This window comes from Motacilla alba, chromosome 2, assembly GCF_015832195.1.
Source record: "Motacilla alba alba isolate MOTALB_02 chromosome 2, Motacilla_alba_V1.0_pri, whole genome shotgun sequence".
NCBI classification, from domain to species: Eukaryota; Metazoa; Chordata; class Aves; order Passeriformes; family Motacillidae; genus Motacilla; species Motacilla alba.
In genome coordinates this window covers 112,047,595-112,119,683 of record NC_052017.1, presented here as the reverse complement: position 1 = coordinate 112,119,683, position 72,089 = coordinate 112,047,595, and the positions used below count along the sequence as shown (strand labels likewise).

The 72,089-nt window shown below is 38.3% G+C and overlaps 1 protein-coding gene across 4 annotated transcripts; it reads left to right on the top strand.

Moving 5' to 3' along the window:
* The first annotated feature begins 24,740 nt into the window (after nucleotides 1-24,740).
* On the top strand, nucleotides 24,741-65,539 carry ALKAL1 (ALK and LTK ligand 1). Of its 4 annotated transcripts, none has more exons than XM_038129351.1 (6): nucleotides 24,746-25,174; nucleotides 26,037-26,350; nucleotides 51,429-51,482; nucleotides 55,265-55,345; nucleotides 57,566-57,642; nucleotides 60,510-65,539. In XM_038129351.1, the coding sequence occupies exons 2-5, from the start codon at nucleotides 26,047-26,049 to the stop codon at nucleotides 57,628-57,630; spliced, it is 504 nt and encodes a 167-aa protein (XP_037985279.1). In that variant the 5' UTR covers nucleotides 24,746-25,174; nucleotides 26,037-26,046; the 3' UTR covers nucleotides 57,631-57,642; nucleotides 60,510-65,539. The 4 variants fall into 4 exon arrangements, with proteins under 4 accessions (XP_037985282.1, XP_037985279.1, XP_037985281.1 ...); XM_038129353.1 differs by lacking the exon at nucleotides 24,746-25,174 and adding an exon at nucleotides 25,487-25,521; XM_038129352.1 differs by lacking the exon at nucleotides 24,746-25,174 and adding an exon at nucleotides 25,582-25,774.
* The last annotated feature ends 6,550 nt before the right edge of the window (nucleotides 65,540-72,089 follow it).

Genomic DNA, 72,089 nt, shown 5'->3' with positions numbered 1-72,089 from the left:
TAGTACTGCTGAATGAGTCTTTGTGATTGAATTAAACTGTTAGTCACAGAAAATAGAACCTGCCACACACAAAGGGAACCTCGATGCTCAGAGTGAAGCGTTCTTTTGAAAAAGTTGCAATAAGCCTATGCTTGGGCAGAGATTATTGGTAAATCAGAGCTGGCACACAAAACTAGTATATATTATGAAGATGTACCCTGCCTTCTAGATTTTGGTTTATTTACATCTTCATTCTTGCCCTAGCAAACTTTTTTATTTGTGTGAATTAAAATGGTTTGACTTTTTTGGGGGGGGGGAAATTATATTTGAGAGTTATATGTTGCATATATTTGTTTTATATAAACTAAGCACTTGAGCTGTTTAAGGAAGGGGACTACCCATTATAGGTATCTATAAAATGTCTGCCATACCTCCTTCTCACTCTTATAGTTGGTGCCTTATTAATTAAAAAAAATGCAAGTGTTATCCTTATTTTTTATGTGTTGGGTATTATTTGCCAAATAGTGAAGATCAGAAGAAGTTTCAAAACTTCTAATGATTGAAGATGCATCATTCATTTTAACAAAAATTTGTTCTGTGCATTATTGGAGCCCTTTTTCTGACCATTGGATGCAATATTTAAAAACTCAAATTTGTAAACTTGCTTATGTAAATGCTTAAATTCTGTTCCTTGTTGTAGATTTTTAAAATATTTTGCTTGATTCAGGGATCTAAACACAGCTTTTGTTGTCCACCTTTACAAAGCTATTAATGAAAAATTTGGCTTTAGGTACTGGCATCAGCTTTTGGAAAGGTTAGACTAGAAGAAAAAGAACTGTTCAACCACTCTTTTTATTATTCTAGTAGTCTCTTTCCAGATTTTACCTGTTAGTATTCTGAGATATAAACAACAAATGTGTTTTTGTAAGAAAAAACATATTTCTAATTCTTAGCTGATTAATAAGAGGAAATTAAAATCAAAAAAGATGAAAAAGCTCAGTGGATCAACATGTTCTTTTAAAAGACTTTGGGCTGTTTCATAAATGGTTTAAGATGGTGGGGAGGGAATCTGCATTTTTCTTGTTCCTGCCCAGTGATTTTTTGTTGAGTGGCTTTAACAAGTTCACTGAGGAATTAAGGAGCTTTAGCCTTTCTTGCAGTTTCTTCAGCAGAAATTTATACCATGCTACAAAATGCCTTTTCTAGACAGATTACACATTTGTTCTATGAGTCTATTTCATAGTCTGTCAGATCACAGAGAGGTACCAATGGGAACTGCCTTTTCTTCTGTTTTAAGCTTCTATTTTAAAAGTGATTTACAATTCCTAGACAGAAAATCAGAGCAATAGAGCTACAAAATTTATTATTGTGATCATATCACCTTTCTCGGTGGACTTCCGAGTATTTAGTAAGTAAAAGAGAGAAAATCAATATTTCATGGGTAGTATATAACATCCACAGAGATGGCAATCTTTCATTTTGCTTTGTCTTGCATGAACAGGGAGATACCATTTCTGTGAGAAAATCTGTCAGGTGGTGACATCATTTGGAGCTTTTTAGAGCAAACTCTATGCTTTTAGTTTGTTTTTACCAGTCACATACCATGAAGCAGAATAGTGGTTTGGGCACGAGGTAATGATGTTTTCCTCCATATCTGGCTGCGACTCAAGTACACTGTTTGTAGATGGACATGTAATGAAAGTTGTGCTTTGGATTAACGTCTAATACATCTTGGACAGAAGAGGGAAGGAGAAAAAAGGGGATTTTGAAAAAACTAATTTTTGGAGGAACACTTTCAGTAAGGCTCTTTGTTAAGCTAGAGTCAGATTTGCTAAGGGAAGGCAAAGCAACACTAGCAAGAGCCCCAGACCTGTGAAAATGTCGATACTTTTACATTAAATTCCCATTTTTTTCTAACTAGTGTCAGAATATTTCAAGTAAATACATCTTCCAAAAATAATGCCTCCAGCTGAATTCTCTGCCTTGCTTTATATTTGCTTTCAAGTTAAATAACACAAGACGAAAATCAAGAGCACTTTTATTCCTGTTCTTTTCTCAGTCTTAATGTTCCAAAAGTCTTAAGGGAAATTCTCAAAGGACTCTAATAGGCAATTTCAGTAATACAGCAATGTTATAGATTCCTGGCTTTTCTGTAAGGTGGACTATGATTTAAGAGGCAGATCTTTTTTTATTTGCCTTAGCCTTCTATTAAGTGGTTTCTGCCTTCCTGGAAAAATGCTTATTTCTATCATTGATTGATGTCTTCAGTGAATCACAGTTTAAAACCTGGTTCAAGGGTTAGGTAATTCTTAGTGATATGATTTAATATTTCTAGACAGTAACATTTGCCTTTAAAATCTAAAATATTTATATATTTTGGGAGATGGTTCAGACTTTGTTGTTTTACTAGCCATTACAAGAGCCAAGCCTGCAGCAATAGTCATGACAATTTTCTTGCAGAAGAAAACCCCAAACAATAAAAAGGTAGAAAGCTTTTCCTGGATTCTTATTATGTCAGAAATAAGAAAAACAATCACGGCCACTTGTTCTCCATAAGGATGTCTGTTACTTAAGGGAAGAGAAGATTTGAGGAAGATTTGATAATAGTCTTCAGTTGTGTTAAAGGTAGATGTGGAAGAGTAAGCACTCACCCCGTTTTAATTGGGATTAGTAATAAAAGATTTAAACTATAATAAGTGACAGTAAATAATATAGAGTAAATCTGTCTTACAGCATTGAAGTAGTTTGCTTTTAGACATGAGACAGTCTCCCAGCACTGTAGGCTCTTCAGAGTAGACTGTGCAAGCATCCATCAAAAATGCCAGTGCTGTGTTTTGGAGAAGGCCGAGAGACCAGACCTTATGTGATAATCACTTCCAGCCCTACTTTCCTATGAGAAGAGGGAACTCAAGAACTGCATGTAGAAAGAGTAACACTCTTCTAGAAGAGGAGAGTGGAGAGTGTGCTTCCCATGGTGCCAATGCTAGACCATCAACCCATATGTAAGGCAAGTGGGAGAGAGAATTATGACCCGTAATGGAAGGATGGCGAGGAAGGCAGCACCATTTCCCTGCTGTGCCTGCAAGGCGTAAGCTCCCTCTGATTTCATGCGTGCTAATGGAAGAGGAAGCATTTACTAGCTGCAGGCTACCTCCAGAGGAGACACTGCCACAATTGCTGTGTCATCCCTGCAGGCACCAGGCTCTGAGAACTCAGCTATTACTTCTGGCTCCCAGCAGTTACCGCTCAGCTGAGCACGGCACAGCTGCGCTTACGCAAATCTCTGCTGAGGATTTCAAGGTGCTACTCAAGCAATTTTACCCCATTTTGCAGAGAAAGAAAGTGGCTCATAGAGTGCCTGAGTGACAGTTCAAGACCACACAAAAGCAGTCAGGTGCTCACTCCCTGTCAGCCTTGGGTAAAACACAGGAGTTTGGTCTGTAGTTTTTACCTGAATTAAGCCCTATTGCTGAATGGAACAGCACTGTACTCCCAGGAGACCCTCAAAGGAATTTTTGAGACTTTTTCAATTTCAAGCATTCCTTATGTGTTGATTAATTCCAGCCTCAATAAATGCAGAACAGTGAAAAAAAATGCCTTCTCCCTGGGGGTCTTTAAAAGACTTGTGGATGTGGCACTTGGGAACATGGTTTAGTGATGAGCATGGTGGTGCTGAGTTAAAGGCTCAACCCAATTATCTTAGAGGTATTTTCCAGCCCTTACAATTTCATGAGTGTCTGTTACTAAACATGATGCCAGACTAGGAGGATTCTTTTAAGACATGTTTAAAACAGCAATGGAACTACAACAAAATTAAATAAAATGGGTGATTTTAAGACATTTTACTGACTGTAGTGATAAGTCTATAATTTTAGAAACTAAATTTGTGCAAAACTATTTCACAAGCAGGCTTCTTCCCTTGTATATTCCATCAGTGCCTTGTTCCATATCCACTTCTGAAGTTTACATTAACTATGGTGTACTCTAGTAAAATGGTTCAAATTTAAACTAGAGTTACATTAAAAGTTTTGATGAAATTAAAATCTAAGAATTTTTCAGCAAAGTTCACTCTGCAAACCCAGTCTGAAGTTCAATTGGCACAATTCCCTTTTTTCCCTTGGATGTTACTGCAGATCCCTTCCTTTATGAGGTGAATGAACCTTTGTTTCTTTAGGTACCTGCTGCTTGTGCTATCTCAGTGCCTCACAGTCAGGGCAACAGGTTGTTAAATGTTTGTAAAGCCTTTCCGGATCTTGAATTTACATTTCTACCAACTATGATGGGTGACTGCAGAGAAGATCTGTCACAGGTCCCTTTTGAAAGAAAAGTGGCAAGAGAAGTGAGTCAGAGGGGATGGTTGTGACACTTATTTTCCTACCACCGCTTTTCTGAAATAAAGATCATCTGACTTGACCACCCTCTTGACCAGACTTGATCGGAGCTCAAAAGGAAGTAGATCAGGGATGTTTTGTCTCAAAGGCAATAGATGTATTGCCTACTAGGGAATTACTTTTTCTTGCAGAGTCCTATTTAGGGCATTTGGATTCTCAAGTGAATGTTGGTATGTTAGCCATGTAAACCTTTTTTTTTGTCATCCAGTTGTATATCCCTGAGGTTTGCGGCTGTAATATTACTGTTTTGTCCACCATATTTCTATTTGCAGCAGCTCATACTCTCAATAACTCAATCAACTCTAGATCTAATAATTTAATTTTTTTCAATTGATTTAGAGCTTGTAATTAATTACTTTTACCAGATGATAATTTTGTTTTAGTAATGTGGTCTTTATTGCATTTGCCCTTTCTAAACTTTGTAGGTTAGAACCATGCATGGTGTTTTAATAGCGGGTATTTTGAGGTTTTAGCCTCTATTTATATGACTGAGAATGTGTTTATTCTAAGATTTAATTGCTGTTTATGAAGAGGTTGTGATGCGTTTTAATATTAATGGGTTAATATGAAATGTTTGCAGTTCACAAATGAGATTTTTCTAATCAGAACCATAGCAAGTTGGTCAGAAACCAAGAGAGAAATAATACCTTACATATCTGTCATGATTGAACAAGTCTATGCTATCACCAAGATAACTATTCTAGGACAGATCCTATATGACAATTACAAATTTTGGGTGAAATATTAAAATGCATTTGTTGTTTTACGGCGTGTTGAATTTCATCTTCTATTTTAACATAGCCATTCCTTTGAAATGAGTAGATTTAAACCTAGCCCCAAGTCTTCTGTAAACTTTATTCTAACTTAGAATACACAAGAGGAAAGGAATCTTTAAAAAGCTACTGAAGGAGCTAAACCACCTACAGTTAACAGGGTGAGAATCCACTGGAACTTCTCGGTGGGACCTGGAAATGATCCTGACTGGTCAAGTTGTGATAGCATTGGTCTCAGGTTGTATCACTTTGCCTTCCCTCCCATCCCGGTGCATTTGGTAAAAGACTCTTCTATATTAACTCAACTAATGTTACAATTAAGTATTTTTTCCAATTCAAGTACAATCTCTGTTGTAAAATTTTTGTAAAACAGAGGAGCTCTGATCTTTGAAAACCTTGGAATGATTTGCTTTTCTAAAGAGATACCAACCAAAGACCAAAATACATTTCTGTCAGTAACTAACTACTCTGGGTTGATTCTCTCTTTTAAAAGCCTGTGTGTTATGCATGGGACCTCATCAAATAGGAGCTGTTCCTCGCCCAAATATAGATATTTTATATATATATATATATATATATATATATATATATATATATATATATATATATATATATATATTGCTGAGCTGCTGCTGAGTTCTCTCTTCACTTAATCAAGGACCGTATGGTTAGAGCAACAGATTGTTTGACACCTGTGCTCAATTACCAATCTTAGTTTACTAATCTTTATTATGAATGGATTGATTCTAATAGATTAAATGCATTATGATATATGATTGTTATAGATCTCAATATAGAATAAAACATCTAACAATGTTTTCCTACTTTTCCAAGAATTCAAAATTTTAAACTGTGTTTTCAAACTCTTAATGACTTCTTTTCCATTCAGATTTATCTTAGATTACAGCAACAAATCTGGCACTCTGATCTTGAAGTTAGTAAAACCATAAGAGTTCCTCTGAAGCCAATTAGATGAAGAGCATGTATGTTTCAGAGCTACTGTATCAGATCAAAAAATGAGGTAGATTCTTAGGCTTCTGAAACAAAAAACCCTCAGGCAGATTTAAAGCATGCAGTAACGACTCTGGAATTATTCAGAAGTGAATGAGAAACCAATGGAATTCATAAATAAACAGAAGTACTGCTGTTCTGGCAACTCTTCTGGCACACTCTGGAGACTCAAGATATCATCAAGGCAATCTTTAGCTGGAGTTTAGGAGTGAGAAGTCTGAACTCCTTTCTAAAAAGGTCAAAGAAAAATTGTTGACACTAATCAAGGCTCACATGAAAAAAAGGATTCTGAACTGAGAAAACTTCCTGGCATCTTGTCTTGATGGTTTTAAGCTCTGTGTCATAAATTACATTATTTATGGATGTCATGCACTGAGTCAGCTGTGAAAGTCTGGGCCACAGCTGAGTTAAAATTTTACATTGGAATAAAGTCTAGTGAAACACATGTCAAAGCTATGATCTATGACTCTGGCTGATTCTTTAGACTCAAAGCAGAGAAGAAGTCTAACGAGAAATTAAACACAGACATATATGAAGAGAAATTTGGTAATATATGTGCACTCATTTTCTTAAAAGTTTCCTGGCAAATTAGTTTTGAAAGCTGAGGCAGGAGGGAAGAAAAAATTAAACTCATTTTCTTTGTCTTCTGTTTCAGATTCTATCCCTTCTTTTCCATTCTCTTCTCTTTTGGAATAGTATTGAAAGGGGAATGATGCTGAATATTATTGGTACCAACTATGAAACAGGTGCAATAAAGGAATGAGATGTTATAAAGGACATTGGATACAAGTTCTGTGGTTTGGGTTCAAATTTTGCCCAATTCTGCTGAGCCTGTTATGTTGGAGACATCCTGAAAACACAGTGGGATTATTTGTTTTCCTTTTGTCTTTCATGAGCTGTTTGTACCACGGTAGTTATTAGTTCTCCTGAGGACACTGAGACTGGATTAGTTTACATGGGAAGTAGTATCAGATCACATTCTGTTTCTACCAGACCAGATGAGCATGTGAGTGCAAATATTGAAATTGTTTGGTTTTGGTAATATTTCAGGTCTAAATAAAAACACACTATATCAGCTGGGTCACTACTGAGCCAGAGAGAGAAAATGACCATCTATGTGTTTGCAATAATGCATTAGAAGCTTGGTAGATGAGAAATGCCTGTTTATCCCTACCATGATCCATCTTAAACCCCTGAGATGTTCCCATCCTAAGCCACCAAAACTGGTCAGTAGTTCTCATGTATATACTTGTTCATGCTAATCAGTACTACAGACCTGGAGAAGCTATTTCTTTGAGTAGAAGAGACCTTTGTGACTAGGGAATGTGCGCTGGATCCAAATTCAGTCAGGTGTACTGAAATTAATAAGAAATTCAAGTTGGTACTTGCAGTATTATAGGTACACATCCCTTTTTTCTTTCTGTAAGTCTTGGACATGGATATTCAGCCACTACTACTTCCTCTAGGAAGTCTGACATTTATCTCAAGGCTGGAAAATAGGTATTTCTTTTTATGATGTTCATATCCATGACGTTTGTTCTGTAGTTAAGAAAACATTAATGCAGTATAAATGGTGGTGGGGAAGAGAGAAAAGGGGCATTGAAAGGATGAGTCAATGGCTTGGGTAATTTTTAGAAAGGAGGAAAAGGGTGCTCACCTCCTGTGAATTCCTGTGAATTTGCAGCTGCACAGATTAGAGCAGCTGTCAAATTTCAAAGCTTTTTATTTTCAAGTGGGAAAGGGAACTAGCTTTGATTTTCTTCATTCCAAGTAAATTTTTAACCACAGTATTAATAAGCAAAAACATGTTGCCATTGTTGCTTCTCTTTTGCTGGTGTGTGCGCAAATACTGTTCTGAGATTTGTCTCATCCAAGTCATAAGAGAAGCTCTTAATTTGTTATTTTTGCTGGAACTCTGGTACAGTGACATTGTCTGTCTGATCATCAAATATATAAAGACTTTGCAAAAACAGAAGTGTCTTCAGACTACAGATGGAACTGTGATTAGGTGACAGATAAGTGTGGTATTTTGAGGATCTAGAGATTTGACTTAGGTATTCAAAGGAGAAATAAAATGTCAAAATCCCTTAATGGATCTGTGGTGATTAGTCTATTCAAAGGTTCCTGAAGTCTCAAGAAATGTTCGGGAAGGGTTCATTTTCCTCCAACCTCTTGTGGAAAGTAAACAACTGAGAGTGGCCATGGAAGTAGTTAAAACAAAGGAAGTAGTTACCTCCTTTACCAAAGCTATGAGATGTTTTGATGTGGACTGAAATACACCAGGAGAAGACACATCTGTCAGAGATAATACTTGAACTGAAGTCACCTTGTGTCTTGGCAAGCTGTGCGAAAAGAGAAAATATTGAATGTGCTGCATATTTCACCATTTGCATACTCAGACCCTTCAAGAGGCTGTCTGATCTTTGTGAAGGAGTGAATGTTTGCATGCTCTGAGTCACTCAAGAGAACACATCCGTACTGCTGAGAGCTACAGAGGACTCAAGCCCAGTAGGTACCATCTGGATCAGAAAAAACACCACTGGTGACTTGGTGAGGACTTGCTTTTCTGCTTTTCTCTTGCTTTCATGCTGATGGCACAGCAATCCCAGCTGATTTCTGTTTTGCTTACAGGAAGTGAGTGAAAGGGGAAATTTTGAATCTGTTTCATACGCCAGATGAGGAGATCCTTTGCATCACCAGTGACACAAACAATTCAGACAATTCACCATTCTCAAACCCCAAAGCTTCCTGTCCATCAAGTCTGCTTTTGACTGTACCTTTCCAAAGAGAGTGGCCACTGCCTGCTGTGCTGCCCTTGGCAGCTGCCCATTAAGCAAGAGAGACATGTCAGAAACCAGAAAGGGAAGACTGCAGGGAAGAGGTGCTACAAACCATGGGATATGAGCTAGCAAAGGAAGAACACTTGCCCAGGTGCCTCCTGAGAAGGGAGGAGCAGTGTACTGGCAGGGCTTCAGTTCAGCCTGATGCCAGGCCATGAAATTGGCTTCAAAGGAAGCATCAAAAGAGGTTTCCTTAACCCAAGGACTACCTGATGTTAGAACATGCAAAAATAAGGAAATGTTCTGGTTAAACGCCCAATAGTAATAACTTCAGAATTTATGCAAGGATTTGCCTGAATACCAACCCATCTCCCAACACTTAATTTGTTACAGAATTTTTATTCCTGAAGGAAACTGAGTGATCACTGCCATCTATTGGCAACAAATAAGCTAACATTACTATCCCACTGAGAAAATGCGCTAGAAATTACACAATTGACCTGAAATTGAACGTGCTGCTGTTAAAAGTTTTTTGTTTTTCTATTTTTCTTTTAATGAGACTATTACCCCATGTAAAATGTGCACTTCTTATGCTAGTTTTCTTTGTCTTAGTTGGGTGTTTTTGTCTCTTACAAAACAAATCTCTGTTTATATGATTTGCATGAGATCGTGCTCCTGTTTCCAACAAACACCTCGCTAGGACAGCTCCAAGGGATTAAAAAATTGAAATTTCCAAGTATGAGATTTCTTGGTTGTTTGAGGGAAAAAAATCATGCTCATGACACAAATCTTGTGAGAAGAAACACCATGAGATCTTCTAAAAGAAATCACTGAGCACCACATTTAGTTCCTTGCTCATGGCACAAATCTTGTGAGAAGAAACACCACGAGATCTTCTAAAAGAAATGCATTGTCACATTTTGTTTATTATTAGTACACTGGTCTTAAGAGCAAAGAAAGCAAAATCCTTGCTGCATGGGAATTCTACTAACTTAAACATGTGAAGGAGAACTGACCCTAACAGTGGGTATGAAATTAATCACAGGCAAAATAAAGTAAGTGAGAGACCCTTTATTAATATCTTAAATATTTGTCTTTGATATCTGAATATTTAAGGGTACTAATTGTACAGAACTAACAAATGTAATAATGCACTAAGTAATGTTTTTCACCACTTTTATTTTGAATGTTAAAGTGTTTAAAAGATATTCATACCTACATATAAATAATTCAAAAGTAATTTTAGACATCCTCAATGGCTGAACGTCACTAACTTTATTAGAAGTTGGAGCTATTTATGCTAGAAAGATATAATATAAATTTACCATGAGTGGTGCCATTACTGCAGTTGTGTTGTAACTAACACAAAAATAACTTTTTCTGCTCAGTGTAAATTTATACTTCAGTGACATTATTGCAACTATAGATTAGAGAATTAGTCAAAACAAATTTGGAAGAAGGAAGTTTTTTTCCAGTTTGTAGTCAATGGTATACAGACCTTCCTAAACACATTCAAGGTTGTTAGATTCTCTTGAAAATTAACAGATGTATTTTTTCAGAAGCCCCAAATTTCATGCATATTTGTGTTCCAATTATAGATTGCAATTACTTCAGTTGACATCCTTTCCCCTAAATGGTCGCTGCACATTCACCAACTAAGATGCCAACTGATGTAAAATCAGAATGGTGATTCAAAAAACCTAAAATTTCATTTCTCATTAATTTAAGATTAATGTTTTTCAGGTGCTTGGAGCAGTAAAGAAAACTTTGTCAACTTGAACCATAAATTAAATTAAATTTTAGACTACAAGCTTGTAGGAGGAAAGCACTCAGCGCAGACCAAGGATTTCAGGCAAGTACTAGGCAAGTAAAGCTGCCTGACAAGCTTTATGAATGGTTGTTTGAATTCTGTAAGAGAACATTTTCATATAGTTGTAATCCTTTTATCTTGAGAGGATTGCTGCTTAAATTACTGTTAACAAAACCAAGAGTGGGAGGCAACAGAGACCTGCCAGTATTAAGGGGATCAAAGCATGCTGGCGTCAATGGATATATTTATGTTGCAGGTTTACTGTATTAAATTATTGAGATATTTCAAAAGAGAAGAAAAATTCACTATCAATAAAAGAAAGATTATATTGGATATATTTACTTTGGTTTAAACTTATTTCTTTTTAAAAAGAAAGACTTCCTAATTCTCCATTATCTAATAAATTTGCCAACAGTGAATTGGGAGCAGCTGTCAACTCCTTCAAGGGCAGAGAGGCCCTTCAGAGAGACCTAGATGAATTAGAGGCCTGGGCAATCACCAGCAATATGAAGTTCAGTGAGGAATGTGATGGATTCTGCACCTGGTATGGAGCAACCCTGGATGTGTGTAGACTGGGGAGGAAGATGCTGAAGAGCAGTGATGCAGAAAGAGATCTAGGGGTCCTGGTTGGTGGCAAGTTGAACATGAGCCAGCAGTGCCCTGGCAACCAGGAGGGCCAACCCTGTTCTGGGGGCATCAGGCACAGCATCACAGCCAGGCAAGGGAGGGGACTGTCCTGCTCTGCACTGGGGTGGCCTCACCTCGACTGCTGGGGGCAGTTTTGGGCACCACAATATAAAACAGATATTAAGGTACTAGAGTGTGATGAAAGAAGGGCTAAGAGCGTGGTGAAGGCTCTGAAGGGGAAACCTTATCAGGAGGGGCTGAGGTCACTTGGTTTGCTCAGCCTGGAGAAGAGGAAGAGCAGGGAAACCTCATTGCAGTCTGCAACTTCCTTGAGAAGGGAAGAGGAGGAGCAGGGAACAATCTCTTCACCTCATGACCAGTGAGAGGACCCAAGGGAATGGCCTGAAGTTGTGTCAGGGGACATTTAGGTTGAATACCAGGAAAACATTTTTCACCTAGAGCATGGTTGACTACTGAAATGGGCTTCCCAGGAAAGTGGTCACAGAACCAAACCTGACAGAGTTCAAGGAGTGTTTGGACAATGCTCTCAGGCACATGGTGTGACCCTTGGGGTGTTCTGCACAGGGCCACGAGTTGGACTCAAAGATCCTGGTGGGTCCCTTACAATACAACATATTCTATGTTTCTATGAAATAAGATTCATTTTTTTTTTTTTTTTTGTTAAAAGAAAACAAAATGTAGCATTTTTCTGTACTTGTTTAAGGCTTAGGGGAAGGAATGATTTCCATATCCAAGACAATAAATCTTCATATGAGGAGGTTTTCTGCATCTTTTATACTTCTTTCTTGTTATAATTTCGCCTTGTTCTACATACAAGGGAGTTTGTGGCTTTGTACAGTTTGTCCTTCGGGCCAGTCCCCTGTGCTTTCCAGACCCAGAATCACATAGAACCACAGAATGCATCAGGTGGGAAGTGACCACAGTGGGCCATCTGGTCCAACCTCCCTGTTCGAGTAGGGGCATCCTAGAGAACACTGAACAGGATTGCATCCAGATGGTTCTTGAATATCTTCAGAGAGGGAGACTCCACAACCTCTCTGGGCACTGTGTTCCAGTGCATGGTCACCCACTCAGTACACACCTGTGTGTCTCTGCCTCAGTCTTCTCTCTCCCCCCTACTCTTCACACTGGCTAAACAAAACCACCGACTGATTGGTCCAGCCAGCCAGGACTGCATTCCTCAAAGCACTGCTTTTGTGCTTATGGCCAGCTGAAAGCAGCATCCTCAGGATATTTCTATGGCTATGCTGGCCACCTTCATCAGTAGCTGCCAAAATGGAGAGCTTGCTCCTCTGTCTGAAGCAGTGATGTACATATTACAGCATTATCAGCCTTTGCTATTGTTTGGGTTTTTTTAATTATTTCCATTAATTTGCTCTTTGGTTTAAAGGACCAGGATCAGAAACTCCTTGGAATGAGCTTATGATCATCTCAGCTCATGCTTTATTTTTTTTTTTCTTAATGTTGCCCAAAGGAGGAATGTTTTTTCTTACAAATAGGAACAGGATAAATGTAAGAGCAAATATTGCTGACATGGAAGCCCTACTTCACATAAATATATATTTTAAAATTTAATTAAATTACATTTTTTCCTCTTGCCTTCCTATTTTCCTCATGCTTAATAAAGCTTGAAAAAGCATTTAGTGATGGTTGTTTAATGTAGGACTAAAAAATCTCTCCTCTATCAATTAAACCTCATGCCCTGGATGATATTTTATTGTGATAATGTGCAGTGACAACATCATGATATTTTTTATAATCAGCTGGGGTCCCTGAAATTATCTTGCCTAATTTTGGCCTTCAGTTACCTCCTTAGAAACTTCATGACAGAGAAAGCAAAAATTCATTATGCTCAACTGGAATAAGGATTTCATTTCTCAAAAAAAAGTAGCATTTTTAAATAGGTGTACGTATGTGGAGACATATGTTCATATGACATTTTTTTGCTTATGTATCAACATATGTACACACATGTGTCCATTTCATCCTGGATATGGATGAAAAGTCAGAAACCTGACACTTTTCATGGGAATGAGATCCTTCTAATATTTCTTTTGATTTGCTAGCTGCCAAGCTCCTTTTCTTCCCACAAAGGAGCAAGTGCAGGGTTATGGGGAGCAGGCAACCTCCCCACCCCACTGCCAGCTGGCTGGAGCCTTGTATAAGGAAACCAGTGTTATTTCTGTTGAATTTTTTTATGGACTCCTGCAGGATTCTTATGTGCTGTTTAATTCATACTCCCATGGAGCAGCAATCCCTCAGGGACAAAAAGTAATTTTTGTCAGTGAAACAAGTAATTTTCTGTGGCAAGCAGGAGTGCTCTTCTCAAATGTGCACTTTATGTGTGCTCAGCACACTTCTGGGATGTGCCAATGTATCAGAACAGTATTCAAGAAGGGCTCAAGAAAAACTGAAAAAGAGCCACGGGGGTCCTGAAAGCTGACAATAGTGAAAGACACTCAGGTATTTCAAGATATGAGCAAGTTGAGCCTTTGAGAAGAATAGGAATGGTCTCTGAGAATGGGAAGAAGCAGGGGGGAAACCCTAATGAGCCAGTGTCTTCAGCTTTTAGACATAGAAAGCTATAAGTCTGTCATGCTTCAGAACTGCCCAGAGCCAGTTTATAAAAGCTCAGCATTTTTGCATGAATGGAGGATAGCTAAAGGAACATCACCCCTGGTTATGCAACAGCAAAGCCAAGTTCATTTCACTTTCATTTACCTCAGTAGCAAACCAAATTCCTCTGTAATGCCCTATGCCAGAGAAAATGTTTTGCTTTGGGATTTTTTTTCAGCTAGTAAATGACATAAAGTCCAATTAACATACCAATCAAAATCTATTTAGCACAATTCATATTTGAGAAGAGTGCATGAAAAGAATCTGGCCTGTCTGTATGTGTTTCAGGTATGTATTTGGTGGCATTTTGATAATGCTCTTTCTCCATAAATTATTATATTTAAAGTGGTATTTTTCTAGTAAACACATCTCCCTCAGTTTATAAAAGTTGTTTTCTTGGGTTTTTTTAACTCCCGTTTTCAGATGTTCAAGTCCAACTTAACTCTCCCTCTGAAAAGACCCCTTCATATTCTAGGAAAATACAGTGAATATAATATTTAAACCAATACCTCAGCTTCTTCCTCTTCATATGTCAAACACATGATATTTTGCTTTTCATAATTTCCTCTCCTGCCGCAGCCCACTATGCTTTTCTTCTTGTCTACCTCATGCATTCCAATTCCTTCATTCCTTCTCAATTTGCTTCAGTTTCTTCACTTTATGAAAAAGGTGTGGAGCAGAACTTCCTTTCTTCAGCCTATTCAACTGTTCTGTCTTTCCATTTCTTTCTCCTTGCCCTTCTGATTTCACTCTAAGAAAAGTCTTCCTTCCTTTTTACATTCAACTTTTTGATTTCTTCTTAATCATCTCCTCCTACTCTGCATTGACTCAGACTTTCTTTTGCTCCTCTTTTAACCCTTCTGTGCCCTGCATCTTTCCTCCTCCCTGCATCACTGCTCCTCACTGCACTCACTCAACATTCTTTTCAAATTTTTATTCTACCTCCTCCACCAGCTTGTTATCTTCCCTAGTTAAATTCTCTCCTTGACTCATTCACTGTTATTATTGTTAATAATACTAGTAGAAAAGAAACCTTCCATAGACAACTAAAGAGGTCTCTGCCAATGAAGCTGACAATATAAAAAGAGATTATGGAGACAAAGATGAGGTGAATGGAACTGAGTAAGGCAATGGCACCTAATGGGATGATGAAGTCCTTTAGTTTCCCATAATGTTGTTGTTTCAGTAATCCTCTATTGAGGGAAAATTGGGCTAGGGATTAAAGTACCTGCAGAACTCACTTTAGATAGGTAGCTGTTTCACATAACCAAGTGGGAGTGTTTCGACTGTGTCACTGGAGCCATTTGCAGAGACATCCATATTCTGCTTTCTTTCCCAGTATTGTCTGCAGTATTTATTCTTCTGCCTTACTGAGTTGATACTTTGTCATACAAAGCAAAAAAAAAGGATTGGTTTGTTTGTTTGTTTTTACTCTAAAGTGCTCTTCAACTATTTATTAGGGCTTACATCCAAATAAGTTAAACTTACTGAAATCAGATTTAGTAAAGGCCCATATGTTGCAGGCAGGCAGTGTGGCTGGCTATCCCTAATCTTAGTCTTTCTCCTCAAACAGCTAAGGGTCTTTGTCTGGGCCAAGGAGATCTGCTTATCTTAGATCCACTGGCTTTAGTAACACATTTTTCAGAGTTTTATAAACTGTCTAAACATCTCAGCTAGCAGATAAAAATTTATTTAATTGGTTTTTTTTTTATTTTATTTAGAAGTATAAGGTAGAAAGGGCTTTGGAAATGTAGTATTTGCCTAGCTTTCTGTTGGGCTTTGTACATCTTGGTGTCACCTACCAGGTGAGTAGGCAGCACGTGAGGAGCCCAGAGCAGTTTGCTCAGCAGCATATTCAAATTCTTAAAGTGATAATGAGATGAGAATTGTGGAGGAAGGAAAACAGGAGATGAGACAGTAGAGATGGAGCAGTAGTGAATGCAGTCCTGGGTCCACCTCCTGCTGAGTCAATTCTGTCTTGACCTGGGAAGGAGAACAGAAGAGCACGGCATTCCTCACAGAGGTCTTTAGTTACTTTTGCTCTCCATGCACTGATGAATTGCTCTGACTTGGTCTTTTATATTTAGAAGAAAATGAGGATGTCTTTAACTGTCCTACACTTGCCAAAATGGTTGAAATGTCCAGTGCACTCAAACGTTGTTGAGATGGACAGAGGGCACCAGAGTCCCATCTGGACCCCCACATTTATCAACACTATAAGACAGCAAGGCTTCTGAAAGAGGCACTCCTTTTCTCCTTTGCTACCAGCAATTCACTGACATCTCCTTATCTGCTTATTCATATTCTTCCCAAGAGGAATTGTGAGCTATACAGTGGGCCTGGTGGGGCAACCAGCCATTCAGAACTAATTTCAGCTCAGAATGGTTTCTTGAGCCAGTTCAGCTTCTTTTTTTCTAACTCAGGTTATTTTATGACTCTATGGTCATGGTGTGCTTCGTATTAATCCTGTCCACGACTGGAAAGGATTGATAGATATTTGGGGTTTTTTCTTTCTTTTCTGCTCCATTTGGTTCTTTCTCTATCAGAAGTGGTCCCATTTTGACAGGGAGATTACACTGGTGTGAAGTGTGTTACCTGAATTGTGGAGGCCCTTCAGTGGTGAACAGACAGGGATCCAGTGGAAGCTGTTAGGTAGGCACAGTTCCACTCCCATAGGGTCTCACTGCCAGGACTTATGGCAAAAGATGCAGTAATTCAGAACAAGGAATGTACAACCTCAGCACAACTTCCAGTTTTAATATTATTTTCAACTAAACTGAAAATAATCTCCAACAACAATACTCTGTGTAATTAACACAGCTTGACTTTCTGTCAGTCAATCTTTATTCTTTTAAAAATGTCCAAGTCAATTTGGAAAAAGAACTCCACCGAAAAAAAATAAATACATCACCACCACCAAAATTAAAATTATTATTAAAATGAAAAAATTAAAAAACATTAAAAGTGTTACTCAGCTTCTTTGTTAGGTTGTCATATATCAGGACAAAAATTAATATTTAGCAGAGATTTTGGATGTGTTTAATATGGTTTCTTCTTTCTTTCCTTAGTAACAAAGAACTTAGTAAATGTCTTTCTGCTTGTTAGATATATGAGGGACATGTAAAAAACTGCATGAGTGAACACATTTGATATTTCAGCTGTAGTGTCATGTGCCCTTTTAAATGAAAAGGAAAAACAAATAGTGTGGGGATGGATGGCTGAAAAGAGGAAGGCAGGATCAAAAAATATATACCAAGGAGAAGCTGAGGCAGTTGAAGGAACAGGTTAAGTGGTGTTTTAAGATTTAGGAGTAGCATGACAGGAAGTGCAATAGAAAAGAGGACAAAAGACAAATTGAAGATGGTTGGGAAGATCTAGTTCTTTTTTTTTATTTTTTATATTATTTTGGAGCTGAGTTCTTCAACAGTCGAGTCTTGCAACACAGTAGAAAGGAAGCAAAAATAAATGCTTGTTCTTTTCAAACTTATCAGAAAAAACCCCACATATAATTACATAATGTGTAATTTATTAGTTCCTCTTATGATAATCAAAAGCTTTAGTGGGGATCAGGGATATGGCAAGGTCCTTAAAAGCATTTCAAACATGATGCTAACAAATTAAACAGTTTACTTCTTTTATTTATATGGTCTAAAATATGATCTAATTACTTTTACATAATTTATCATAAGGACATTTTTCTCTGCCATTGATAGAGGTTTTTACAAAATAACTTTTATCAAAGGATGGACATCTTAAGAAATAAGGAAAATCTATGGTCAATTATTCCTTTGAACCATTATTTAGCTTAATAAGAAATCTGGGGTGTGGGAAGTGGTAAGGAGAAGATCAAGCCATTGGTACCACTGCCCCTACTACCAGAAGGGCGCCAGACCTAGAAGTAGTCTCTGAAAAATAGCAATGACTATATCCAAGTGAATTTAGAAGTTATAGGAGCACTGCTCACCTATTTCATTCCCATTGCTTTAATCCCATGGTCTCACCTGATGAAATAGGAGTTATTCCTCAGGTGTCCCTTTGATGCCTTCTTTAGCTCAGGAGGCAGAGAGGAGGAACAGATTGGTATTTTTCCCTTTCCTTTGAGTCACTGGAGATTTTCACAGCTGGAGACAATATGTCACAAAGATCCATTAGTAATTTGTAAAATACTCAGCTGCTTGGCTGTGTATCATAATCACAGGTTCAGCTTTAAGTCAGTCACCAGGGCTGGAGTCATCATGAAATTTTTCCTCTAGGTCAGGTAGGCAGAAGAATTCTGACATTCATAGCAAGGAGATGACCTGCTTCCTCAGGTTGGTTTGCTTTAAAAATCCCCTATTCCTTCAAGGCCCTAAGGTTCTGGTATTGTTCTGGATATTTTTCCTGAAGTGCCTTCAGACATTATAGGTTTACTTTTGGTCTGTCACAGGCATTTTAAATTTGCTCTAGACTATTTAATAATACTGTGTCCTCTGAAGACTGCAGGGGCATGTGGAGGGCATGCTTTACACTCTGTCTGAAGTAGGTCTCTATTGCACTCTAACAGCTTCAGATTTGTGGACTGAATGACCATGATGGTCTTTTACAAATTCATGTTCCTATATTAAAGAGATTCCTAACATCAAATTTCTGTTTTCTGAATAGGTATTTTTAGACCAAGCTCAAAGTTCTTTCTCATAAACTTGAGTCTTTTGCTTGAAAGTATTTTTTTTCCAAACTTAAAAGCATATTCCTTATTTTTCTTCAGTTTCTGTTATTCTTCCTGAGGTCTGAATTGACAATTAAAGTACAAGATTTGATCAGCAGTCTCACCACTGAGAAACAGTATTATTTGAGATTCTTCTTTCTGGACATCAGCAGCATTGCTTGGACAACTCTTTTTCAGGCAGGAATCCACCCTCAGAGAGCTCCTCTCTCTGCACGTGGATGTGTTCTGATTGACTGTGTCCCCTCAGTCTCAGCACCCGTATTGGCCAGCAAAACAGAGACCAATTTTCTTTACCTCTTTCCAGTCTAAAAGTCAATTCCAGCTGAAAATGTCTTACCAAATCAACACTGATGTGCTCTTTATTCAAATAAACATTACCCCACTAACATTTTTAGTATGAATCTCCTCCGAGAACCAGTTCATCCACTGAATTTAAACCATGTTAGCTTTCAAAGTTCTTGTCTAAACTGTCAAGTGGCACAAATACAAATGCTTCTTAGAAATACTTTGCATTGAAACCATCAATAAGCAGCAGGTCTGGAAAGTTTGCCAGTCTGATGAGAAACAGACAAGAAATCAGCAAGGATTCACAGGCGACCACTGTGGAAATCTATCCTTAATGTAATAGATAATCAGAAAATATCTTTGCTGGAGGGAATGGCATCAAATGTCTTGACTTCTGCTTTGGAATTAACATGAACCTAAGCTGGAGGACTTTTTCATTTGGAGTGGTCTCTACAGTTCATTTTTTTCTAAAACTTTTCAAGCCTCCTCTTTCATCACTGACATAACACTTGCATCCAAATTTTCTTGTTCTTTTTTAAAAGTTGATTACTTCAGCAGTGGAGGTCAGTGAGCTCTAAACTCAGACCACTCTGCTGCAACACACCTGGAGTGATTCTCCATCTGCATTGAAGGTTGCCCTTGAACTTTTCCATCCACAAAATTCCCTAGGTTCAGGTTCCTCTGACGAAGGCTCACATCACAAGATGAAATTAAACTTTTTTTTTTTTTTTTCTGAATCAGTGACTCCATGATTTGAATGTAAAGCCTTGGTACTGCCTTTGTGTGTGAGCCCTGAAAATGTCACTCAGTCTTTGGTGCTGTTGAGAGGAAAAGTTTGGGTAACGGTCCTCACGTTGGTCAGACGGATCTCTTCAAGGAAGCCATGGCACCTGCACAGTTATTCTGGTCACCAGTCAGCTTTTTGGTGCTGTCAGGAAGTTGCTGTCGTGAATTTGTTGTCACAAGGGGCATAATGGTGAAGATGTCTTCTGTGCCAGGCAAGAGATTTAATTTAAACCTGCTGCATCTGCAAATAAACTCTTTTAGCTGCTATACAGGTGTAATAAGCTGTCATTACCTCAGAAAAAGAACTTTTGTCTTTTGCAGTGCATCTGACAGAGCTGAGGGTCTGGGTTCAAAAGAAAAGGCTCAAACCAGTAGGACAATTTGGTATTTATTTTCTGGTATTCTGGGGTCAGATAACAGCAGGTGCCTGCAGAAGGATTCTTGTGGTGGAGGGTCTGCTTTGTCCTTCTCAAATGTAATTCTGGTCAAAATCAAAAGGTGACAACAAACCAAGCCACTATTGGATATTTTCTAAAAATAAGCTGAGCTGTCAATCTTCAGAGTCATGGTAATACAAATAATTGCCTTCATACCTTCCATGTTCCAGCATTTGTGAAGAACTGCAAGCAGCTCAAAGGGTCCTTTGACCAGATAGATTACTTCTCATCTCTGAGACCAGTTGTCCTCAGCACACAACTCTCAGGTCCTGGAAAATCTTTCCAGGTTTTAAAGTATTTTTGTTTTTCTTCTTTGAAAATCTTGTAGAAGGTTTTGTCCAGGGAACAATTTAAAAGGCAAGCCATGTTCATTTCTTGCCATTAAGTTCTCATTATCAGCTACACTAAGAGAAAAACTTTTTGGGTCAGATTCTTGTGAAATAACATCTGCAGACTCAGACTTGGTAGTTTATCCCATGTGCCATCTTCAGCTGAACAGTCCCAGCTGCAGACAGTCAGTGCAGGAACAAAACCTTCACTACTGAAATTGTTTCAGGAAAAATAAAAGAATATAGAAGGACTTTTATTTCATAGTCCTACCAAACTTGGCTCCTCAGTGTTCTCCCTAGATCCTCTTTGCCTCCTGCTAAACAACTTGTAGGTTAGTTTTCAAGTTATTGTTTGAAATATCTATGTCAGAAACTTCTTCATGTTTCCAGCTCAGCCTTCCAGAGCACAAGGGAGACAAGGGGCCTTAAAAAATGACTCATTATACTGTAATTTAGGGTGCAAAATGCCCCCCAAACCATAAAGGTGACTTAATTGTAGAATTTCTTAATGATAAGGCTAGTAAAGATCATTATAGCTTTGTAGTTAAAAATGCTTAGATATGTTTGTAATAATAAAACTTATATGTTATTTTTTAATGAGAAAGATGATGACCTTTATTGTATGGAATAACCACTGGAAGCTGCTATCTAGAGTTTGATTGAGAACACGCCACAATTCTCTGCTGTGCTACTTCTACCAAAAATGTTCAAAGATAACATCAAGTTATGAGATGCACTAAGTTTTCATTTAAGATATAAATACAGCACACATTTCTTTTAGTGACTCTGTTTGGCTTCTTTAGCTGTATGGCCTTCCCATTAGACAGTTCATTAGCATGGCCTGTGCCTTAAAAGCCACTTGCAAAAAAACCCTATAGACTCATAGAAACAAAGGACTGCAAAAAGTATTCAAAAGGCCATCTGATCAAGCCCTCTGCACTGAGCTTCAACAGGCACATATGTATGTGGCTCTGATTGTAAGGAAATGCTGTGATCTGAAAACAACTGGAATCCTCTGTTACTTATCAGAAATTACAACAGCCATCTATAGTTTACTGCCTTGGCTAATACATTCATATTTTTGAAGTGATTTCTCACTTCTTCACCTCTCCTTTAGTAACAAACCTGCATTAAATCCCTGCTCAACAAAGTCAACAGGAAAATTCCCATGAACTTCAATAGGAACAGGTTTTCTCTGTTTTTCTTCTTGATTTAGATGAGTGGCCATGGAAATCTTTGGCTGACAGATTTATGTAGAGACAGCAAGACACCTAAATTTTAAATCACTTTAGCCTGTCTTTTATTTGACTGTGTGCTTTGGGAATACATTTAGATAATTTTTATATTTCAGTGTAAATCCCAAAGTAAAATGTCACTTCTAAACCCACATTTAGCAATTTTTCATTTAATGGATTTGTGATGAAGTGTTGAGCTTAATGGGAGAAATTAAAAGGTGTTTTTGCTGAGCCCAGATGACATAGATACAGTTGTCTCTACCATGAGCAAGGGAAAGCGCTAGATCATCTCTCTGAGTCTCTGTCAGCCCCATGACACTTCAACATAACTAGTTTGCTTTTAACTTCAATCAGACATTCTTGTGGCTGAGGCACACCAGAAAATAAAAAGAACATGTCGCAGGAAAAATAATGTGATGTACCTGTTTAAATCTGTTAGCTACAGGAAGCAAATAGCCAGACTTATTTAGGCTCACTACTAATAGGTTTTCTGTTCCTAAATAAGATACTGAGTGAAGCTCTAAGATGGTCTCTTTGATGTAAATCTCATGCTGAGATTCTTTCTCCATATAATGATGAGGAGAAACACTTGAGCTACTAACAAAAGGGCCAGTGAGAATGGGGTTTCATCCTGTCAGAATTGCCTAGGATTAGTAAAACATCATCCTCTGGATGCAGTCTGGTCTTCCTTCTTTCAACTGCTCTCTGATGAATTCAAATATCAAAACAACTTAAAAGGAGACAAGGCTTTTCACAATAATAGAAAACAAATCTTTCTGTTTGTTTTGCTTTTACACAACACTTTAAGGTTCTTGAGCATAGAAAGAATCTGAAAAAGCTACTTAAAACTTGTGATTTAGATGTGCTATGGTTCTAATTGGTTCTTTTCATTTTAAGGCTTGTCCCAACTCCTATAAAGTGAATGAAAATCTTTGCAGTAACTTCAAGGGCTGATAAATCTCAAGCTGCTCAGCAGGGACACACACTCTCTTGTTTTCTAACCTTCTTGATTACTCTTTTGAAAATACAAAAAAGATAGCATAAAAAAGATAAGAAATTAAGTAACCTACCTGTTTATTTTTTCTAACTTAAAACTAATTATAAAACAGTTCATTGCCCTATGGGTAGGTATAATGTCTATCCAAGGAAAGGTACAGCTCTTCCAAAGGAGAGAAACAAGTTATGGCAGAGGTAAAGGAACAGGGGTAAAACTGGATGGCTCATAAAGGTAAAGGGCCTAGTTGGGTTCCAACACAAAGCTTCAAAACTCTAAATAATCAACACTTAAATTAAAGAACAAATTTAATGGCCTTAGTATTTGTAGCAGCATTTTTATCTTAGGAACCCACTGTGTGGGGGTGACATATTTTAGAATTTTTGCTGAAGGGGTTAGAAATCTCCCAAACTGGCAGCCCCAGGATGTTGTTCATCAAGATTACATAGTCAGCCATGCTGGTCTGCAGACTCCCTAGATTTTCTCTGGTGATGTGGGTGAGAAAAGAAGGGACTCTTTGCTTGCCTTTTGCAATACTGCTTTTAATCCTTATGAGTATTCTGCCATCTGCCTCAAACAGACATCCAATAAAGACTTTGGGGTTTTTATGAGCAGCAAAATTATTCTGTCTTAACAGTGCCACATGGATTTCCTTCCCATCTGACCTGCTTCCAGGGCTAGAAGATGTAAATCTAGTCCATGACTAGTAATGAAGTTGGGCAGAGGAACTCCAGTCAAGGCAATACTTTGGTAGGTTCCATAGAAAAATTCAGTCCCATTCTGTGGTATCAATATATGTCTCTGAGGGCAAAATAAAAGAATAATAAAACAAGAGAAAGAAATGAGCAAATGGAGAGAAAATTTTGGATTTTTTTTTTCAGCTGGTAAATTAATATGCTGCTTTATTTCTCAGCTGGTTAGTGCTCCCCTTTCCCTGTTCACTGAACTTAACCATCAGCTTGACAAAAGTAAACTCCTTATATGCACCCAAAAAAGATGCAAAAGCAGGAAATCACCTAGCAAGAATGAGAATGGCATCTTGTTTCAGTTATCCTGGGAATCCACAGGTCAGACCAGTGTATCTTGTGCTATACACTAACCTCTAAAAAATTTAGTGCGATAAAACCCTTTGTAAGCCTTTATTAGTTAAACATGGTTTGATCTCCAATCTTTGTGGGATCACACCCCCGAAGGTGAGTGAGGATGGCCCAAGCAGAGGATGATGTGGAGAAGAAGCTGGTTCCCATCACCAGCAATGACACAGTCCCTGTGAGATACAGCCCAGAGTGTGTGCTGCCTGAGACAACCAGAGAAGGGTATGAATTTAAGGAGCTTGGGGAAAGAGACAAAGTTTGTAGAGAAATGTTGTGTGCCAGACAGATTCAGAATAGTTGAAATCTCTTTCAAATCTAAATTCCCCATTTTCACATCTTACAGGATAACTCAAATATTTTTCCTTTTTGTCCCACTCTTACTAAGTAAATATCTAAGTGGTAACTTATGACAAAGAGTTATATTTGCAACAAAAATACCAACGAAAAATATTGTCTAGTATAATTTGAAAAATGTGTATTGCTTTTCAATCTGTCAAGACCACCTGCAGACGACTGCTCTCTGAAAGTTGAGATTTTATTTGCTAATTTTTGGCTGATCTATTTAGGGCTTTAGGAGGGAAGTTTTTTAACCTGCAGGTTTAATGGTTTCATTAGGTCACTACCTTTTTTGCAAGCTTTTCATTAAGTGTCATTGTCAAAAAATTAAAAAAGCTGTTTTGAAGAAGCAAACTTTTACAAGGTTCATAGTTTGTGAATTCACCTGCCAAAGACAGACTACCACTTTCCTTGACATCAAAACAGAACCAAATTTATACACACTTCAGACTTTGCTCACGGCTTCTTGGTTCAATAAAAAAGGGGGGAATTAAATAGTTTCCTTGTTGTACTCCCAAGGGAATCCCGCTAAGTTAAAGCACATTTTAATCTCTTGAGCCGGCAGCTTTATTAGTAAGCGTTCCCCAATCTTCAGGGAAATCTAATTTCACAAATAGATCAGAGTCACTTCAAACGCAGCTTTCAGTTGCCATCCACCGGGGGACAAACGGGGAGGAGGAAGTTTGTCAGAAAAGACCCTCTCTGAGCCCAAGAGTGATTACCAGAGGTGTCTCCATCGACTGCCACCCACCTAAAGTCGATAGTACTCAAATGAGTACGCCGGTGTGGACTATATAAGAGAAGCGCATGGCCCAGAAGGGCGCATCCCCCATCTCCGGGCGCAGCACCGAGCGCCCCACTCCGCGCCCGGCGGAGCCTCCGCGGGGACACGGGCTCTGCCACGGCGGCACAGGACCTCGCTCCCCAGCCCGCACGCACCCAGCCGGACTCGCCTCTGCCTGAAGGTAAGCGGCCGCCAGCCGGCTCTCCGGAGGGGATCTTGGCGTGGAATGAGGAGGTGCCGCTGCCCCGGCAGCGAACCGCGGGTCGTTCCCCGGTTACTGCCCGGGTTTGCCGTGCGCTCCGGCACGGCAGGGAGGGAGGGAGAGCCCGGAGCCGTCGGGGAAAGCCGGCTCCCTTGAGGCTCTGATTAACTCCTTCGCCCAAGAGGATTTGCAAGGCAGGCCAGCCAGAAAACAGTTTGTAAATAACAGAATTTCTCTCCCTCCCTCTCTCTTAATCCTACCCATTCTCTATAATTAGAATAGCTTACTTAGGGCATTAAGTGCTGCTCTCGAAGCCGCAGCCTCTGGTAATTGTTTTCGCCCTTTCTACCCTGATTTGCGGCACTTCCAATATAGCCTGCCCCTCAGTGAACTCCATCCCACTGCCGTCCGTGCTCGCTGCCCGAATCCCCGGTGTGGCACTGGACAAGGCTGGCCCATCGCGGGGGCTCCCGCGCCGCCCCGCTCCGCCGGCAGCGCCCGGAGGCACCCGCGGGCGCTGGGACTCCAGGGGCAAAGGCAGCCGAGCAAATCCCCTGCGAAACCCCGTACCGCGAACATGTGCGGCGCGGTTCGAAACCTTCCCCTAATCCGTGCCTATTAAACGCAGCCTCCGTGGAGCCGGGCACCGCACGGGGGCTGGCGGGGCCAGCGGGTGGCGGCCCGTCGGGTCCCCGCTCCGCGCCCCCTCCGCGGCTCTCAGCCCGGCCCCGGCGTGCGGGAGCGGCGGGCGGGGGTGCCCCCGGGCGCGGCATGGGGGGCGGGCGGGTGGGGTGCGGGCCGGGCCCGGCGCTGACCGCCTTCGCTCTCTGCCTCCTCCCAGCGCCGCAGAGATGCGAGGGGCGAAGAAGCGGCAGGCGCTGCCCGCCATCGTGCTCCTGCTGCTGGCCTCGGCCCCGCCGCCGCCGGGCGCCGAGGGCAGGGACGTGCCCGCCGCCGGAGCCGAGCGGGGGGCGCTCCTCGACATCCTCCTCCAAGCCCTGGGCGACGACGGCCGCCCGCTGCCGCCCCGCCCGCCGCGGAGGGACCGGGTGATCTCCCGGCGGTACAGCGGCGGCGGTGCCCCTCCGACAGACCCCCGCGCCGCCGCCGCCGCGCCGCCGCCCCCGCGGCTCTTCGCCGCCGCCCGGCACGGAGGTAAGAGACGCCCCGCTGCCCCGCAGGGAGCCCGGGGGTGCAGCCCCCTCCGGATCCCGTCCCTGCCGCTTCCTCCGGCGGCCGAGCCCGACGGCTCCTTTGCCGGCGCATCCCGGAGGGAGCGGGCGAGCGGAAAGAGGGTGGGGGGATGCTCTCCCATCGCCGCGGGGCTGCCACGGCGGGGACTCTGCCTTTGCTGAGTTCGAGCCTCGCTGAGGGCAGCGCAGCCCAGCCCCGCTCCCCGGCTGGAGCTGTGGAGGTATCCGAGACAGAAGGGAGGAGAGGGTCACTGGGGCTTCGACACCTTCGGCCGGGAGGTCAGCTGCGACCACCATTGATCTACAGCCTCTCAGAACAAGCCTTCCAACTTCGCTATACTGCAGAGCAGCACTGTGGGAGCCCCATTTCTCCCCAGCCTTAGGGGTGCTGCTCTGGTCTGCACAAAGAGAATAAATGACCAATCTGAGCGACAGCTCTCTGGACCTACTCCTCTCCAACTTTGCTGGTTCCCATGTGATGCACTTCTCTAGTTTTGCAGGGCAGGTGCAGAAGATCCAGACCGAGATGGGCATGGGGCTTATTTCACCTTATGAAGGACGCTCAGTCTGGGGCAGGGAGCACTGCAGCACGGGCCAGGCCTGGCAGGGACAGCAGGGACAGTTCAGGACCAAGCACAGCTGCCTGGTGATACTCACACAGTTCAGGGCCAAGCAGAGCTGCCTGGTGATACTCACACTGTCCTTGACCAGGAGACTGACACTGCTAGGCTTGCTGCAGAGCTGTGCAAAAGCATCTCCTTCTACTGGAGCTGTCTGGGGGGTTTGTGTGAATTAGGATGGTGCAGTGACTCAAAGAAGGAGAATCTAGTGACTGTCCCTGGCTGTGGCCCACTAATATTTTTCTCTTGTTGACTGCCACAGACCTTTCTGGAGAGAAACCAAATTGAGGAAACCCAAGGAAGTTCGGTTTCTTAGGGATTTGTGTCCCCAGAGAGCGCCCTTGTGGCTGATGGCTGGTAATGGGTGAAGCTGTGATGCAGCCCTCCTCAAGTCTCACTGGTAGACTTACTCTTTTGTGTTCAGTAGCCTATTTTAAATGAAATTAAGCTGCATTTTCGAAAAACTTGAAGTTGGGTGACAAACTGAGAAGTTAATAGGTGAATAACTGATTGGTAGGGTGGCACTAGCGCAGGGAGATTGCTGCACATTCTAAGGAAACTGGGCTAACATTTATCCATCAAAAAGTAAACAATGCTCTGGCCATGGAAGCTTCTTAGCCTGATCTGCTCCAGGTATTGAACTGTACATCTGTAAGAGGTTGTAATGTCCCAGTGAGCTTCCAGATATTCTTGCTTTTTCAGACTGTAAAGTCTCTGGTAGTTATGGAAAGGCAGCCCAAACCAGATTGCCCCAGATTTGTGCGCTGACTGGAGAAGATGCTGCAGGTTATCAGCATGACTGGTCATAACTGTTTATTTGCTGTGGCTGGAATTCTTTATGTGCTGTGGACAAGACCATAGCCCAAGAAAAAAAGTAAAATGGTTTTTCAAGGCAGAGTACATTAAGTCTTACACTCTTCTTTTCAAGAGAATTACAGAGTAGTATAAACCTAAGAATTAGTCTCAGGTCTATACTTTGCAATAATTATTGCAAGAATTACTATTGTCAGGTGCTTTGAGGAAAAAATCTGTTTTGAACAACAGTCTCTCCCATTTGAGATGTTTACTCTTAACTAAATAGTTCTATTTAATTATAGAAAGTATAAATATTTCATAATATTTATGTAACTTTGAAGGGGAATTTTCTTTAACCCATCAATGCTATACACAATAAGATAGTGTTTTCTGTTAGTTGTTACTGTTAGTAACTATGCTGGACACAAAAGGAGAAGATGAACATTCTTAGAGAAATTCTCCAGTTGTCCCTGACATAGGTACGGTGTCCTAGGGGCAGCCACAAAGGTAGCTGTCTCTCCACCCTAGAAAAAGCAGATCTACAGCTTAAATAATGGTCCCATTTTTATATTCATCTCATTTTTTGTTACCAATACCAAGGATACAAATTAGTACCTGTCATGATGGTGTGTACTTGTTTTTTGGGATAGAGGACTGTGACAAGGCTTTTCTTACAAGTAATTAAGTCTTTTTTATAACTCCTGTCACCAACACATTAATGGCAGCTTTTTACTCCAGCTGGTACTACCTGATCATCAGCTGAACAGAAGGCTTATCTTCCCCTCAGACAGGAAAGTTGTTGCATTCAGTTGAGTACTCAGCCAAGCATTTGAAACTGGAGTTATATATTTTGATTGTCTGTAGCTGCTGAAAATCAAAACCAAGTGTCTGATTTAAAAGACAATTGAGCAGCTAATTACTTCTTTTGTTTGAAACAAAAAAAGCATGTGGAATAGTGCTGTATACAGAACAGAGAATGCAAGACAAATGATTTCTGTGTGTTTTCTCTTTTTTATGTGGGCTTTTTTTTTTCTTTTCTTTTTTTTTATTTTTCCTGAGGATGCTACTCTGTTTCATCAATGAGTTGAATAGCAGGAGGACTGCAATGTGCTTCCCCTCCTGTTCTCTCATTCCCTTACTCTCAGGAGGGAATTCCCTCACTCTCCAGCTTTAGTCTAGCCACTCACTGAGCCTCACCTCCACACTCACCTTTCTTTTATTTCATTTAGGAGCTTGATTAAATATTTGTGTAGTGAGACAGCTGACCTGGAGTACCACTGGGTGAATTCTAGGGACAGCACAGGCCAAGTGGCTACAGCATATGTCCAGGGATGAGGTTTGAGAGAGGATGGGACCTCCTCCTTAGATTTATGGCATCCTACTCATTTAGCTCAGGCTGTAATGGAAAAGTACAGCACCCACAGGGGATCTTTGATGAGGCAGAAAAAAGAAGAGTGAAACACTTATCTGTCAGACATTGCACGTGTACCACTCAGTTCAGATGCATAAAGGGGATATGAAAGCAAGAGTGTTTTTGTTCTGTGATACCCCATATGGATGTGGCTTGCAGGTGGGTCATGGACAGCTCCTGGGCCAGAGCTATGCCATGGGAATAAGAGCTGCACTCTACTTCTTGTGATTTTGTCCCAGAGCAAAGGGGCAAGCCTGAAATAGAGTGTGCACTCAAACCTGCTCAGCTGTGTGGGACAGTGTGATGCTGTGACCTGCCTGGAAAGGACTCTTTAGGTCTTTCTTGCCCCTTAATAACCAGGGTTATATTCCATGTCATGTGCTTCTTAACCACTAGAAAATTTGTATCATGGTTCTTGTATGGCCCAGGACACTTACATAGGCAATAGAAATACCAGTTTCACCAGCACTTTAGCTGTCTTAACTTCTTATCTCTTTATCCCTACATGTTCAAAAGTCTTACCTCACACAGATCTGTCCCTGTTTTTCTTGGTGACCTGATTAATGAGAATGAGAACTTACTCTGAACAGTACCTTTAGAAGAAATTCCATCTAACCAAAAAGCAATATTCATATTTTCTAGGATTCCTGGTAGGATGTCACTAAAAATACAAGTTTTTCCTCAGAGTTATTATATCCAGCAGAATTAAAATTTCTGTCATAACATCCTTTACTTGCCTGATTTCCATGAAGCTTTTGTGCTTGAGTATGATTTTATATTTTTACTTTAAGAAGTGTCTTAAAGTTTTTTAATCTTAGTGATGAAAGTGCCTCAATGGGTAATCCTTTTTATAACTATCCCCTGCTTCTGATGCATAACAGTGGACAGCTTTTTTTAATGAAGAAAACATGTATTTTCACAAAGAGAAGATTCAGCTTCAGGTTATTTTTGGATGTCACGTCAGGGGAGCTAGAATAATTTGTCATTCTTCTTTGATTTTCTTTGTTACATTTATCCAAACACTTTCCTCAAAACCAGAATAGCTTCCATGTACTTAGATTTAAAGAATCTTGAGAAATAAAAAAATCTGTTTTGACTATTCTTTCCTTACATATTGCCCACCACAGTGGAGAAAGGAGCTATCTGAATGTACAAGCGATAGGGGCTGAAATTTCCTTTTGTCCTGGGAGACCAACAAGACATTTTAAAACATTTTGAGTAGTCATTTTTCAAGCATGAAGGAATGAAGATAAATATTGCCCTGAGTTTACGAATATGTTCAAATTAGCCTCCTGAGCATATCTACTTCAGATTTAGAATAACATATCAGAGATGAGAATTTGGCCCTCAACATATTTAAACTTTGAGGTTGCACTTACAAGTTCAGTTTTCTGCCAAAATTTCTTACACATCAGCAGCAGAAAACTGTAAGTTGTCCTATGACATAGTGCTAGTTTAACCATTATTCATCATGAATTAGATCTGAAAAATGTGTTTGAGGTTTATTTTAGTTTATGGTTAAATCAAACCCATGTATCCTATGTAAGGCACAAGAAAAATTTTGGTTTTTTTTCTCACTTAAAAGATCTCCTGTAATGATAATTTCTCCTGTAGTGATAATTACAGCTGGAAGTCCCTAATTCTGAAAGATCTGCTGTGCCTAATACTAAACTACTTCAGTGAATGTAATTACAGATCTGGAATAAAAAAAGGAGACCATTGAGGAATGTAAACTTTGTGTCTAAGAAATTAAAATGTATGGTATGACATAAGACAGTGTTCTTTGTAATACTTAAGTCTCATCTAATTGTTATTCCTGTTAAAAAGCCAGCGCTGGTTTGTTTTTTTTTTTTTTTTACTGTATTGTGGTAATAGGAATTGCTGGGCATTCAGGAGACTTAGAAGAAGATGAGAGTTAATAAAAATTACAGAGGGTTCTGTGGAAAGAGCCATTATCTCTGTTTGTATCATGGTTAGGTGCCAGTTCCACCCAAAAACTACAAGTGGGTGGGATAGATTTTCATTTCCTTTGATGAAAGGAGGTCCCAAACACTGCAGAGATTGTATTTTCCTTCAGTTCTGCACAGTGCTTGGACCAATCATGGTTACGATGGCTTTGCCATTTGTCACACCACTGCTACATTCCTGTCCCTGCCTGCTTGGGTTTTTAGGTGTATTGTGCAATATGACTTTTAACAGCAATACTCTGTGTTTGGCAAACACAACTGCCAGGCAGTAGAGCCAGGGCACTGAACAAAAGGCATCTGAAATCTAGGATGAGACAGAGATCTTCCATATCGTGGTGGAGAATATCAAGCCCATGGACCAACCCTGAGAGCTGATGAGAGAGTGAGCAAAGATAAAACATAGTTGTTGCATACATGGAGACCAAAAATATAGTGAAGTACCAGAGCAGTGCCTCAAGTGAAGTGGTCTCCAAGGGGCTTTGCTCTCACTCCCATTAATCCCAGTGAAGGGCACTTGGTATCTGAGACATTGTGCTGTCCTGGCACAAAAAGGGAGAAGCCTCGCTGAACTGCAGTACCCTGAGCAGCAAACATTTCAGAGTGCACTGTGCTGTCCCAGGAGCAAGATAGGATGTCAGCATATGGAAAAGCTTTTCTGTTGAGCTATTGCTTTGATAAATATAAGGAGATCTTCTGGGCTTTGTTTTAGTCCTATTTAATATGTTTATAAAACTTGTATTTAGCATGACAACACACCCAATTCTGTGTGCAGCTCTGGCCCCAAAAAAGTGAATGTCAGAATTTTCACTGTATCACACCAGGACTGGCTCTGAAGTACACCAGGACTTCTCCAATATGCAGCAAAGTGAATAGCAAAGAAAACAAAAGTTTTGTTTCAAAGTAGATCTGCATGCATTACCATCTGTAATTCAGTAGCAGCATGAATTTTGTATTAGTCTAGCTTGGCCCCGAGCCTGTGAGCAAACTGAAGAGCTTATATATATATATATATATATATATATATAAATATATATATATATATAGTGTGTGTGTTTTTTTCCTTTACATTATGCACAATTTGATTTTTCTATCAAGAAAGAATGGCAGGTGTCTGTTATTTCAGGTGTTAGTCTGCCAGGGAAAGCCTCAGAGAGGTGGGACAATAGCAGTGCACAGGTATAAGGCTTTGTAATGCATTTATTGTTTGATAGGTAGCCTCTAGCCTTGAAAGTACACTGCTTCAAGTATGGAGATGATGTTGCTTTTTAAATAAGCATGTATACTGGAAAAAAGATATAAAAAGAGAATTATACATACATCCATACATCTAGGCACACAGACTCCTCTTGTAAATAATAAGGTTTGAGGGCAATGTGCATGAAAATGACGCGATGTTTTAGACACACATGTGATTTAAGAGTTACCAATGTGAATTATAAAGGCTTATGTTTTCTGAAGTGCTTAACTCAGCATAAAAACAATTGCAAAGTAGTCGTCACTGTGGAAAGCTATAAGAAAAACTTCATAATCAATGAGATGCCTGAGAAAGATGCACCATCTACAAAAAGAGCCACTGACAGGTTGCAGAGAGAAAGGGGTGACTGGCTCCCTGCCTAAAATATATGTAAGGCCACTGTCTGCATTGAGATAATTTTATTCTTAAAGAAGATCTCTTCAAATCACTTAAAAGTAGTTTTTGGAAGGGGAAAATGTCCGCCTTATTAACATCTGTTTTCTAGAAAAATAAATTTTTCAGAGGTTTATCAAGTACATTTCACAGAAGTAAAAATACCCCAAAACTGAAATGGAACGTTATCCTATGTTAATAATTTGTAAGACTTGTTTTAAAACATAGCAAATAAGTACACTTTAATAGTCATGGTAAATATCTTCTTTTTCATTACATGCATTTAGATGACATTGTACTGAAAATAAAACAGCTCAGTTGTTTGCTTATGTTTGGTTTTGGTGGTTGAAGGTTAGGCTTTTCTATTCAATTTAAGGATGAGTGCTTCATTTTGTCACTTGTGAATTAGAGGTTACTACTTTTATCTAAGTCCTAGAGGCTATTTACTCACGTTTTGTGGGTTTTTGATGTTGGCCAATTGGAAAACAGTTGCTCTAGAGAGGGGTTTAATTGACTATTGATTACATACCCAGGGCACAATTCTTTATGTTATAAAAAAGATTTAACACATGAAGGATCCAAACATTTGATTGATTAGTGGCCATTTTGATATTATCCTATGTTTTATTATGTCTGCTTGCGCAAAAAAAAAATCATTGATGTGCAGTGCTCCACTGATTTTACCAAAACAGCGCTTAAAAACATGTTTGTTTAGTTTAGGCCTTAACACCAGTGAAAAATACTGTTTGGAGTTACAAATTGTGGCTTCTTTTTGATCTTAATACTTTGTTTTTAAAGACAGAGTTAAAATGTATGTAGCCAAGCAAAACCCACTCATGGTAAAGGCAAAATTTGGATGCTAAGAATATTTAAACTTTTATTGGTAAATTTCCTGTTGTTGTTTTTTAAAGTCTAGTAAGTTTTTCTTTCTCAATTCTAGTAAGTTGGTTCAGTTGCATTTTAGTATGTGTTGTCTTACTACATGATTTGAAATCTGTGGCTTTGGCTTAAAGAAAAACATTTAAAGTTACATCAGCAAAGCAATAATTGTCATGTTCCTTGCAGATTTTAGACAGCATCCTGAGTGACATAGCACAAATCTAATTAAGGCTTTGCTACTCAAATTATTTGCTCCTTTGTTGCTCAAGCCTGTAAAATAAAGTGAAAAGCAAAATGAAACCCTACTGGAAAACAGTCAGACAATTTTTCTTCCTTAACCTGTGCAGTTAATGATGACTTTGAAATGAAGTGTTAGAAAAAGCATCCTTGTCAGTATATATGGCAGTAATGGATGTATGCCCTGGATTAGTAAAACCCTTAAATCCCATTGGATTAAAATAAGTAAGGAGATAGCTGTGATGTTATTACTCTAATCATGATAGAGTAATTACTTCTTAGTCTGTTAATCACATAGCATGCCTAACACATGAGAGACTTCTCTGCTGTCACAGAAATGTCATTTTAGGAAATTTAGGAAAAATATTTTCAGAACTTGTCTTTTACAAAGTAAACAAAGAGTCATGGCTGAGACATAAGAGGGTTTCTTGTTACCTTCAGGGCCACAAAATCTTCTGGGTCAGAAGATTTCTGGGTCAGAAGGCAGGTCTAGAGCAGGTTAATTGCTTCCATTTGATACTATGCACCAAAATTTGAATGGACCTCTTGGTCACAAGTAAATTAGCAAAGCAGCAAAATTTGGGCTTCCCATTATTGTATGATCAAATACCAAGTTTTTGTATGAAGATAATGTATACAGATTCCCCCCTTTGTTCAGCACCAAGTCACTATTCTAGTTATCAGGCAACTTTCATTCTTTCAGAAAAGGGATTACTACAAAATGAATAATTTGTGTGGCAAAGGTACAGCAAATTTACACTCAGATCTACTTCTCATTAACAGAGGCTCTACATTACCTACATGATGGAGTCACTCCATGCATGGATGTGTGATTCAGCTGCATGGGAATATGGAGGATCACACATGTAAGGTGCAGTCAGGGCTTTAAAAATCCTTGAGAGAAATCCAAACTACACATTTATACTGAAGTCCACTGTCCCAGAACTGAGCATCTCATGGCAGAAAAGCCATCTTTACTTTTGTCTGGGGTAGCTGTTCTTTCCTGTCAGAACAAGGAGAGAAGGGGAAAATCTGGAGATTAAGTATTACAAATATGTTAAGTGTTATCTTAGAATAAATAGAAAACTTCTGAAGTATTAAGGGGAGCACTTTCTCTGCAGTCACACTCTGTCTCAGGATGCCAGAATATTATACAGTGACAATGGTATTAAAAAATCAGGGAAATGTTAAAAGTTGCTCAGTTAGAAACTATGAAAAGTGTTCTGTTTTTCAATTTAAGGTTAGCTCTTTCTACTCAGCACCTTTTGGCCCACTGAAATGCATATTTGCATGTACATTACACCTGTTTATGAAGATCAAACCTCCAATATTAGTATTTCTAAGTAGCTTACTATCTTTGATTCATTTATATGTAACACTCACATGAAATATTTTGATCTTAGTTATGCTTTATAAGTGGTCTCCTTATGTAACTATGATAGGGTAAAATGACCTTAGCCTGAGTATAAACCTGACATATGATGCCTGGGAACATCTTTAAAGTAGTAGTTTAGAATAAAGTGTCTATAATGGAAAAATGGTGTATTATTAATCCATCTATGACAGTTCTGTATCTGTTCTAATTCAGAAAGAAATAGAAACATTTCTAAAATAAGCACAGGAAATGTAAAGTACAGTTAAACATTACCATTTGCACAGCAATCAACCTGGAGCCTATTCATGTTTAGAAAAAAGAGCAGGGTCTAATTAAGCTCTGGCAAACTCAATTCTATTTCCTTTCACACCAACAGAGTTTGCCTGTGTTTGTCAGTGCTGCAGTACAGCACATGTCATCAGTTTTCATTCAGTCAATTCAACTAGTTCATATATTGCCTTTGATGTATTACAGCTGTTCTTGTGTTTAATTTATGCAAATATTCCAAAATCTACATTTATTAGCAGCCACGATAGCTAAACCAGAGTGCTTTGCATAGAGTCCTGCAGAATTGCACGAAGTGAATTTCCTCTTAGTACTTACAGATATGTAGTGTCTCTATCTTATTCTATGAGTGGTTTTGCCTTCAGCCAGGAGCCCTCCAATAAATTTCCAGGCATAATTTGGAGTCTCTGGATTAATCTGAAATATCATCTGAAATATCTTGACATTTTAGTGATTCTGAGTGGCTAATAGACAAATTAATGAAAATTGTTTTTTGTAATAGAAAAAAAAAAGAATTTTTTTCAATAGGTCAATTTCAATTCTATAGAATTGAATAGGGAATGATAACTTCACTAAATAATGCCCTGAATAGTTTGACCAGTCTTTTCTATATGCCCCATTATTTTCAGTGAATTATCCTTTTGTAAGTTTAATGAACAATTAGCATTGTAATACATCTTTCCTCTTGGAAAGGGGGAAGTACATATTCACAGCTTAATATTCAAAATAGCAAGGGTTTCAAATATAGCAATAGCAAAATACCCTGTATTTTCTCATTTCAATTGTTTGAGGAATATGCTATCCTGTTTATTAGATTTTTTTTAAAGAGGGATCTTTTGCTTAAACTCATACATCAGACCTGTAATAGTTTTGAGATTTTTTTCTTTACTTTTCAAAATAAATATGTATTTTAGTGTTTTACATGTTCACATCTCTGGCAGACGAGAAAAGAAAAAAGATGAAGTATGCATAGAGCATGTTAACCTAGATCTTTATCCTTTTTAGTTTTAACAGTTTTCTAAAGTGATCGCTAACAGTAATAGCAGAAAAGTAACCATATACTCTACAATTGGCTTATTTCTTGATCCCACAGCATTTTCTGATGGAAACAGGGATTTGCTGAGAGGGAAAAAAAAAGAAATCCATCCTTCTTAATGTTCTTTTGCCAAGCTAATATAAGGGTCTCCACAGGCAAGGATTAACTAATACAAATATGCTTTCTGAGCAGCTATTGAAGAATTACTAATAAACATAATTACAGCTGAGTTCAAGATATCCAACCTTGTAAATATATCCTGGTATAATTTCATTACGCTTGGCTGAAGCCCTAGAAGAAGCCAATGCTTCAATCTCTTTGTTCAAGTCTTAATGAATTATTGGAAAGTGGCTAATTAAAAAGCGTTGAATCAGAAGAGGCTGCTGCATTCTAAATGTTGCTCTCTTTGATGTTGTTTACCTCCCAAGTTGACTCACTTCCTTGGCCAAAAATCTCTGCACATGAAGGTCTGAGCCTACTTTTTTGGACCATTATATTGTGTTTGGAAGATAATTGGGGTAGGTAGCTGTTTGTTGAACATTGTAAGTGTTCACTGGAACTCACACCTTAGAATAGAATTCTCCCCAGAAGTGGGGCACAACTATGTGGTAGCTAAAGGGAATACAACAAAATAAGTGAGATACCCAACCAGACCTTTACTTTCTTCTTAGAAACCACACTTTCCATACTTAATCCTTTTATTTTTTTTCCTTCTGTTTGGTAAGCCTGTTTGCTACAGTTTCCAGTTCCCTCTGAAATTGATGACTCTTCAGCTGCCCAAGGCAGAGTCTATAATGTGAAAATATCTGGTTTTGACACTGAAGTCACTGTGAGGCACTGGGGAAGAGCTGTGGCCTACCAGCATATACTTGTGGAGAGCTCCAGATTTTAGTTAATCAAAAAAGAGCACAGGCATAAGGGATTAGGATGTGACTGCATCTTGAGATTGGACTCAGATCCTTGACAATCTGAACATATTGAAAGGTGTGGATGAAGTTTGAATAATTGGTGGTCCCTTCACAATGTCTTAGCACTGCTCCATTACATCCCACAGCACACATAAGAGGCAGTCCCTCTGTGAGCATTCACATTTCCCAGCAGATCAGTTTCACACTGCATTGTTGGTTAAAGTAGGCTCAAATAAGTGCAGTGTTAAACTGCATCCTTATGTTTTACATCTCCATTGAACTAGTCTCACCTAAAGTTCTTCTCATTGCATGTATCCCCTACAATAACATAGAAGGAGCCATAAGGTTCCCCACTCAGGCAATGGTTGACAAACACTATTCAGATTGTGTGGAATTTTTTAGTTGAACCTGTCTTCACCCTCTGCTCTCTTAGAGTGGAGATGGGGGTTAAGAGGTTGGCATGCTCGGATTGAGGCTCTTTAGGGATGACGTTGCACTGTGATTAAATTATTAAGCATGGCCTGCACAGATAGAAGTGACCCAGAGTACATGGGTTTAGAGCTTCTGAGGTATCTCACTTGGAAGGACCTTGGAAGGACCCTCAGTTGTATGTCTTCTGAAATATCACAGAAGAAGCACCAGAGCAGACTATGCTTTTACCTCAGTCACAACAGCCTAAGGATTATTTCAAATTAACCATATAAGTTTAATTTGAAGAGGCAAGTATACAGGCTAAGGGTAGTTGAAGCATGGCAGTGAGGAATGCAGTCTAGGCCTAGTAATTTACTCTTTCTCATAAGAGTATGGTAAGTATTCAGAGGGTGAAATAGAGGAGGAAATACCATGAAAAATAGAGGAGGAAATACCATGAAAGCTGATTTTGCCAGACGGGTAAAGATTATTCATGCTGGTAGAATCTCCAGCTGGGAAAATCTGTGGTTGTTATGGACTCTGTGCCACCAGAACAGAAAAAAGGGTTGGCTCAGAAAAGAGAATCTAGCTCAAAGAACTTAAAATAAATATCAGATGTCAGAGCTGTGACTTAATTGTTTAGCTAAGTAGATCATGTGAATTACACACAGATTGAAGACCTGGTTTTGCTCCTGTTGAAATCAAGGAGAACAGAATCAGGACATAGTCTCCTTTCAGTGTTTTTCAGTCCTCAAAAATATGTTCTTTGAGAGTACACCAGCTCCTGTATTAATTGTACCAGCTGGGAATCCAGAGACCTGCTTCTACACAACTGCTTTGTGGTTTATTGCTGTAAACATAAGCTAAGATTCTAAACAGAACCTATTTTCTTAGTTGCTTTTGGTTTTTATTCCAACAAAAACAATGGATTCTGTCACTAAATACGGCAATTGGAACTCCCAGTTCACACAGTGGTTTTTGACAGTTGCCAGTCTCAAAGAGATACATTGAGATGTACACTTATTTTCCTCCCTTTATTGTGGTCTTGCATTACAGCTCTTCCAGTCTTGGAATTAGACCTGTGCCCCACCTCAAAGACATTAGCTTATAAATATCCCCTTGGGAAACTGTAGTTTTGAAAGATTTACAACTTCATAGTGATTTTTTTTTCTTGTAATGAACATCTAAAAGATGTTTGTTACTTTTATGAATAAAAGGAGACAATTTTTTTAATCGCACCACTTTTAATCTTACACTAATGAATGCTTCCTTTAGTATTTTTAAATTCTCTATTAAAATTTTAAAAACCCCAAAAATTTAGTCATGAAGGCTTTATAGGAGTGAGGAAAATATCCAAAGAGGAACACTAGCACCTGAAGACTTGAAAGGAATTTTTAGTTACAGCCAAAATTAAATTGCCTGGAGCTGACTGACAATCTTACATGCAGGAAGAATGAGATTGTTTTGGGAGAAGGCTTCATGTGTACAATTGAAACACATTTCCATTATCTGGCTAAGATCCTTCACATAGTACTAGTGACAAGGTGAAAAATTGGTAGACGTGTGACAGAAAAAAATATTTGGAAACTTCTACAGCCAATTTATAGACTGATATATATTTGTACAAATTCTGTCTGGATGATGAATGACTTGGTACAGCATGTAACTGATATTTTATAAAGGAACAGCGCATAGAGAAATTATTTAGTATCATATTTCTGGACATACTTGGAAGATGCTGTGGGAAATACTCTGATTTAGATAGGGCAGTTCTTACATGCTGGTTTCTGCATTCACACTGCAGCTAGGGCTCAGCTTCTTCAAGTTAGTGATGATGATAATACCATTACAGCAGTCTTTTAACAAGAACTGAGCTGTGATTTCTTTTTCTGAGAAATGGAAGTTCAGTGTCTAAACACTTAGCGAGCAATTATGTTTCCTTCAAAAATGGTGAATTAATCAAAGAAAAGTGAAAGTTTGAGGGGAAGAGGAGGAATATAATATTCCCAGTGTTGAAAAACGTGAATAGTTCACAGCAGGAGAAACTATCCTCCCCATTCCCAGTCCACCTATCCTGACACTTCAGACACGATTAAGTGTTTCTTCTCTAGCTTGAGGGGGTTAGCTCCCTCCAGCTTCAGGTTATGTCCTTCCCACAGTCCAGAGCCCAGTCTTGGAGGAGCCAACTTTAGGGATAATCTGTTGCCCTTAAGAGGATGTTGAACTGGTGGTTGGCAATCCCTTTCAGGCCGTAAATAGTCATTGCTCTGCTGAGGTGGGAAGGCCTCCCTGGAATTACTGTTCATGCCGTTAGTTGTCTTCATAGCAGCGATTGCTAACTATTCCTGTCACTCTCTGCTCTCACTCGCGGCTCAGCAGAGTCCAGACAAGGTACAGAGGCCAAGCAGAATGCAATGCAAGGGAGGGAAGAAGGCAAAGGGCAATGGCTTGGCAAGAGTAGGACAGTGACAGGGAAGAGTGGGAGAAGTATCTGTCCGGGTCCTTACCATGGATGTGAACAGATCTGTATCATCCTCCCCTGATTGTAAGTCAACCTTTTTTGCTTCTAAGGCTATTGAAGGGCCTTGGTTAAATATAGTTGTCCTCCATAGCTTCTGAAGGATTGACCTCGGTATGAGTAAAGGTAGGAAGGTGTTTTGTATCCACTGAAAGTTCTCCAAGTGATACAGGATGAACACCAAATACTCCTATGCCTTCTATGCCTCCTACTTTTGTTCTCTTACATCTGGATGAATTTTCCAGCCTCTGCCCTTGCACTGTCACAAGTGCTTTTACTTTTAAACAGTAGCGTGATGTGGATCCCAGAGAGTGGGAAACTGAGAGTACATGAACAGTTGTGGTATCTCAAAGATGGTCCCAGGAGTTCAAGTCAGAAAGCTGGGAAAGGATAGAACTTCTGTATTCTTTCCAGTTAGCAGCATAATACAATGAAAAAGCAAAGTCAAGTAAAATCAGCATGTGTTTGCTTTTTTTACTCTTACTGATCTGATTGTGTGAAAGCTTTTATTGAAAAATTGATTTCACCTGAAACATAGGAAAACCTGGAAACAAAAGTTTGTCTCAGAGGACTTTGTGTCACTTCTTCCTGCACTTGCATGAAAGAAGGCAGGTTTCCCCAGTCCATCCCACACTCTGCTGAGGATGGACTGTGCTTCCAAGACTGCCATGATCCTAGCTGCAATAGCACAGTGTCCCTGGCCAGGGCAATCTGCTCTCAGTATGTCCTGTGATGTTTAATACTGGTACAAGGTACAAGGATTACAGGACTGAAGGTCTTCCTTTCTCAAAAAAGACTTCATTCATTTTCTACCACAGATGAATGGAGGAAAAAACTGCAGCAGCAGTGAAGAAAACTTAGAATACAAATGAGCACAAATTTAGAATATAAATTTAGAATAGAAATGAGCACATAACGCCTTCTGAGACAGCAGCACAATTACGGCTCTGGTGCTTCAGAAAGAGAAACTTGAAAAAATGGATTGCTTTAAAAGTTATCTGTCTCATGATGTACACCAAAGTTCATTTGCTTTGCCTAAAAACAGTGATGTTTTACAGTTTAACACATCCAAAAAGGGCCTGAATAATGGGCAGTTTTTTGATAATAACTAGTGCTGAATCAGTAGGACGTTACTTATAGATTTGCCAGAAATGTGGCAAGGAGCTTGAGACATTTAATTTCTAACCCCAGGTACTGCATCGCATGTTGTAGTAAGTAAACTGAATTAATTGAGAAACTGACTCCATTTAGTGACTTGCAGTAAACATAGAATGGAGGATTTAGGGATAAAACACTGTGACAAATAAATGCACTACTTCTCAAAGTTTAAGAACATGTTTTGGTTCATGGTTTACAAGCTTCCATTGTTTTTAGGTTAGATGTAGGGTGTAATCAGAAGGACTCCAGGAGAGAGGTAGGAGTAGGAATTTAAGGGGAAATTATCCCTTTTAGGCCGTGATCCAATGGGGATGACAGAACATAAATTGGTAAATAAATTAAAATTGGTATTTCACATTTAGAATAGTTTGGCTGAAGCCTCTTGGATATATTAAATCCAGCTATCAGCTATTTCGGGAAGCACATCCAAGAATCTTGTTCATAACCTTTTTCAAATAAATGGAATGTGCCTAGATGATGTAAGACTTCTCTTGCCTGTTTTTCAGTTATTAGAGATAAATAAGTACCCCTTTATTCTTGAAGAAAGATCCGAGTCGGGTCTTTTGTGTTACTATTTATATAAGAGTATGTACAGAATTTTCCATACTATTTTTAACAGTGTTCCTAAAGTTTACTGCCCCATTGCTCAAATAAATTCGATAAATACAACTGAAAGTAAGTGTCTCACATTTGTCATTTTTTCTTGGTATCCATCTGAAGGTCTCTGTAATAACAATAAAGCTGAAAACTACTTGAGTAAAAAACGCCTTTCATAATTCTCTTGCAATTACATGAATGAGGTGCTGATGAATGAGAGGGAGTATACGACCATCAGTAAAAGTAGAATTTTACTGTGGTCACTATAAAAAGGCAGCACTTCAAATTAAATTTCAAGACGATTTTTAGAAATATTAAAAGAAAAAATAAATATTCCATTCCAAGCAAAAGGTGAATAATGAGAAATTTGCTATACTTAAAATCTATTCGCATCTGTAGTGAGCAGGGGTCAATCCATCAGACAAATTTTATGAGGCCCTGTAAACATAGATCTACAGACAAAAATCTAAGCATGCAGAACTAGGAAAGCTGTGTGCTTTTGCTCTTTGTATGTTTTTATTTGGCTTATTTTCACATTCCACTTCTGTTTGTAGGTGTCCTTATCTGTTTCGGGGTTTTTTATCAGTTTTAGGAATCCCACTGTACAATAATTTGCACATTTTTTTAAATGCCCAGTATTTGCAAAGCTGCAGTTTTGTTAGAACCAAATTGATTGTAGATATGCCTCTGAATGCCCTGTGGATATTAATCCCCCTGGTTTTAAGGGAGCAGCTGATGTAGATAAGACTTACAATCTTAAGGGTGAGTAAGAGAGATGGGACATACATGAGTAGACATTCTGGGATAAGAGTGAATGGTTGAGTCTAGAACGAAGAAAGGACAAAAATAGAAATTGTGACTAAATGACAGACTGTGATTTTGGAAGCTAGTGCTTCCTTTTACACTCATCTTTAGCACAGTTAATAACAACACTGATTTTTTTTTTTTAATGTAATACTCTTGACAGTGTGGCTGACATGGTAAATTTCATTAACCACTATGAAAGCAGACCCAGGCAGGCTTTTTCTTTGGGGTCATTCCATTGTACCTCTAAACTGCCTGATGTCACAGCCCGCTTCATTACTCAAGTTTCTGGTGAATGTTCCAGAATAAAATCTTAAAATGTTATATATACAAGACCAGAAATTATGTTTGTAACTGAAGTTGGGAGAATTTGAAGATATATCAATTAATCTGTGTTCAAGAGGAGTATTATTTGTCATGTTCACATCAGAAAAGTATTACTGGAACGAATACCAAGGCAAGTAAGTGTTAAATCATTGGTTTAAGTATCCTTAGAAGCATTGTTTCAAGCCTGGACAAATAATTAAACATGGAAGCATCTCTTAGACATGGGAGCAGAACCAGCATTTTAGAACTTAACTAATGAGGTATTATAATATATCACAATGTGCCTTCCAATTTCTGTATAAAGTTTTAATGCCAAACAAAAATTTTATGGATGGCAAATAAGTCCAAAGAGATTGGAATAGTGTTTATATCTACTCTTTGAGAGGATAAATTGACCAAGCCATTAATTAAGAATTCTTAATTGCACTCTATGTGTAACCCTTAAGCTCTGGAGTATACTTTGTGTTGTGGGAACTGAAAGGGCTCCCATTAGGCAGGGTAATGGGAAGCCTGACAAACTCTGCTCACAGAGCAGGAAGGTATGCATGAGCACTTTCAGCATATTCTTCATTCAGTAGATGGCAGTGGTATGCAGTAATATTTTAATTAAGACACTCTTGCCTCTGTGAATCCAAGCTGTGTTGATTTGGGGATTTATCTGAGGCTTTTTCTTCCCCAGAAAATACTGAGATACTAGATAATTCTTCACTTGCTAGAGTAGAAAGTGACAGAAAATGAAAAAAAAAAACATTGCTAAGTTATTGTAATCTTCATTACACAGCGCTTGGAGGAATCTGTAAGTTTTGAATTTCAACAGCAATATTACATCCAAAAAGGAATGTGTCTGTCTGGAGCATTGACTCATTTTCCATCTATGCTCAGTATGTACACATCAAAGTCCCAAAACAAAAGTATTCAGTAAGTGGGAACTGTGTGTGTTACTTAACAGGAGTAGTAACACGGACTTCTCGGAATACTGCACACAGAAATAGATATTTTCCCTTGTCTAAAGGAATGAATTGCAGATCTAGTGGGGGAAAGCTGGGTATGTGAGTTGGGGTGGGGGTATATAAACAAAAAAATTACTGAAGTTATTGTAAAACTTTTAATTGAGGAAAACTGGAGGAAAAAGAACAAAACAAAAGCAGAAATGCAGTTTATGCAGTAGAAATTGCAGATGAGTAGTCTAAGAGAATTAAAATACATCATTTAAGTAGATATTTTCTCATATGGCAGTTATTTCCAACACAAATAATATAAAATGTTTAATGATTTATGATTGATAATGATGGAAGGAGCTGCTCCTTTTTGCACAAAGGGTTTTTTCCCTCTCTATGGGAGACTGCAGTAGGAAAAGTGTTAAATCTATTAGTCTGTGGACTGAGTTGTGATACAACCACAAATTTATCCTAAGGATTTTGAGTGTTCTTAAGGACTTTAGAATCAATTGGTGGTCCCTTAGTAGGGAACAAAAATGTCATACTTTTTCAACAAAGTGCATACTCTCTTTCTCTGCTGTTACAGACACCACATGAGGAACCAGAAAAACATTTCAATCTGTACTGATATGTCTATTGTGTACAGAACAAAAAAGTAACATCATTCTGATAGCAATGGCATAACATTTGGAAAATATAGCATTTCCAGCCTAGCCAGAGCTGCTGGGAGCCCTCAGTTTTCCAGGTGAGGACTTTGTTCAGCCCTGGGCCCAGAAGTGAGAGCTTTCTGTAATCTGGTCAGAGCTGAAGTGTAAAAATGAAAGGAGGAAATTAAGACCTTTTAATTGGTTGGGGTACTGAAGAAAGAAGTATATGCTAATTGATTCAACCATGCTTAAGTCGTCTGCTGCTGAGGGCCGTGCTAGGGGCTGCTCTCCTGAGCATTGGGAAACTTCAGCACGGAAAGTGCCCCAGCCAGGAACTGGGATCCACTCTCTGTCCCAGCTGCCCACCATGGTAACCACATGTTTCTGTCTACCACTAGCTGTTAAACCCAGGTGAGAGCTCTAAACACACACTTCATGCTCCATTTATTCACAGGGTATTTTATCTGTGATTCCCACAAATAACACCTATATTTTACCCCACACCACACTGAATTCTTATCAAATTAACATTAAAAATGTTTTTCTCCACTAGGATGCCTTATCTTTGTTCTTTGAACTGTTTTCTATTTTGAGCAAAACTCTTTTTAATCTTTTTTTTAAACTGAGGAAGTACATCTATATCTAAAAGTTGTAGGAATAGTTATGTATGTAGATTATATGCAGAGAAAGGATGTTTTGGGACATAAGTTTTTGAATATATATACATATATTTTTTTAAGCACTGTTTTTAAGGGTTTCACTTATATTCATGACAATCATGCTGAGGATACTTTCATCCTGGCATTGCAGTGTCATTCTATTCACTCATCTTCCTAGCATATCACTTTACTTGGGTATTATTATCTTGTTCTGGTTGAATTCCATCTCTGTTGCTTCAATTCTTCTAGGAACTTATAATATTCTTTTTGAATTTACATTTGAAAGATTTTACTATCATTTTTTTATTACCAAACATTTTTTTTTCTGTGCTTAGTAAACCATCTTGACATTGTTAAAAGTATGCAAACCTCCTCCTAGTAGTGTTTTACCTTGTATTGTGCAGTAAGCAAGAGTTGCCATCTTTAGGCAAGGTGGAGAATTTGTAGAAAAGAAAAGCTTCATCCAAATAAATGTGACTTGTCTGTGAAAGTATCAAGACAGTTTTGCTGACAGTGTTCCAATATTTTTGGGAGCATGATATTTCAACCATTGCAAGATTTATTTGTATACTATGAACCAATATAGCCTTTGTACAAGTTGAAACTTTGGAGAGTCTTGTCCTTTAAAATGTCACATTTATTTAAAACTCTGCTAAAACATACTGTGTTGTAAGCAGTTTAATGACATGAAATGTTCTTTCTAGAAAACAAAGCAAAACAAAAAAAAAAAAACAACAAAATCCACATGTTATTTTCATGCCAAAACGTTTTGGAAGCCTGCATCTGGGTTTATAATAGAAGAGTCAGCTGCATCTTACTGCTGACAGTTTTCTTCTGCCATTTCACAGACAGAAACAAGAAAATGCATAACTGTAGTAGATTGACTCTAGCTGCATGCCAGACACCCACAAATGCCACTCTATCACTCCCCTATGCAACTGGACAGGGGAAAGAAAATATAATGAAGGTTCATGAGTTAAAGACCTGGAGAGATCTATCACCAAATACTGTTATGGGCAAAACAGGCTGGAATTAGAGATACTAATTGAATGTACTACTTACAAAATCAGAGCAGGATAATGAGAAGTAATATAAGGCCTTATAAACACCTTCCCCCACCCCTCATTTCTTCTCAGCTCTACCTCTTCCCCCTCAGTGGCAGAGGAAGACAGGGAATGGATGTTAGGTCTGTTCACTGCATGCCAGTTCTGCTGCTGTTCCAGCATGGTATCCCTCCCACGGGAGACAATTCTTCATGAACTTCTCCAACTGGAGCCCATGCCACGGGGAACAGTCCTCTACAAACTGCTGCTATGTGGGCCACTCTTTCATGGGGTGCAGTCCTTCAAGGACAGGCTGATCCCCATGGGTCTCAAGTCCTACCAGGAAACCTGCTCTAGTGTGGGCTTCTCCCTCCATGGGTCTGCAGATCTTTGCCAGGGCTCTGCTCTGTTATGGGCCTACTACAGGTTCACAGCTTCCTCTCAGGCATCCACCTGCTCTGGTGTGGGGTTCCTTCAGGGGCTGCAGGTGGATCTCTGCATCCCCCTGGACTTCCATGGGCTGCAGGGGCATGGCTGCCTCACCATGGTCTGCACCACCAGCTGCAGAGCAATCTCAGCTCAAGCACAATGGAGCACCTTCTCCCCTTCCTCCTCCTTCTCCACTGACCTTGGTGTCTGCAGAGTTGTTCCTCTCAATGTTCTCAATCTGCTCTTCTCTGGCTGTAGTTACATCTGCACAATACCTTTTTATTTTCTTCTTAAACATGTTATCACAAATAACCATTTCTGATTGGTCCAGCCTTGACCAGTGGAGCACTTTTTCTGTCCAATTGACACTATATCTCTGAATAAACTAAAAAGATACAAAGGTAGTCTGTTGGGAGCATAAACAAATGGAGATCTTGATTTTTTTCTACCTGAGGATGTGGAGGTTTTGTGTTCCAAGTCAAAAAACTGTTGTGTGGAGTTGGCTTCTTTCAGGGCTGTGATGACAGTTCTTTTTACTTATACTCCATTAGGATATGAATGTTCCTGGCACAATTATGGTGACATGATACAGGAGACAGTGCAAACACAGGGTAAAAATCAGCATGTGCTGTCACAGCTTTGCAGTCTGAAGAGACAAAACACAGAGAAACTGAAGGTGTAGAAAGGTGAAAAGACCCATTGTAGGTGGAGCAACTACGTCTTAAGTTGCATTCTGAGGACAAACCTGAGACCAGGCTTCAGTTTATTTAATCTCAGAGTTTGGTTTTTTTTTTTAATTTCACCCAAATCAGTGAAAAATTAAATATTCCTGTCAGCTGCTGAGTGCTGAATAACAACTGAAAGAAAAATCTTCTGGGGAATTAGCTTTACAGCAGTGGTTGAATCTACTTTGGAAAGTTTATAACAAAATTTGAGAGAGGAGAGCTGGATCAGGTGTTGCTTACTGATTCCTAGCTTGGACCTGGCTAGCTCTCCCCCTCATCACATTTATCCCAGCTGGGATAAAACTCAAGCAGATCTATTCACCTCCTATCTAAAGCCATGAGATCTCTGAAATGTCATAGCTTGATAGAACTAACAGTATGGATTGGTTTAGAACTAACTTTGCAATATAATCTTAACCATTCTGTCTGTGAAGCAGAGCTGGAAAACCCTCAAAATTTGTCTTGTCCCTAGAGTTTACCATAAATATTTCTGCTATTTTGGACAGAAGAGCCAATAGCAAATCCATCTTAGCACCATTTAATAGTTGCCCATGGCCAGTGGTGTCTGTGGAAGGACAGGCAATATTTTGCCCTAGATGAGTAACTATCTAAGGATAAGCATCAAAGTCCTAATGTAAATAAGAAACAAATCCTAGAACTAATGTTATTTATGATTATAAACTGAGATTATGCCCAAAAGGAGCACAGAGTCAACAGCTCAAGTGCCTTTTAACCCAGATGTACTCTCTGGTGAGCAGTGCAGACTTTTTAAGCCTGGGCACAAGAATGCCACAGTCTAAAAATTCTACCAGCTGATTAAAACCAATGTTACTATATCCCATAGTATATAGGATATATATGGGATATATATATATATATAGGATATAGGATATATATTTATAGGATATATATATATATATATATCTATATATATCCCGTAGGATATATACTGGCTGTGTTTTAATAGTTTGTGTGATATGGTCTTGAGGCAAGAGTGGATTGAGTAAGCTTTCTCCACTCAATATTTCCCATTTATGTGGGTTTCACGCTTAAAACATTTTATTTTTTTCATTTTCCTGTTTCTTTTTCAGTTTTTCCCAGTGTGACTTTGAAGCATTTTTATTTTAGTAATACTTCACCAATCTATCTAATTATATTTACGCTTCTGCTTTTCTTTTGTGAAATTGGTATGTTAAAGGAATTTAACTTGCATTGTGAGGATTTGAGCATTTGTTGTGAAAATGGACACCTTAATAGGTGATAGATAACGTATAAAATATGACTGGAGCAGCTAAGAACTTAGAAGCCAGAAAAAGCTAGTTCAGGGGCTTTTTCATGATGATTTTTCACTGGTTTATAGAAGAGCTTGTCAGAAGTATGTATGGACTTGATATCCTGCTTCTGGCTGTAGTGTGATCAGGAGTCAGTGACACATGGTCTATTCAAAGAAGATGTTCATTAGTTTGATTGAAATGCTAAGTCCTTTGAGACCTCAGACTCGCAGTTGTGTACAGGCAGAAGGGCTTGGCTACGCGGCTGGAAGAGGGGAGAAAATGGCTGTGCTTGTGCTGGGCAATTCATAGTTCAGGGGGAGTTGCCCCTGCCATTAGAGCCAGAGGCGTTCCAGTAACCTGTGCTGCCTGTGATTCTCATACAAATGAGCTAAGGTTGTTTTTGTGCCGGGCTGGGGGCTCAGTGATTTTGTTTTACCCAGCACATGCACTGTGCTATTAAGCAAAGGAAGCTGAACCATGGGCACATGTTGAAAAGCTGATTGCTGCCCGGAGGGACAGCAGCCGCAGCAGGGGAGCAGCCGGCACGCAGGCAGCGCACTCGGCTGCTTTTCAACACACAACTGACCTAGATTTCCCTGTTGGGGCAGGCTGGTGTGAACCCTGGGCCAGTGTTGTTACTCGTGGAAAGCAGACTCTGCAGTGTTCCTTCTCAGGCTTACCAACACAGCTACAGCTGCAATTTTATACTTGCAGTGCGCAGCTCCTTGACAGAGCATCAATCTGGCCTCCTGTTTCACCTTCTGGCCATCTAGAGCTGGGGTTTTGGCTGTATACAGACTTTTCCTAAAGAATTTTATGGGGCAAATAGAGAATTTTATGGGGCAAAAAGCAGCTACTCTTCCCACAGGGAAATCCATGTACTTTGCAAATGTCTGTATTTAAATGCTCTTTGTCAGAGCAAGAACGGTGAGTTCCTAGCCTGTCCCTCACCAGGCAGTGATTATTCATCAGTACTTGTCCACTTGAGGCATCTCACTCAAAACTCACAGCTATTGTTTCCCTATTTTGCCTTTTTATCTTCATTCTGTATAATTTTAAACTACCTGACATTTCTTATCAGTAAAATTCTAAGTTTATTGAAGAAGTGGTAGCAGTTCTTTTGCAATGAGAAAATAAATTAGTTCAAACTGATATATTTAAGGAATCTTAAGTAAAGTAGGTTTTCTAACCTTGATGAGTTGCGGTAAGACTTGGGCATTTTATCTTAAAATCCCAGCCTAAAAATACACCCATGTGACCTCTGAGAAACTGCCTAAAGCCAGTGGTAAGAATTTGACTTGGCAGATAACCAACATCTTCCTGTAGTATGAAAGGAAACTAGCTCTCTTCTGAGCTAACTCAGATTGGGAATTGGGAAAAAAATATGTAGGAGAATACAAAGATTTAAAATTACTTTAGATGTAAGGAAATATTTTTAGTGAGTAAATGTATTTAACTGCAGGTCCCAATCCTGCAAGTTAGCAATATTCCTTGTCTAACTGCCAGGGAAGGTTCCCTGAATTTGACAGAACAGGCAGCTTGTTACTGTCTCCAGTAATAACTGCAGGTATCCAAAAATTTTTATATAGTTTTTTCAGTGGAAAATTCACGATACTGGGGGGTGGTGTACTGCTTCTGAGGGTATTTACTTGCATCAAAAGTTTCTGTCAGCCAGAGACAGCATCCCATTGAAAAAAAAAGAGGGGAAAAAAAGAAAAAGGCAGTTTATCTTTTTTTGGTGTTATTTCCATTTTCTGTTCTTTGTGATTCTTTTGTGTGTTCCGAGGCTTCTACTCTCTTGTACTTTCTGTGAAAAAATGCCATAAATGGAAAGGGAATGTTTTAAATTTCACAGCACTTTTCACAGGAGAGGAAGACCATTTTTTTAGTAATATTGTAATAAAAATGTGCATGGCCCATGTCTTTTTTAGGTGATTTGTAGGAGAATTTTCTCTTCAGGTACTTGTTCTTTTAAAATCCAAAAAGTAATATTTAGTTTGTACTTATCTAAGTATTTTACATAATTTCTTCAGGTACTTACATACTTGTAAGTATGATAATTTATATTTATATTATTTTCAGTCTTTTTATGCTTCCAGCCCCACTCAGACCTAAGATGTGCAGAAATTAGTGCCAGAAAATGATTGTGTGTCGTAGGATGACCATTTAGTATTCATCTGGGAATTACCTGAAATACTTCACAATATTGTTTACATGCCCACACCCCCACAACTATGAAGATCAATTTTATAGTTAATTTGGGAATCTATTTGGTCTCTGTACATCAGACATCTTGGCACATTAAGCTTTCAGAGCTTTTATTGTAGTTCCTAGGCTACATAAATGTAATTTTTTTTCTTCTCTCCTCAGAAATTTTTCCAAGAGATTCCAGTCTAAAAGACAAGTTCATAAAACATTTTACAGGTAAGGCAGCTGCTTGTGTTTTCCCACATGTGCATATTTTGTGTAGCTACAAATGTCACACAACTAATTTTTTTGAGGCTCAACACCAAATTAACATTTCTGAAGTTAAATGTGCATATTTTAGAACTAGAAAGTTTTGAAGAATTCTAGTTTTATTGAATAATCAACTGAACTATCTAGTCTAAAATAACTTTCAAAATGTGGTAAGCTAAAACATTATTTAAAAGTCATTGTTTAAATTTTATCCTCCTATTGTGCTTTGCATATTTATTTCCACATTCACCTAATTTTAGAACTTCTCATTGGACTGCACATATTTCTAAGAAGCAGGCCTTTGTGGCCAAGTAAGCTTTTACCAAATCAGGGAAGATTTTTTGCATCTGTCTCATGATGTCTACATGCGGATACTTATTTTAAGAGTGGAGACAGATAGAACAAGGAAGAATTAAATTAGTGTAAATGAAAAATAAGAATAACTTGCTGTTTCAAGTATGAAAGTTGATGAAGATTACAACCAAGTGCTTGAAAACTGAGGATCTGTATAATGCACTCAACTTTGGGACTGTATTGTAACTACTGAGAAAAATATAGTACCCTCAGAATATATGCAATACAAGTTGCCAATGACAAGGTGTTTGCACTGGTTCTTTGCTCTCCAGTTCCAGTTTTCTGTAACTCAGAAAAGTGAAGGTCTCAAAGTATGACACTGCAAATCTCGTGGTGATTTTCAGGGTTATTTGAAGTATTGAAGCTAAAAGCTAGAGAAATAGTTGGACATTGGAGCATGAAAAAGAGAATTGGAAATAATTGTGCATTTCCTCTTTGCTGGAAATTTCAGGCAGGGCTTGACAAGAAAGGAAGGTATTTGTTGTCTCTTTTGCATGGGGGAAGTGTATTCCAAACCTTGGGATAAGCACAACTTTAAGGATCTTTCTGCCAATGGCTCACTGCAACCCAACAGAATCTACAGGAAATGTGCCAGAGCCGGCTGGCCCTTCACCCTTGCAGTAAACAAGAGTAATTGTGAACCTGATCATTTCCAGTTCATATGAGAAAGAAATTAACACGGAGCTTCAAACTATGCCATGCTACATGACAGAGCAACACTGAATATTCCTCTCCTGGGAAGGACAGACAAGAGAGATTTGTTTATGTTAGTACTTAATCCATTTCCTTTTCATTTTTAGCTTTGGAAACTCCTCAGCTACCATAAAAAGCTCAACATAAGAATCTGGGGAAGCTAAGTAATGAATACAGATTGAGTTTCATTACTCAAAACCAGGGAAAAGCAGCCATGAGTTTTACAGAATTTTTTGTGAGAGTGGTAAATCATAGAAAAGAAAAAGAGAAAAAAAATGCTTGAAGGCCTGTCTCTGGACCCATTAATTAAATTAGTAGTCCTTTTCTGCATGAATTTAGTTTTGTTGCCATCAAAATTGCTGAAATTACTTGAGTAAGATTAGCTGGAATGAATGAGAAAGCAAGACCATTCAAAAATACTGAAAGTTTATTTGTTGCTAAGAATTTCTGCCTACAGTTAGTTTCTTTCATTTTTTTTCTTTCCTTTTCTTTCTTTTCTTATCTGTCTATCTATCTATCTATCTATCTATCTATCTATTTTTCTCTCTTTCTCTCTCTCTCTCTTCCTCTCTTTCTTTCATTTTTTTTAAAAAAATAAATCTTAAGGTTTTCAAGGATGGAGTTTTCTGCCTGTTGTTGCTTTATATTTTATTTTATTTTTCATAGCTTTACTAGATCCTATAATCCATAGGCTTTTTCTTAAAATACAGTGGAACTTTGGGTTTTTTATTCTGTTCCAATCATAATCTTCTAGCAGCCTTCATTAATTAAGCTGTTTGATTACAATCTTTACTAGTTCAAGAATTAGGACATCGTAAACTAATGAAGTTATGAAGAAGGAAAAAAAAAGAGAAGCTGAAATCAGCATTATCTTTATAGTACATTATTTTTACAGTTTCAGGGTTAAAAAAATTATGGCACACTTCTCATATGCCAGGAATAATAGACACATTTTAAAGCCAAATAAGAACCATATGTAACAGTCCTTGACTATAGGAAAAATCATAAATAATCTTGTGAGTCATAAAGTAATCTATCAATTTAGCTTGGAAAGCCAGCTGACACAGAGTGTTTTGTAAGGCACAATAAAATTAACAGCCTATTTTTGATGACAGGGAAGACAGCTAGAAAACCATATATTATCTGAAGGGACATGGAATTTATTTAGTGTCAAAAGCCAGTGTTGTCTCCATACATGCTGGATAATTTCAAATTACATATTTTTCCTTGAGCCTAATTACTCACTCAGATTAAAAAAAAAATGGCAACAATATTCCAATTCAGACTTGCAAAGGCTGCTCTTCCAGTTTGTTGAAAAGCTTATTTATTGCTGAAAAATCTACTGAAATCCATGTACTACTATAAAATAAATCTAATCTTCAAGTATGTTCACTGTCATAGAGAGGAATCTTCTCTGGAGCTCATGGCAGTTTGGCTTCACTATCCAGAGAGAATTAGCTTGATATATTTTACCAGGCCCATAAACCATCTTCAAGTTATGAAACATTTTTTTTTTCCAGAAATGCTTCCTGATTTCCCCTGAAAGGAAAGTTGGCCAACAAAGTCTGCTTCATGTGAATCATTTTGTAGCATTGCTCAAAGCAAGATATTCTTATTCAGGGTTCCTACTTGTACTAAATTTACATTTAAATTTAGCCTTATTCACTTAACATCAGTTTATGTCAACGTTTTCCATCCAAACCACGGGATACTCATCCCCAGCTGTCAGTGACAGTCTTGCTAAGCAGGTTACAGGATGCAAACATTACATTTTTGCTCTCCTTTTCAACTTGAATGTCATCAGTAACACTTTCTGGGGCCATCAGCAATTTTGGAAGGAGTCTTTGGCAACTTGTTACAGTTAAGCCGTGTTTTATAGAAAAGTGGACCCATAGAATAGTTTGGGTTGTAAGGAACCTTAAAGATCATCTAGTTCCAGCACCCTGGCCATAAGCAGGGACACTTTTTATATCAAATTTTAATGTAAGCAGATGGCACTGTATATCCAAAGAAGAGAGCAGCACATCCTGGACATGCAGGGATTTGCCTTGCCAAAGATGAAACATATCCTGCATTCTGCACATTGTATGCTTTTTTACCAGGATTATTTTAACAGGAGATCAGGTTCCTAGATATTATTCAGCTGTCATTTTTTTCCCCTCAACACCCACACTGTATATTAAGAATTTTATAAACCATCTATGTGAGAATTAAAAGCATTAGTATGTGAAAGTACTTCATCTTTCCAGGGGTTAGAAACTCATATTTTCTTAAAATGTTGCTTTTATTTATCTTTACAAATTGTATCCTCAGTCCAGGTGCATTGTTCCATCTATTGAGCAACTATTGAACAAACTAAATTCTATTGTAATTGTCATTCTATTTTTCACCATATAAGAAATTATTCTGCTAATTTTGAATTACTGGAATTTCAAGGCTAAACCAGCCCATCATTTCAACGTGTCATTTTTCTGTTTTCTATATCGTGAGCATAAAGGCACAGCAACAGAATTTCTTTCTGTTATTTCACTAGCATTGTTATACTTGTGATGCCTCATATTTGTTTAAGGTATAGTAATAGACTAAATTCAGTTTTAGCCAAGGAAAAAATGAACTTAATGCTATGTGTTGTTGTCATCCATTGAAGCTGCAGAGAAGTGACACTGAGAGCATGTTGTTAACTCCTCCTTACTTTCAAACAGGGCCAGTCACGTTTTCCTCAGAGTGTAGCAAGCACTTTCATCGACTGTATCACAACACAAGGGACTGCTCAACACCAACCTGTAAGTAGCAAAGTACTTTTTAATGCTAGCTGTGATACTTGCTTGAAAGCAACACACTTTTTCTATTAAGTGTTTCGTGTCCTGGTCGTTTTTTAACAGTTGCTCTTTAGCACTACATTAAAAGACACATCAAGATCTTCCAACCTATCAAGATTTTCTAGTAATGCTCTTGCTGTCAGCTGAACATCATGGAGTTCCTTCAAAGTGATGCTGAAATATATGAAATGAAAACTACACTGAAAAAAATCAGTAGGGCACTGTTATGCAGAGGGCAGATGTGAAATCATATTCTTCTTGCTCTCTTCAGCTTTACTTGTGCAAGATAAAATCTGAATCATTCTTTACCTTCTATTAATGCTTAATAGTAGAGTTATATCTTTGGGGTTTAGTATATTTCAGCTTGTGAGTATAATTTTCTATTATATGCCCATTTTTAAACAACATAAAATCATTTGATTCATCATTCTGTTGTTCATACTTTCAGTTCTCATCAAGCAACCTTCCTCCCTAAGACTGCAGAAGCTTTGCTTTAACACAGCCTGAATATAGTTTTGTCAGAGACACTGAAAAATAGAAGTGTTCTTGGATGAAATGGATAAAACAGCGAACAAAAACCCCGAACCAAAATGGAAATTCCTTAAATAGAAGTTACTTCAACATTCTCCAGTGCAATGGACAATTCAATTAAAGTCAGTGGAAAGAATATGCAGTGTGTTTTAATTAGAGAAGGTGAATCTCATTAGGGATGTGTAAGCACAAACTGTGGGCAAAGTTTGGTGCTTTGGAAACTTTTCAGGATTTAACATGACAAAACAATGGCGCTTTCTGGCTGCATCACTTAGAAGCACTGTTTGTGAGCAGCTGAGATGCTCTCTCACCATAGCTCAGCACATCAGAGGATTTAGTGTTTGAAAGGGGATGGAGCAACCCTCATCTCCATTTGCCTTTATGCTTATCAGAAGCTGGAAAGTAGGAATCCATGGCTGATCCTCAAAAGATTCTCAAATGCAGCTTTCTAAGCAGACACAGGAGTAGACAAGGCATATTTCTATTACATGCTGTGCAACAAAAATACCATGTTGCATGTTGTATGCCTTGATACATGGATCCAGAGCGTGTGAATGTTATTTGGACTCTTATGTAAGACTGTTTCACTTTATTTCTCCAGAAAAAGAGTAGTATATTTTTTCTTCAAATTAAATATCTTTTCTTAAAATTAAAAACAAGACTGTGAATTTGAATGGAGTGAAAAACTTATTTTTCAGTTCAACTATCAAAGAAATTGTAACGATAAAAAGAGTGATTTAAACCACAGCAGAGTTTTTGTTCCCCCTTGTATCAAGTAAACCCAAAGCAGACAATGAGGTACATTCATCTGAAATGTTCTGTTCTATAAAGGAGAGATAAATCTTCAAATTTGTCTCTACCTTATCTATCACTCAGGCTGATCATAGCCAAGATCTTTCCCTGTGTCTTTAGAGGGGTTTGATATTTTCTGTTAGGGACACCTTAGTCATCACGGGATGTCTGAAGATGAGTTATTTCCTCTCCTTCTGACATGGTTATACATTGTACAAATATTTTTTGAGGAACTGAAACCCAGATAGCAATCACTTTCTGCTGTTTGGCACAATTTATATTAAGTTTTATTAAAATACTTATCAAGCAAGTGAAGCACCCATGTGTTTCTTGTTAGCAAATATCAGAAAGGATGGCAGTAGTGACTCAGGGTCCATTTGAACCAAGAGGTCATTTGAACCAAGGACACACAACAAGGGGGATTGGAAGTGGGAGGATAGTATCTTTAGTCTGATGATTAGGAGATGTACTTAAATGTGAAAAATAAGGAATTAAATCAATATTAATAATAAATGGAACAATAAAATGTTTGAAATAACCTGACTTCTGACTATATTATAGTGATAGTTACAATAGCCTCCCAGTTAAATTCCTGATCTTCCACATCCCAGTAGAAAACTTCCTGGTAGAAATTTAATTCCTTCCATCACTTGTACTTTTCCTCTAGAGCACTGATTATGCTAAGGTACAATCTAATACTGCATCTTGCACACATATTTTCATGAATTTCCATCAGATAACAGTTTCACCATGTAGAGTGTCTGAAATTCAAGTACAAACTTTACATTTAATTTTATGCAGTTTTTTGAGGGTATCTGGCAACTGAGATTCATTATTGCTGTGGGTAATTCTGTTTTATAGATTACAAAAGGTGTGCAAGATTGCTAACGAGATTAGCAATGAGCCCTTTGTGTACACAGTCCTAGGATGTTTGCTATGTAAGTATCATTTTCCCCACTCATTTTCTTATTTGTTGAATGGTCTAGTGGTTTACTTCACACTTATACGTTGTTATCAGGTGTGCATAAAAAATCTGGAATTATCAGAGTGTATCAACATGCAGCTTTGGCGTTGCAGAACTGACTGGCTCCTCCTGGAAATACATAGAAGCACAAATACCTCTGACAAGACCCAGTGTAATTTCCTATAAGTCACTTGTGGCACTGCAGCCCATAGCTATGCACTGGGTGGCCTCTTAATGTTCAACATTTCAAGAAGGAGTCTGCTTGGTGAAAGAAAAATGCCCAAGGATATCATCAGCACATTTATTTCAGGTCGTTCTGCAGAAGACTTTGTTGTTAATCCATGGAAGAAACAGAATGTCTTGGTCTCAGGTCTACCAATGCAATCTTCATAGATCACCTGTCACTTAATTCATTTCTGGGACCCCTTTTCGTTCCCATATTGTCCTCTGAGAATTTCTGAAAAGTTAATAACCAATTAATGGTGATGGAAGGGAACTGAACATAAGGATGTGGAAAGCTAAAGGTTTCGCTAAGTAGTCTGAGGAAGAAACCAGTCCATTCTTTTTTATGAATAGCATGTCAAATGTTAATTACACAGCATTGTCACTGATAAAAGTAACATCTCCAAGCGAGTTGTTTTCTTCTGTTGTTTGAATAATAATAAGATGGTTATACTTTCAAAGTTTTATTGTAAATACACACACTGGTTGTTATTATTAACCACTAAAATGTATAAGTTCAGTGAATTTTATTTAGTTAAATTTCTTTAAAGATGGTTTCCTTGCCTTTCCTTTTCCACCCCCTTCTGACAAATACTGCAAGCTTGGAGCTTGGGGGAGTTGTGTATGTCACTTCTTCCTGCATCAAGTCTTCAATTCATACTAATCAAGAATAAGAAAAGAAGAGTAGGATATGAGTCAGTGTTAGCTGATTTGATTTCTCAGTGGAGGTGGGATCCATTTGGTGGCTGTGCTTCAAAGAATATCGCAATATTTCAGTTCTGAGAAGAAATGACATAATTTCTTTCTCTTTCTTCTTAACAATTTTCAGTCTCTTTGGCCTCTTGATTTCCAGGTGTTGCAGATGGTTTTAAATATACCAAGGACAGCAAACCAGAGACTGACTAGGCATCTCATTACTTTGCCTGTGCCTCCTTTTCATGACTCCAGGCAGGAAGCCTTTTCTGAATCCCCTATTAAAAAAAATATAAATAAAAAATTGGGAGGGTACTTAAATGCCTGCTTGTGTTTTAGTATCCTCTTTTAAATCTCAGCTTGTTCAGTTATCTCACCACTCTCTTACTTTCTGCAGTTTTACCTTTTTAGTCTCTGTTTTTCCTTTATCTGTATTCATTTACATCTCTGGATTCATGTATTAGGGCTTTCAGAGAGATTTCTGGCGCTCCAAAACTTTTTTTTTCTTTTTCTTTTAAGAGAATGAGTCAAAGATCTGCCTACATATCCACAGTACTGAAGCATCTATCTCATCCTATTTCCATCTTTAAAACACAAAAGGATCAAAAGTTGCTATGATTTGCAAAGCCAGGTGTTTTAATTTGCCTGCCAAAAATACATTCAAATACATGAAAAATAGGGAAGAAAGGTTTTAAATGGCAAGCATTGCTAGCAGCTCGTTAAAGTTGTATCTAGGCTGGCTTTCTCTCTACTTTGTTAAAAATAGAGAAAACATTATAGGAAAAAGTAGAGCCATGGTCTGAGTGTTTCCCAGCTGTCTCTGTGCTCCCTCAGCCCATTCCTCCACTAAGTGCAGTGGATAGTTTCCATCAGTGGATAGTACAGTACAGATAGTTTCCATCATAAATAAGACATCCTCAGATCTTCATGTTTACTCACATCCACTGATTCTTGGAATGGAAACACTTTCTTGAGAAGGGTGAAGAGTGGCAGGACTTGCTCTCTCTTCCCTGTTAGTAGCGAATGCAACAAAGGAGTTGCTTACATTCATCCCTCAATGACATTGCATTTCTAACATGATTCTCTGATTGCTTCTACTTCATCTTTTGGCACAAGGGATCTATTTTCCTCACGACCCTCACACTAGAGTAGAGAGGACATGGCCATAGATCCTGTTGCCTGCAAGAAAATTTGTCTTCACTTTAACATCTGACGGATCGTGGAGGTTCTTGGTTGCCTTGAAGAAGGAGGCTCTCTCACTTCAAATGACAGCTATTTTTCAGCCTTTTCCTGCCAGTACTAAAATAGGCTGCCTTTCCCTCATTAAAAAAAGAGCTGCAGTGCTATTATGCAAATATTTTCCTTCCTCATCTGTAACTATCCGGCTATACAGAGAAGACGTGGTCTTTTCCTCCTCGAAATGAACATTTGCTTGGGTAAAGCCAGCCGTCTGCTTGCGGGATCTGGTCGCGCAAGACGTGGGGGGGATGTTTCAGCACCATGGAGAGGCGCCGCACCCCGGGCAGCCGCTGGGATGGCTCCGGGGTTGGGATACCGGGCACATGCTGCCCTTACAGCTCTTAGAGGCTTGGGTGGGTTTGTTTTCAGCTCCTGAGTCAGATCCCTGCAAATGGAAGGAAAGCATTTGATGAAACCCAGAATGTAGAACTGCACGTGGCTATGTGCATGGGGAGCTTCCCCGCAAGGTGCAGCAGGGCAGACCTCTGTGTGTTAAACCTCTTGGCACTGACACTCAGGATTTGCCCCGGCAAAACTCATTAGTGTTCACAGGAGGGCAAGACCTACTGGCATTTGAAGTTAATCTTATGATTTATGCAATCCACAGGAAACTGTGGTTTATGAACAGAATTTTGCTAAGCAGTCTGCTTCTCTGGTTTGAAACTAGCATGTCCTTTTCTCTTGCAGACTTTCTACCAAGGAGAGAATTCTGATTTGCCAAGAAAGTGCCTTGAAATCTTCAAAAATGGAGAAGACATCTTTTATCTTTTTGATTTACAATGTTTTGTTACTAGATGCATTTTATTTTCATATATTTGTCCGACATTCCATAATTGTGTGAAACATTATTTTATTTTGTAAATTTGTTGCCTATAGTTCAGACAAGCCAATTATTTAAATACATTGTATATGAAGAATACTAATGATATACTGATTAAATGTTATAACCGTATGCAGGGAGTTGGTAAAATTTTGCTGTTTCTCTTGTTCCGTTGTATTTACATTGTTCTGCTCAGGCTCTTACTCTCATTATTTGCACTAACTTGAAATGCAGAAGTCTGTGTAACTGAAATCTGAATAAGCTGTAAGTGGGGAAGTTTTACTTGCCATGGAAGATATTTTATATTATGAAGCTTTGTTAATATATACATATATATTATTGTGCATCAGAAAAAAATTTGCTCAGAAGTGCACCTTGCTTTCAGGAACATTTGTACGACTATTCTGGATTTTCATCAGTTACATTTGTACTGGCACTTATGGAAAGAGTTGCAAATAATGTAAATATAAAGACTGGAAAACTGCAATGCAGTTTTGGTGGAATAAAGAACATAAAAATAAACTATTTTACAGGAGGGGTTATTTAAGTATATTAAGAGGTCACTTATTTAATATATATTTAATCTACTCATGAACTTGAAATAATCCTCCACTAAGAACTTCAAACTTGTGGGTTTAGTATTTTACAGCATTTCATTTTCATGAGGTAATTTTTTTTAAGTCATTTATTCTTCAGTTGAATCAGGTGTGAACAAAAATGCATCATGTACCTAGTGTGAACAACAGAAAACATCTACAAGTGTGCAAAGAGGGTAATAAAAAAGTCTAACAGGACAAAAATGCTTTAAAGTATAATACCACAAATCCAAAGGGTATAATGAATGAATTTTGCTGGTGATATATCAGTCTTAAATATTTGGGAAGACTCCAGGGTAAAACTGCTACATATTTTTTATTTAAAATCTAATTGTATCGGTCACATTTGCTATCCATTTGCTACCTCATCTCTTTTATTGCAAGCTCATGTGATTGCTTTACAAAGAACCTAGTATCCTGTGGAGGTTTTACAGTCAGATCCAGAGTAATTGACAGCACACATTGATTACTATGCTCAAATCACAATTCTTGAGATTAACTGACCATTCAAGATAATCCCTTCAGATTAAATATTATCTCTAACCTTTCCCTCACTGTGGGTTTAATGAGCCTCTTAGCTTCTATGCCCAGCACTTTCCCCACTACAGAATAGCAGGGAAACTTTGCCCTGGGATTCCTCATCAAATAGCAAAGAGTTGCCTTGTTATCCAAAGGGGTTTTCTTCCTTCTTTCAATTTGTTCAGTGTATTACTGCACCGAAGCTGTGCAGTGTCCTGTGATGCTCTAAGCAGTCCAACCCACAACTTTTAGAAGCACTTACTCCATCTGTAGTCCCAGCTAGGAAGTTGTCCTGTGCTCTTTGTGATTAACTGGATTGGTTTTCTAACTTTCTGCAATCATGTTTTTTTGGTAAAAGCAAAGTTTTCAAGTCTCCTTATAATTCATTTTTGAAAGCAATATTCATACTGAAAATCCCAGTGATTTGAATGGTGAGAAGGATGTCTTTGGATCTCTGTGGGTAACATACTTCATAGAAGGATTGTTGGCCAAAACACTTCAGTGGAGGACAAAGGATGAGGCTCAGAACAGACAATCAGTCTCCAAGAAAAGCATTTGTCTTTAGTCCTACTTTGATTTTTCCACTCTGGCTTGCTAGATTCTCAGTCTGAAAAAAGTTTGTCCTTTCTTTCCTCAAGGGACTGGAAAGAATTCAAGTATTTTTGGGGTTTTTTTTCTGAAAATTACTTTTTGTGATATCTAAATTCCAATGACAAGACCTAATTTGGGTTATTTAATACAATTTTTGAGCTCAAATCTAATGTGCTAAATCAAGAGCTTCACCTTTGAAAAAAATAAAGAAATCTTCCTTCTATTGAGTTGAAAAGTGATCAAGTCCCTATCTTAAAGAAGATCCACAGATGTTACAAATTTGCAAAACAGAGATTAGTATGACAAGTTAAAATATTTGTGAGGGAAAAAAAGAAATAATGAAATTATTAAAGTGATAAAATCCCACATTTTTTTTCCAGAAGTCAAATGGCTTAGATTTATTTTTTTTTTCTGGAAAAAAATTATTCTTTGAGACATTTGTGTCATGAATCCTTTCTTTTTCTTTGGTCCCTTTTTGATGCTCAGTGTGCTCTAAGTAGCTGGAAATGCACCCAACTTTTTTCAAACCATCCCTCTACACATTAGTTTATCACTATACTTCATCATGATGGAGTAGATGCAGGGATGCTAAAGATACCAGGATGCAAAAGTTAGTAGCAGAAAAATCATGAAGTAGCACAACACAGTAACTTTCCTGTTTAACCTGAAACGCAAGTTATAAGATCTGTTAATGGTCCTACATTTTAGAAATTAAGTCTAGAGGGTGGTTTTTGGAAACACAGTAAAGAAGCAAATGCCATAGAAGCTGAGAGGAGATGATGCACTCAAGTAAATTGCAGTTTTGTCATGTTTTCACATGATCTTCTTTTTTCAGATCTTCTTTTCAGATCTTCTTTTATTTTTTTCTCATGCAATTAAATAAAAAATATTTTGGCTTCAGAAATACTTCTGATAATGGCTTTTCCCATTACTGTGTTGTTCTTGCATTCTCAAAATTTTTTGTCTAATTTTTATCCTAGTGGAGAATATTGGATAGAGATAGGGCCAGCATCTACTGTAGTGCCTCAACCCAATTTTTTGCTCTACTAAACTGTTCACCTTTTTCAGACAACTTCATTGTTGAAAATTGTTTGTTGCTCCAGACTTTTGAATTACTAAAGAAAACCACTGTCGGCAAATACTATTTTCATCTGACATATTGTAGAGAGAAGGCCAACAGCCAACAGCATAAGGCCAACAGCAATTTAACCTGGATCTGTGTCAATGGAGGCTACAACCCAAAGTTGAGTTTTGTCTTCATTGCTGAGATCATCTTAATTTTTTATCACAAGACTGTAAATTTTTCCTAGTCTGTGCTTTGAGTGCTATACAAATGCAGGACAGAGATCTAATTCTCATCTCAGACAGGTTAAAGCCACAGAGTAAAACAGTGTGAGGAAAGTGTACATGAAAACAACGAACTTTTCTTGATCGGTGAGGTGGAAAGCAACTCCATTGTCAGCTGTCTAAGTGCATCACTTGGAGATTTGACAGCAGAGGGCAAGACAGTCAAGCAGAGTTTTATAAGGAGCTCTTCCTGTGATGAGGGTTCTCATTGTAGAGGGGCTTTTCTAAAAAAAATTAGAAAACCCCAATGCTGCACATAGGAACCCAGCATTTCCCACACAGGAAATAAGTGATGGTATGAACATCTTGTAAAGTGTTAGAAACTGAAATCTTAACATAGAATGAGACATTAGTTTTAAAAAGAAAATTATACCATGGAAGAAACCAAAAATGAGATTAAGCAAAAATGTGGAAATGTTTAACTGCAAGGTTCACCTTGGACACATGCACTGGTCACCTATTGTGAAGACCAGCAAAAGTGTTGGGAGAGTAACTGAGATGTAAAACAGCAAAATGAATATATGTTCAGATCATATATAAAAGAGTTTATTAATGGTTATGTTGGTTTGCAGCTGCAGGAGGAAATGGGTGAAGTTGGGACATTAGATAGATAAATACACCTGGCATGGGAGATGTAGAAATCCTAATTATTTCAATATGACCAAAGAAACCAGCACTTCACAGACATTCTTTTTATCCCACCTGATTCTCCTTGTCCACCATGGGATCTCTGATTCACCTGGGTAGCAAGTAGCTTGTACTGGTCAGCAGAAATAAAGATGCTGCTTACCGACCTGTCAGAGTTATCCAGCACAAGATGGTTTGGCATGAGAGGCTCTGACCTGTGACAACTGGTCAGTGCAGAAGACCAGGATGAGTAGCTGCCATGCTGGGAAAGGAAGTGTTTGCCTGTAATATGCCCCACTGCTCTCACCATCCCATTATCAGGACCTACCTGCACTGGACTTGAGCTGGGAAAGATAGCTATGGAGAAGCAAAGGAGAGGTACAAATAAAAAGTGAGGGTAGGCAGCACTTTGTACTCTGGAGTATGGGTTTGAATTCCCTAGGCTAATATTTGCTGCTGGTCTAGATTTAATTTCTTTCCTCCCCCATCAACCATACAATAGCTGAACTTGCCACCTAGTCTTAACCTCCTCACTGTCTCTACAAATATGAAAACCTTATCCTGGCTCACAGACAGATATAAAAAAAAAAAAAAAAAAAAAGAAGCTATAATCATTAAAAGTCCACCAAAGAAAGAGCATGGTGCAAATAATCTACAAAGCCTTCATGTAGCTTCACTGTAAGATGATAATTCTTGAATATTTTCAGACAGACAAATTTATACCATTTTATAGCATGGTTTTTGCTTTTAGACTCAACGATGAGTATTTTTTTCAACCATACTAGCATCACTTTACTATCCATGCAGAATGTTATTAATGTAATTACACTCTACAATGTAATGAGTCTAATTAATTTAGCTTTGGTGCTCATTTGACTTATCACTCCTGTACTTCTATGCAAGTGCAGTAATTCTGCCCCTTGCTTTAGTAGTTGATTCGTTTGCTTACTTGCAGTATTAAAAATTTTTGTTCCTGCCTTTATTTCTTAAAAAAGTAGTCTTGTAATTAGAATTGCTGTCCATTTTTACATTGAATAAGGTAATTTTTACATTTTATGTATGAAGCAACCAGTTCAAGGAATAATTATTTATTCATTTACTACAAACAAAACTGTTATCTTTATTTGAAATCTTCACTGATGGTCATGCACTTCTACTTATAAAGCACATTTTGCAGTAGTCTTCTGTTCTCTGCAATATGAACTCCATTTATGCCATTTGCCTCTGTTAGAACTGATTGTATAAATAGTATATAAATTAAATATTTCCAATTTGTATAACTGATATTTCTTTTGTAGTAACATTCACTTTAGTTTGAGCTGATCAATGAATTTATATTTTCATGGAAATATTTCACTTCCATATCTCAGAAAACTTGAAGCTTGAAGCCCATCATTATATCTGTACATAAAATGCAATATGACTTTTCTCATATGCATTGCTTTGTGATTATCCAGGTCAAATTTATTGTTTACATTGTTTTCCTGTCACTCAGTATCTTAAGTTCTGGTAGGAATATTTTACAGATAAGCTTTCATCTTGGGTACCCAAAGTAACTTGTCATCATCTACCAAAGTACTTAAAATTGATCACTTTTTGATTGTGCTTCTTTAGAGAGAAATTCTACAAAATAGAGGGAATATTTTGCATTTGGTCATGAGAGATCTAAGAAAGCAAACAAACTGCAGCCTTTCCTTTCCTTTCTTTTCAATTTTGAACCCTGCTTCTCCCAGTAAATATGCCCCTCCCTTACCATGTTCTCCCTGCTTCAACTGGAAGATATGAGGATCTATATAACTCACACATTCCTGAATGCAACTTTGAGTGCTTAGGTAGTGCTAAATGGAAATGCCCCTTAAAGTTTTTGTGTCTCTAAACTTCTGTGAACTTGAGCTATTTAGGGCTTTCAATGGGAATAATTTCTTCTCACATGATCATCACATCCTTACTGCCTTACCCTTAGAGTGTCAATCACTGATTCCTTGGTGTCATTCTCTGTCTGAAAAGTCTATATGAAGATGTACTCCATAGGAGCTGACTGTGGACAAAGGTCAGGACGATGTTTTGAAAGTATAAAGCCCTGGATAATTTCACTGTCACATTCGGAGAGAGTCTTTTAATGGCAGTTTTTCACTTTTTTTATTAGGGGACTGAATTATGTTTATTAAATTATGGTAATTAAAAGATGCCTTCATCTAATAGGCTATTTCTGCAACCTAAGAGGTCTGTCCCATTCATATACCCCAAAGAAAAGCAATAAATGACACTGATGACATCAGAAACTGAAGTTTGCAAGTTGGGGTAAGAGGGTCTTAAATGTTACCTGCTCCTGAAGAATTCCTTCATCTTTCCCATACCCTGAGAATAACTTGTTCCTCTCTTACATGAACTGTACAGCTTTCAGGGCACATTAACCAGGTTCATGGTTTATTTACAGGTGATAACCTGTAAATAAAGAGAGAAACTAAGTATAAAAAGGCTGCTTCTGAACCCTAGAGGTTTGAACATGCCCAGTCACATGCAGACCCAGGGAACACAGCAGACTGACCACAGCACATAAACTACCAGCTTATATTTAGTTCTCACATGAACAACAGGAATGTGTTTTTAAGTTGTTCTGGGGCTGAATTGCTCTCGGTGAGACTGGATTTTGTCAGTTTATAGAGTTATATTGCAGTTTCCCAAATGAAATAAGTGTATCCATGATACTGCTTGAATTCTTGTAGTCAATCCATACAGTCTCATGGCTGAAGGCTGACACCAAACTGAGTGTCAGAGTTCTGAGGAAACTGCCTTGTTCTCCACTGTCTGATATCCTCAGGTCAGGATAGATAGCAGCTTCCCAAGCCCAATGCAAATCTAATGGAGAGTGTCAGAGTCATTGTCACTGCTTTGCTTAGAGAAGGCTTTGGATTGAGGCTTTTTTTTCAGTCATTTCTCTTTAAGACTTTATGGCATCAATTATAGAGACAGTGAAAGAGTTTTCTTTCCAGTTTTACTTTTCATCCACACCAAATAATAAGAAACACTGATCAGGTCACACTGTATCTTTTCATCACAATACTAGTTTTTGAAGAAGCAGCAGAAAACTTGGAGACTTAGTAGCACAATACAAAGCAAGATATTTCAGGCATTGATTTTAGTTTATTAGACCAGAATTGAACTAGAATCTTGTTAGACTCGAAGAGATCCCAAAGACCCCACAGCATGGTGAAGACTAATGTGCTTTGCAAGAAAAGTAATCTTTGTTCTCATGTGTATAAATTATTATTGGAAAGAATAGAGATGAATTCCAGACTGGCTTATGTTTGAAAGGAAGGAATGATTGTTAGAACTCCCAAAATTATATTATATGCCTTTAAATTTGTAAACAGAAATGAAATAGATACCAATGGAAAAACTCCTCTGAGTAAGTCTGGAAGGAGGAAAGAAACCCATGAAAAAGTGATCATGCAAATGAAAATAGCACCTGGAAATAACTAAAGTAAAAAATCTAAATAAAAGCCATTCTGGAGGGAGAAATACAGAGCAAATTATACTTCAAATGAGAGGGAGTTCAAGATAAGATGAAAAAGAGACACAATGTATCATGAAGTATGCAAATAGAAAATTTAAAGCGTACTTATCTTTTTCCTTATCAAAAAAAAAAAAAATAGAAACAACAAAAAAGTGAAATAAGCAACACTACAAGCTTTCAGAGATATCCCAGGCAATGGCAAATTCCCACATGGGAACTGTCAAAAACCTGCTGTCTCAGGTGTAAGCTTAGTAACATGCATCCTTTTTTGGTGAAAAAAACACAATCCTTTTGGTTTGCTTTAATTTTGCTTCTTCATCATAGGATAGTGAACTATCTTATAATTTAATATTAGTAATACATGTGATGGGAGGACAGAGAAGAGCAGAGAAAAAGGTATATGATGTTTTCAGAGGACTCTCTGGTGGACTAGGGAGTGCATATTCCAAGGCTTCTTTCCAGTTGGTGCTCTGCCCAGAATAGAAAACCCTAAACCAGAACCATATTATGTGAAGCTGCTTCAATAAATCTGGCTTAAACAAGTGTTTAAGTTTATTGAGACTTCACTGTCTAAAAGCTGCTTGGAATTATTGCTACAGCTGGGTTATAACATTCTCCCACTGGTCCAGTACTCTTTCCTCCATGGAAATCTCATAACTTATGTCTACTTCATCATGATGATTGATAGATTTGAGCCAAAGGAAGCACATGCACGATAATATTTTTGTCAAGTGGAATTTTTATTTTTAAATTAACATAAGGTCTAATAATAACTGGCAACATGATATTTGCAAAATATCTCCAAGAAGATGAAATCTAGTGAAAACTTCCACTAGAAGAAGCTGTCTGTACAGTAAATCTGTCATTCCTAAATAGAATTCCTGTCACTTGTTAACTAAAGTAATGCAGTGGTTAGAAAAAGTCTTGGAGGTGACCTTGAGACTTGATTCACACTCTGTAAGATTTAGCACTCCACTGATAAAAGTTAGATTAATTTGTTTTATGTTTTGACATCTAATCATATGTAAGAGGGGAACTGGAGAATGGGAAGAAGATGTTGAGACTCACATGGGCATAGCAAAACCAGTAACAGCACAGGTTTTAATGAAGATATTCTGATCCCATGTGTCTTGGAAAGTGTATTCTGGTTTTAAGCATCACAGTGCTTCTGTGGCTGTAGCCTTTGCTAAGAATTATAGTCTCTACCTTTTTACCACCTCCCAGAGTAAACTTGAATATGTAAATAAGCAGAGAACTGCAGGTTGTTTTAACAGGCTGAGAGTCTGGAGAAACAGATTAGAAGTGGGAGGAGAGCATGTCTATTCACTTCACTGCCTTGCAGTCTATGAGATCCTAGCTGACAATGACTATATTAGGAGCCCAACAAGAAATAAAGACTGTTCAGGTTTTTCCCCCAAACTCTAGACTCCTTTATCCAAGTTTTATGTGCTTTATTGAGTGAATTCAATCAGCTTCTTTTTAAGGCAGTATGAACTCTTTTCTCACTTTAATAAACTTTATAATTTCCTCTATCTCACCTTTATTTTGCTTTCTGTGCTCTACATAATCTTCATTTTGCCTTTGTAGACAGATTGCAAACAGCTGACAGGCTGATCCGAAATGAACCGCCAATGACAACTCATTAATAATTGGGAGAGCTGTTGAAAAGGGGCTCCACATCAACTAATGCTTTTAAAGATAATTAAGTATTTTTTGATTTATGATTTGGAACTATGAAGTTATTGCTGGTAACAGTCATGTTAAGTAATCAAAAAAGTATAATCATGTGGATTATTTGATGTCCAGACTGATTTATAAGACAGGCCTGCTTTAATATTGCATTAATATTAGCAAAACTAAGGCTACATATGTAGAAATATGGAATACAGACCATAAATACAGAATGAAGAATTACTTCCTGAAAACCCTGGGAAGAACTCTAGGTTCATATTAGGTGGGCTAAGAAGTCTTTTCCTGAGAGAAAAGAGGGGCGCTACCTTTGTGATACGTTTCATCACAGTGTTTAACTTCTCTTTTTACCTCCATATCTGTAGTTTATCTGTACAGCTTCAAGATTTGCTGCATAAGTGGAGAGAGAGCAGGGGCAGAATAAAAAGGTTTGGGAGCTGGAAAGTATACATTAGAATGACAGAATTAAAGGACTCAGTCTCCCTAGTAGGTTTTTAAAGGCTACTAAGTAATGAATAGATTTCCATGTTTAATTACTTTCCCAAGAGTAAGGCACAAAGGGACTTCATAAATTTGTATGGAGAGGTACAATAAAGACAAAAAGCTGGAAGCTGCTGTTATGCAGATTTAAATTTAGAATGCCCCTAAATCACTAATGATCTGTGAAAAAAAAAGTTAATCTATTGAGGTATGTTCAATTCCCTGGGAGCATTAGGAAAGAATTCAAAATTGAGGGTTTTCAAAAAAATTTACTAGGATAATTGATAAATTATTAGGCTTCATAAGTAGCTGAACATATTAAGATGTGTTGGCCTGAAACACATAAAAATTTGGATAATCTAATGATCCTTTCTGGCCTTAAAGCCTATGATTTTACTCTGCCTGTTTCTTTCTAAATAAGACTTCAGGAGACTGGCAATGGCTGTACTCTATAATTAGGAAGTTCTGTAAAACATTTTAGGCCTACCTTTTCCTTCAAGAAAATGAAGGTTTTTTTTGATGCTGTACTGATAGAATAGAGATAACTTTGATGTATCTGACATTTCAGATGCAAAGGCATGTCTGTCAGAAACTTTTTTTACTTCCAAGATAAATTATAAAAACTATTTTTAATGACAGTTCTCCTCCCTCATTCCCTAAACTATTAAAATAAAACTGTTTCTTGACAACTTTTTTCTATACACAGGACAGACATGAACAAGCCAACTACCTCTGCTATATGGCTGACTTAATAGGTAATGAGAAATCTCATAGTTTTGGCTTTCCCTCTAAGTGGCTATGTATGGGACAGGAGATCAGACAGAGAGAGCTGGTTTTTGTAACTTAACTTTTTCTGAAATTGACAGAACACAGTGAATGTTTCTTTTTAATTTAGAAATATTTAAGACACTTGCATACTTTCCCAGCATCACTCTTATGCTGTACTCACTAACTGTGAGTAGTTATGCGAGTCCTGGATAACTGCTGGACAGAGAAATGGAAAAGACAATGTCTCTCCAGGGTGATACAAACTGCAAACCACCCAGGAATTCCTGCTGTACTGTGGCATTAAATTATCTGAGGATGAAAACCAGGCTATGACTAAAAATTCCTATTCAATACTTTTGTAAAAAATAAAGACGCCTAGTATTTTAAAAGAGTTTTCTGGTATTTGTTTTTCATTGGCCTGACTTCCCCTCATGTGATTTACCTAAAAAAAGAAATGTACAACAGTCTTTGGCCTGACTGGTCACTACTGAAGAGGGTCAGCAGCAGCATTAAAATATTGCCAATCAATAGCAATGAAGATGGTATTTTGTGCACTGATTTTATATCAGTCACCATCACATTGGCAAATATTTCTGATGTCTAGTGCAAAAAGAGAGAAATAAGGGAGTCCTGCTAGCACTATTTACTTTGGCTGTCATGAAATAGGCTATGCATCTTCTTCCATGCTGAAAAACCTCTACATAAAGGTCTGCTAATGTCTAGAACAGTTCCCACAGTCTTGGCTTGTGATGAAAGTAACATTCTCTCTGTGTCCTTCATGGCTTGCTTCCCATTTGGCCAAATCTGAGTCCCTGCATGCCAGAGATACGCACCATATGTCCTTTGTATATCTGAATGATGACAAGGATCAGCTGATATAAAACATGAGGAAAGGCATGAAGGCCATGTTTGCAAGAGGCTGGTGACTGCAGGGGGCAGATTTGCACTAACTCACATCAGCAGCGTGTGTCTTCAAAGAGCGCGAAGCTCCGGTTGTGTGCAGGAGAAGAACAGCGCATCAGATTATATTTGTGCCATCTGGCACTCAGCAGCACTTGTCCACAGTGTTCACACAGACCTGCTCTGGGGTAGTGACACATGTGTTATGACTGACCCTTTGACCCTATGGATGGTTGTATAGATCCTCACTTAGGAAAATGTTTTACTCTGCAGCACAGATGTAATTTGAAAAGCACTTACTTTGGTTGTACAGATTACTCCAGTGCTCTGGATCATCAGGGTTGACTGCACTGTCTTATGAAGACAATGTCAGTACATTGCAAGAACAGGTAAACAGTCAAAAATAATAGCAT

Bases quoted from the DNA above. Each gene is read 5' to 3' on its own strand.
- ALKAL1 (XM_038129351.1), top strand. From the start codon at position 26,047: ATGCGAGGGGCGAAGAAGCGGCAGGCGCTGCCCGCCATCGTGCTCCTG. The intron at 51,483-55,264 runs GTAAGGCAGCTG...ACTTTCAAACAG, and splicing joins GTTCATAAAACATTTTACAG to GGCCAGTCACGTTTTCCTCA. The intron at 55,346-57,565 runs GTAAGTAGCAAA...TCTGTTTTATAG, and splicing joins GGACTGCTCAACACCAACCT to ATTACAAAAGGTGTGCAAGA.